Here is a 71,819-nt window from a genome sequence, read left to right as displayed (position 1 = left end):
TGTGCTCACATGACCTTTTCTCAGCACCTCAGCACCGGAGAGAGCGAGCGCGCTGGTATCATAGGGCTGGTCCCACCCCTATGATCTCATTTAACCGTAATTATTTCCATGAAGATTGCATTTGTAAATACAGACATATTGGGGGTTAAAGCTGCAACATAGGAACTGGGGGTTGGGGGGGCACAAACATTCAGGGTACAATAGCAACAAAAAGAAAACGACTGTTACTTTCAACAACATGGCTGAATAATTAAAAAAACACCTTTTTTTTTTTAAGAAGAGACAAAGTGAAACAACGTTGTTAGAATCAGAATAGTGGTTGTCTCTGTGTGGATGGGGAGAGACTGATGGAAAAATGGCATGAGGGATATTTGTAGAGTAATAGAAATGTTTTGGGGGGTTTTTTGCGGGCAGTTTATTCTAGTAAAATCGAAGGTAAAAATTTGCATATTATGTAAATGAGGCTGACGGGAAAATGACAATCTGAGGTTAAAAAGGACAAATTTAAAAGTTTTCTTCTATTTATTTCCTGAAAATTGGACTGCTATTTAGAGAGTAACCTGGATGTTTTAATTCCAGCACTGAATTTTGGCATCAAGTAACCACTGTCACAGTGTAATAGGAGTTGCTTTTATCCGAGGGGTGAATTACAAAGTGGATCTGTATCTCTCTCTCTTCCTCCCAATTTTTTTTGGGAGGCAGCTGATCAATTTTTGGTGGCCTTGTTTCGGCAAGGCTTTCTTGTCTTGTTTAAAAGAAAGAAGTAAAAAAGTTAGTGCTTGTAGGTTTAGAAGCTGACAAGCAAGAGAAAATGGAGACTAACCAAAGATTGCACATGTCTCCGAGCCTGCAGAACCAGGAGCCAAAGTCTAAATGTTTTTTCATCTTGATCAGAGTCATGGTGACAGGTCAATACGTTTGCCAAAATGCAGAGCTGTATCCTCAGAATTAGTATGTTTATTGCCTGTCCATTTTGGCTCCGTAGAGTACATTTTTCTGTATCAGCTCATATGGATTTCCCTTTTGAGCACCTATGCTGTCATCTATCGTATGAATGTATCATAATTTATTAAACTATTTCTCCATTGATAGGCACTTATATTTCTTCCAAGTTTTTGCTATTATAAGCAATGCTTGGAGGATAGATTTCTAGATGGAACTGGTACAGCCTCTTCTGTAAAGATGAAGAATTTGAAGTCCAGAAGGAAGAAGCAACTTCTCCAAAGGCTATTGCCATGATGCAATATGAGTTATGGTGGTAGAATCTGGAACTGCAGAGGCTTGTGTTATTACACAGAAAAATGGAGGGGGGGGGGGGGAGGAGCGGAGGGCAGAGCAGCCCAAAACTGGGTTTCCAACTAGAATAAATGGAATCATTTAGATTAATTCTACTTCCTTCTTTGTCTAATTCCTATTCATCCTGTGAGTAGTTATGCCTTTGGGTAGCCTTAATTTAACATGATGTTAAATAGTACCCTTGGGTTAAATAATAAATCATGATGTGCCAAGCAATGTGCCAGCACCTTACACACATCATCTCATTCAATCCTCACAACTCCATAAGGTACAGCTGTTATTAATTGCACACCCATTTTGTAGATGGGAAAACTGAGACTTAAACCATTTAAGTAACTTGCCCAAAGTTACACAGCTAAAAAGTGTTATAAACAGATGTCAAAGCCAGGCCTTACTCTTAACTGTTATACCACACTTCCTCAAAACAGCAGTACTTTCAGAGGGGTGGTGCTGTGACGCTTACATGAAATGGTGGCAGTGTTGGTGGTTACTGCATCTTTATTTCTGTGTTCCTAACATCTGGCACACAGTGGAGTTCAAAGGGCTTAGCACTGGGCCTGACACATGGTACGCACTCAATGACTGCTAATTATTATCATTATTGGAACTCAATAAGTGTTTGTTGAGTCAGTAAACATGTGCATGAGTGACTAATTATCCAAAGTATTCTTTTAGCAAATAAACAATGAACATGGGGACAACAGGTTGCAGTCCTCCTCTCCTGCCAAGCATCTCATTTGGAGGCAGCTGAACCGTGAAGGAATCGCCAGCCCTCTTCTGTTCACACGTCTGCTCCCCCATGGGACACAGGAACAGGAGAGCATCTGATTCCGTGTTGGAGCTGCAGCCCCAGTTCAGTGCTGGCCCAGGGTGGGGCAGACTCCCAGCCTATCTGTGTGTGAAGGAGAGAATCGGCTGATGTGGTGCCGGTGGTGTGTGGGTGTGTTTGTGCGTGGACTGCCTATTCTGTTGCCTCACCTTCATTAGAGGAAGGCCCCGCAGCATGGAGGTGACAGGTGTAGCTCGGGGATGAGCCTGCTCAGCGCCATGAGCAAGGTGAGTGCTGTTTCTCTTACCCCAGATGGCCTTGGGCACGCTGTCAGCATTCAGGGCCTCTGTCAATTTCTTAGCAGACCCTGACATTCACTCAAGCCTAGCACTGTGCCCTTGCCTGAGCCGGATTCCCTTTTGTTTGCCCGACTCCTGCTTCCCTCTGCCTAGTGCCTTGATTGGCTTCTGTCCTTGGCAAGACCCGCACGCCATTCCCAGTCCCGCTGCCTTGCTCAGGGAACATCCCATCACAGACTGGGGACTTGACTCAGCTCCTTTCTCACACTGGCTGACCTACCCACTTCGTGGTAAGGTAGGGAGCAGAGGGCAGCATGCCCGCCCCCCCCAGTGCCTGGTGACCCTGGGAGCACCTGAAGCACTGGCTAAGATCACATTTTTCTTTGTCCTGTCTCCTGCCTCACCTAGTTACCGCAATCTTCATCTTATGCCTCTAACAGCCCTTATTTTCATTTTGTAGTTGTTTTCAGAGCCTCGCTCACTGAAGGCAGTTGTTTTTTTGTTGTTGTCTTTTGTTGTTGTGTTGTTTTTGTTGTTGTTGTTAATCCTCACCCAAGGATATTTTTTCCATTGATTTTTAGAGAGAGCGGAAGGAGGGGGAGAGACAGAGAGAAAGAAACATCGATGTGAGAGAGACATATCAACTGATTGCCTCCTGCACTCGAGCCTGCAACTGAGGTACATGCCCTTGACCGAAATCGAACCCGAGACCCTTCAGTCTGCGGGCTGATGTTCTATCCATTGAGTAAAACCAGCCAGAGCTCATTGAAGGCAGTTTTGATTTATGTTTTATGGTAATTCTTAAACTCTTAAGCAAAACTTGTTTGAAATGTCTGTCACTCTTTTATTTATTACAGAAATAATATAACAAGGAATACATTTCTATATAGCTTTATGTTGAAAAGACAAATTATTCTCAAATTTAAATATACTATCATGATTTGAAAATATCAAGACAAAGAAATGGAGGTTGGGTGGGGAAGAATGAGCCAATAGATAAGGAACATAGAGGACCAAATCAGGATCCAACCAATAGGAGTTTCTGAAAAAAGAGGACAGAAAAAACAGGGGAGAGGAAATGATCAAAGAAATAACACAGGGAAATTTCTTAGGGGTGGAGGATACAAGACCAGAGAGATGACTGAAATAAGGCCCACACCTGGGAACAAAACTGAAATAATAGGTCACCAAGGATAAGGAGGGCACCCTAAAAGCTTCTACTGAAGGCCAGGGCCTTCATAAAACAATAAGAATGAGAGTGAATCCAGGTTTTCAATAGGAAAGTCGATTTGGAGGACAATTGAGCAGTGCCCTCAAAGTTTTAAAGGAATTTTATTTACAGCATAAGGTTCAATGCCCTAAGATTATCAATCAAGTAGAAAGGCTAAATAAGTTTCCAAACATAAAAGACTGGAAATTTTCACCCACCACACACCTCTGTATAGGATGTTACTTAATGGTATGCTCTGGCAAAATAAGGAAGAAAATCAACAGCAACCCCAAATCTCAGAAACTGTGGGTTGAAGTCAGGAAATCATTAAAAGGAAGTTCCAGGATGATTACCATCCAGATTGAAGCAGGAGTACAGAGCCCTGACCGGTTTGGCTCAGTGGATAGAGCATCAGCCTTCGGACTCAAGGGTCCCAGGTTCGATTCCGGTCAAGGGCATGTACCTTGGTTGCGGGCACATACCCAGTGGGGAGTGTGCAGGAGGCAGCTGATCGATGTTTCTCTTTCATCGATGTTTCTGACTCTCTATCCCTCTCCCTTCCTCTCTGTAAAAAATCAATAAAATATATTTAAAAAAAAAAAAAAAGAAGCAGGAGGACAGAAGGTTCTAGAAGGTAGATCTTGTCCTAGCCGGTTTGGCTCACTGGATAGAACGTCAGCCTGGGGACTGAAGAGTCCCAGGTTCGATTCCGGTCAAGGGCATGTACCTTGGTTGCAGGCACATCTCCAGTAGGGGGTGTGCAGTAGGCAGCTGATCGATGCTTCTCTCTCATTGATGTTTCTAATTCTCTATCCCTCTACCTTCCTCTCTATAAAAAATCAATAAAATATTTTTTTTTAAAAAAAAAGAAGGTAGATCTTGGGGAGGAGACAAGACTCAATAGAACACCTGTTGGGATGGAAAGTTAAGGGAAAATTGAGAATAAGATGAAGTCGAATAGTGCTGAAAAAAAAAAAAAGAAAAGTGGTTTGAAATTCCAGATCAAAGAAAATTATCCCAAAGAAGCAAACATAAGCAGATATGCTTCTGGCTGGAAAAGGAACCATGTGTGTATGGATATGTCTCAGTAATGTAAATATTATTTATTGATTATAATTTTTAAATATATTTTTATTGATTTCAGAGAGAAAGGGAGAGGGAGAGGGGGAAAGAGAGAGAGAGAGAGAGAGAGAGAGAGAAAGAGAGGGAGAGAGAGAGAAACATCAATGATGAGAATCATTGATTGGCTGCCTCCTGCACAACCCCTACTAGGGACTGAGCCTGCAACCTGGGCATGTGCTCTTGACCGGAATGGAACCTGGGACCCTTCAGTCCACAGGCCGATGCTCTATTCACTGAGCCAAACCAGCTAGGGCTGTTTATTGATTTTAGAATTCACCTTCAAGGGAAACATGGAAGACTTCACTACAGTTAGGAAACAGAATGAGGTTGTATCAATGAGACAATGTAAAAGTCAAAGTCGTCTGACAGAAGCTTGGAGGGGGAAGAGAGAGAGAAGACAAGACTGTGGGCACCGGCTACCTCTTCTGAAGCATTGGGAGGGAGCATCAGGAGATAAGCAGAGGGGTGAACAAGAAGAGGGGTATTGCATTCTTTAGTGGCAATCGTAGCCGAAATAAGGACATAATTGTGTTGGGAGAAGGAGATAAAGGAGGTGTGTGAGCTAAGCCCTTTCTAATGTAGCAGGAAGTCAGTGAGTATACAGTGAACAGGTAAAATAAACTGCAGTGTTTACTTAGCGAAATGCAGATAACATTCAGAAGAAACAGCTAAGAAGATGAGAGGTAGGTTGCTCCGGGGATTGGACTGGAAGAACCCGGAATGCCATCATTTTGACTACAAAAAAGTACTTTAAATAAAAGCACAGTTGTATTGCATACGTTCTATTTTTGAAGGTATGTATGTAAGTGCACAATACATAAGTTTGAGGTTTCTCGAGTATAGGTAGCAGTCAAAAGGAGAATATAGGCAGCAGTCAAAAGGAGAAGGAAGCAGGAGGCAGGGCAGTTAGCTGCTCACTGCTGTGGAGCCCTCCGCCCCCTGCAGTGCTCAACAAGAGGGAGGGGGGAGGCAATATGCAGTTGAGAGACCTGGAACTATATTTACTTGGTGGGATCCAGTGGGTTTGGTTCTTCCACATCCACTATCGCATCCTCCCAGCAACCCAGTGAAGTAGGAATAGAGGGCTAGGGAGCAGGACAGACAGCAAGGCTTCTGCAGGAACCAAGCTTACTGCGGCTTCACTCCCCAGTGTCCAACAAAGCGAGTGGGCCTCAAGTTAGACTCAAGTGCAGGCTGTCCCCAAATGACCCCCCACCACACCTACTTTTTAAAATCATATTCTTACTATAAAAACAACATAATCCTGACTTTAAAGAAATGTGTTTCGATCACCCATAATCCTCCCCATGCCTGTGCACAATAATCACACTTCACTGTAATCCTTTCTAGTCTTTGTCCACATTCTGTAATTGTGCATAGCTGATACTCATGTATGTGTAATTTTGTAAATATCCTACCTCTCCTAAGTAGTGTTGTTTGCTTCCACACAGTCTGCATAATTACCCATTTTAATGGCTGCATATTATGCAAGATCATTTTTAATTAACAACAGTACCCTGAGTTAACAGTTCATCATTATGCCAAGTATTTATTTATTTTTTAATCTCCATTTTACTTCTGTATAAGGCTGTCCCACTTACTTTTTTTTTTTTTTAACCAACCTCACAACTTAACAGAGTATCACAGAGGCAGGTGTTACTGTCTCCACTTTACAGATGGGGAAACAGTCCAGAGAGATACGTGCCTTGCCCAAGGTCATACCCATCGTGCGCATGGGGCTGGGAGGGAACCTTCCTCTGGGTCTTTCTCTCCAAGTCTAGCGCTCCTTCCACCGCAGGGCCTCGATGTGGGCACCGCTTGCAACATCCTCTCCCTGAGCCAGAGCTCTTTGCAGGAAGGAACCATTACCACCTCATTTTAGAGGTGAGGCGGCCAGGGACCAGGCAAGGAAGGTAACTGGCCGAAGGTCACATGGCAGAGCCAGGAGTCAAACCCAGGCCGCCTGACTCCAAAGCCAGACCTCTTTCCAATAACCCACAAATTATTCCTACCTTCAGCGACTGTGAATAACGCTGCTATGCGTATTGGTTTACAAAGACCCATTCGCGCCTCTGTTTTCCATTCCTCTGGATATATACTCAGCATTGTGTGAGCTTTTAAAGACAAATCAAAACTCTGCTTATACCCTCTGCTTCCAGCTTTTCAGGGGGCAGGGCCAGGCAGGCAAGCACTGCGTAAGAGTGGGTGGGGAGAGAAAATGTGTGCCAGTCATGTACCCGATCAGGGCTCTGCATCCCCAATCTATAAAGAACTCTCACCACTCAAGAATAAAAGGACAACCCAATTTTTTTAAATGGGCAAAGGATCTGAAGAGACATTTCCCCAAGGAAGGCATGTTTACGAATGACCAATAAGCGCATGCCGACGCCTGACATCATCAGTCGCCGGGGACACGCGGCACAAAACCGCAGCTCCCGCTTCACACCCACGACGACGGCTGGAGTAAAAAGTTTCTAAGCCAACCCCCAGCCTAAACCGTGTGCTCGCCATTCCCGGGTTTTACTCACATTGTTTTTATCACAGGTGTGTCCACATGCACAATACGGTGTTTAGGCTTTTGCCCTTTTTTTTCAATTAAGGATTAACCAATAAACTTTTAAAAAGCAAACATTAAGCTCTACACGCCCCCCCCCCCCAAGAAAAACCCCCACACTGGATGGTTAAACACCTCTCACCTTGCTGGAGAGAAAGCTCCTGCCCGGCACCGAGATGAGGGGGGGGACCCTTGTGGGGCCTGACGCCCCCTCGAAGCCTCGAAGCCACGAGTGCGCCCCGCCTCCGGGGGCTCCCCGCCTCCTCGCCAGGGCCCCGGCCCGCGGCCGCACCTTCAGGCGCCGGGAAGGCCTCCCCCGCAGGCCGAGGCCGGTGTGACCTCCCCCGGCGGGGCGTCGGGAGGCGGCGGACTTCCCGGTCAGCGGCCGCTCGGCCCGCCCGGCCCTGCGATGGCTGCCGTCGCTACTTTCCGGCCTGTCGCAAACGGCGGGTGCCTTTTACGAACTTTCTGCAAACAGAATTACATTGGATGCATTCACCCATCATAATGTGCTTATTTTGTTCAAGAATAGGTTTTCTTAGATATGGGCACGTGGGTGTCTGTTGTACTCATCCCTTCATGTTCAGTGCTGAATAGTATTCCAAAGCATGAATCTATCACAACTTAAAAAAAAAAGTCAAACTATTACAGGTGTTGATGATCCAGAGAAATCAGAACCGCCAGACACTGCTGGTGGGAATGTGAAATGGTTCAGTCAACTTTGGAAAACAGTTGGCATTTCCTCAAAACGATTCAACATAGACTGACCATATGACCCAGCAATTCCTCCATTAGGTTAATCTACCCAATAGAACTGAAAACAGGTGTTTAATCAAAATCCTGTACAGGAATATGTATAGCAGCATTAGTCACAGTAGCCAAAAGGTGGAAACAACCCAAATATCCATCAACTGATGAAAGGATACACAACACATGCCTTGGAATATCACTCAGCCATAAACAGGAATGACATCTCTGCAGCCTGATTCATAAGCTCTGATTCGTAAGCCTTATTCATAAGCTCTTGTCCAGACGTGGAGGCAACCAAGATGTCCTTCAGCAAGTGAGTGGGTAAATAAGCTGTACCTCCAGACAATCAAGTATTATTCAACCATAAAAGGAATAACTCTCAAGTCATGAAAAGACATGCTACTAAGTGAAAGAAGCCAATCTGATAAGGCTACACACTGTATGATTCCACCGACATGACATCCTGGAAAAGGCAGAACCATGGCGACAGTACAAAAATCAGTGATTGCCAGGGACTGGGGGTGGGGGGGGAAAGGAGTAGGTGGAACACAGAGGATTTAGGGAAGTGAAACTATTCAGATGACTCTATAAAGGTGAATGCATATCATTGTACATTGTCAAAATCCACGGAAAGTCAACACCAAGAGTGAACCCTAATATAAACTATGGACTTTGGGTGGTAATGAGGGATCAGTGTAGGTTCATCTATTGTAACAAATGTGCCACTCTGATGCCAGATGTTTATAGTGGGGAAGGCTGTGGGTGCAAGGGGGGTGGGCCAGGAGGTATATGGACACTCTATACTTTCAGCTCATTTTTTTCAGTGAACCTAAAATTGCTCTTTAAAAAATGAAGGAAGTACTGACACATTTCAACATGGTTGAACCTTGAAAACATTATTCTAGTTGAAAAAAGCCTGTTACAAAAGACCACATATTATATGATTATATTTATATAAAATGGCCAGAATAGGCTAATTTATCCAGACAGAAAGTAAATTAGTGGTTATTTTGCACTTTAACTGATAGAAAGTTCTTTCATAGGTCTAGCTAAATCTTCCTCCCTATATGTTCACCCCTTGATCTCATATAGGTACTTTAGAGTTACAAGGGCAGACCTAATTCTTCTGTCATGTTTCTTTTCAATCTTCTCTTCTCCAGGTAAGTATCCTGTCCGTCAATCATGCCTCAAAGAAGTCCTCGCCATCTTGCTTATATTGGCCAACTACGGCCAGAATAATGCTGTAGAACAAACGTCTCCAAAAATTCAAAGGCAACACAAAAAGCTGAATGACATACTGCTTCAGGTTTGGCAAATCTGCTTTTAATCTCTCTCCTCTTCCTTGGACTCCCCAAGACTTGTTTGTTTGTTTTTAATGACAAAATGCAAAAGTGCAAGGGATTATACTCATCTGTGCAAGCATATTTCTTTTTTTCTCCCTTAGGTCCATGGCCTTTGCCACCACTGCTCGACTACCTTTTGATGAGGATCTGCTTTCATGACTTGTTTTGCCTAGATTCTTACTCAGAGGAATTTACACTCTCTGAACACATGCTCACTGTCCAGATAGCTGACCAGATGTGCACCAGGTGTCTTGGGATCAAAAACATGCCACCAATAATCACAGGGGGATAACTGACAAGGGTCAGCCTAGGGCAGTGGTCGGCAAACTTGCAGGTCGGCAAACCGCAGCTCGAGAGCCACATGCGGCTCTTTGGCCCCTTGAGTGTGGCAATATTTTGTGGGAGAACCACACTCAAGGGGCCAAAGAGCCGCATGTGGCTCACGAGCCACGGTTTGCCGACCACGGGCCTAGGGTGGTCCATGATGCACATCGCTGCTTGAGAGACAAAGATGTTTGGTCCAATGGCAGTATTGCTCTACCTGCTAAAAGTGCCCATGCCAGTCTCCTCTTTGAAATCCTTCTCTCTCCTCCCACACAGCCTTTCAATCAGACTTTGCCCTCCATCACCCCCACAAATCGCTGAACCAAGGAGAAGCCTTTGTTTTTTTCTGTCTGTGGCCTTTTGAAAACATCTGCACCTGTCTAATGAAGCCATCTATAGCCTGGAGAAACAAGCACAACATGAGCCAGAAAGCCAAGTTTCTGAGCCCCATCGTTCTGCCCCTTAGCGGCTGGGTGGTACAGGCAGGTGAATTAACTTCCTCTCCGAACCTCAGTTTCCCCACCTGACAAATGGGCATGGCCAAAACTACTTGCTGAGCAGTGATGAGGACTGGTCAAGACAAGATAACATTCAAGTGCTCCCTAGACTGTGAAAGACCATTTAAACGTTAGTGGTATTTAAATCAAGTAGGGCTGTGTTGTGGAACGTAAAAGGTTAAAGATTCAGGAACCAAAAAGTCTTTCTACAACAGAAAAGAAAAATAATGCCCACTCCTGGATGCACTTGAAGGACAGATTGCTTAGGATGGGATTGCAATTGGCTCTCCAAGTGGGAGAAAATGATGGCAATCTTCATCAATATTCCTGCCGGCAAAGTCTACACGCAACTCCATCAGGTAATTGAGGTCCAAATTTAGTTTCTATCCAGTCACCAAGATGAATAGGAATGGCTTCTGGGGATTAACTCTTTGTAGCTTTCTAATGCACAATGAACGCACAGAGGACATGACATTCACGTTTTAGACCAGGACATTTGGAAGGTAAAGGTCTCTTGTCTGGTTTGGCTAGCCCAAATGTTAAAAAGGTCAAGGTCATAGGATTCCTGTAGAGTTGGCAGTTCTGGTTTGACTGGAGGAGTTTCAACTGCCTGAACCCTTACACAGCCAGTTCCAAGAGGTTTTTGTTGGTCAAAAGGACCGCTGGGACCAAGAGCAGTGATGACTGGGGCAATCCACCTTAGATACTATAGAAACAACAACAACAAACCAACAACACAGGCACGCACAACTAAGACACATAACAGTACCACTTTGCTGTTGTTAGGGTTGTGGCATTTGTATCATTAATTCAATATTTACTGAATCCATATCATGTGCCAGTACCATAGTAATAGAAAAAGGGGGAAAACTTACATCTATCTCAACAGATACAGACAAACCATTTGAAAAACTATCCCAACACCCTTTTATGATTAGAACACTCAACAAACTAAGAATAGAAGAAAACCTTCCTGTACCTTTATAAGAGCACCTATGAAAAACTGTCTGCTAACATCATACTTAATGATGAAAGACTAAGTGATTTTCCCCCTAAGACTGGGAAGTAGGCAAGGAAATCCACGCTTGACACTTCTATTCAATATTATACTAGAAGTTCTAATTGGGGTGATTAAGCAAGGGGGTGAGTGGGGAGAAAAGAAATGTAGATTGGAGAAAGAAGTGAGCCTATCTCTGTTTATAGATGACATGGTCGTACATACAGAAAACACTAAACAATTTACACACGCCAAAAAAAAAATGTATTAGAGCTAATAAAAGAGCTGTAGGATAAATATACAAAAAATCAGTTATATTTTTATACATTAGCAATGAACATCCCAAAAAGAAATTAAGAAAACAATTCCAGCCCTGGACGGGTGGCTCAGTTGGAGTGGGTTTGATTCCATCCAGGGCACATACTTAGGTTTTGGGTGTGATTCCTGATCAGAGCACATACAAGAGGCAACTGATGGATGTTTTTCTCTCACATCTATGTTTCTCTCTTTTCCACTCTCTCTAAAATTAATTTTTAAAAGAGCATATCATCTAGTGAGGATTAAAAAAAATCCATTCACAATAGCATCAAAAAGAATAAGATATTGGGAATAAATTTAACCAAGGAAATGCAAGACTTGTACACTGAAAACTGCAAAAATGTTATTGAAAGAAATTAAAGAAAAGTAAATAAGTGGAAAGACATCTTGGGTTCATGGATTGGAAGACTTAATTTAGTTAAGATGGCAATACTCTCCAAATTGATCTACAGTTTCAATGCAAACCATCAAAATTCCCACTGCCTTCTTTGCAGTAATGAACAAACTTATCCTAAAATTCATATGGAACTGCAAGGGACTTTTAATAACCTAAATGGCTTGAAAAGGAACAAAGTTGGAGTTCTCACAGTTCTCAAGTTCAAAATTTACTACAAAGCTACATTAATCCAAATTGTGGTACTGGCATAAGATAAATATATAGGTCAATGAAATCAATTTAGGAATCCAGAAATAAACCCATTTGAATATGATCAATTGATTTTTGACAAGGGTGCCAATATCATTTAATGATAAAAGAAGGAAGGGTCTTTTCAACAAATGTTCCTGGGACAATTGGGTATGCATATGCAAAAGAAGTTGGACCCCTATGTAATACCATAAGGAAAAATTAATTCAAAATGAATTGAAGACCCAAATATAAAAGCTAAACTATCGAACTCTTAGAAGAAAACATAGGTGTAAATATTTGTGACCTTGATTGGGCAATAGCTTCTTAAATGTAACAGCAAAAGCACAAGCAATAAAAGAAAACATAGATAAATTAAACTTCATCAGAATTTTTAAACTTTGTATATCTAAAGACAATATCGAGAAAGTGAAAAGAGCCCTAGCCGGTTTGGCTCAGTGGATAGAGTGTTGGCCTGTGGACCGAAGGGTCCTGGGTTTGATTCCCGCCACAGGCATGTACCTTGGTTGGCCAGCCCAGGCTCTGGTCCGGGCTCATGCAGGAGGCAACCAACCAATGTGTTTCTTTCACATCAATATTTCTCTCTAGCTTTCCCTCTCTCTAAAAAATCAATGGAAAAATATCCTCAGATGAGGATTTAAAAAAAAAAAGAAAGTGAAAAGATAACTACAGAATAGGAGAAAATATTTGTAAATCATATATCTGATAAGAGTCTGGTATCCAGAATATGTACATCACCCTTACAACTCAACAACAAAAAGATAACACAATTGCCGGAACCGGTTTGGCTCAGTGGATGGAGCGTCGGCCTGCGGACTGAGAGGTCCCGGGTTCGATTCCGGTCAAGGGCATGTACCTGGGTTGCGGGCACATCCCCAGTGGGAGATGTGCAGGAGGCAGCTGGTCTATGTTTCTCTCTCATCGATGTTTCTGGCTCTCTATCTCTCTCCCTTCCTCTCTGTGAAAAATCAATAAAATATATTTAAAAAAAAAAAAAAAAGATAACACAATTTAAATATAAACAAGAGACCTGAATATACATTTCTCAAAAAACAAACAAACATACAAATAGCCAAAAAGCACATTAAAACATACTCAACATCATTAGACATTAAGGAAATTAAAATCAAAATCACAATGATTTTATCACTTTACACACACTAGGATGGATATAATAAAAAAGACAAATAATAACAGTGTTGATGAGGATGTGGAGAAATGGAAACTCTCATAATTTGCTAATGGGAATGTAAAATGATTCAGCCACTGTGGAAAATAGTTTGGCAGCTCCTCAAAAAGTTAAACATAGAATTACCATATGTCCCAGCAATTCCACTCCTTGGTCTATACCCAAAAGAATTGAAAACAAATGTTCAAACAAAAATTTCTACACAAATGTTCATAGCAGCACTATTCACAGTAGCCAAAAGGTAGAAACAACCCATATGTCCATCAACTGATGAATGGATAATCAAAATGTAGTACATTCATACAATGGAATATTATTCCACCATAAAAAGCAATGAAGTGTTGATATATACTGCAACGTGGATGAAACTTGAAAATTGCTAAGTGAAAGAAGCCAGACTGAAAAGGATACATGTTGTGTGATTCCATTTATATGACATGTCCACGATGGGTAAATCCATGGAGACAGAAAGTATATTAGTGTTTGCCAGGGATTGGGAAAAGGGAAGTGGGGAGGTGACTGCTTAATGAATATGGCGTTTCTTTGCAGGGTAATGATTATGTTCTAGAATTAGATAGTGGTGATGGCTGCATAACATTTATACTAAAAATCACTGAATTGTACACTTGAGAGTGTTTTTAAATGGTGAATTTTATGTAATGTGAATTTTATCTCAATTTCTTTTTTTAATGTAAGATGAAAAGTTAATGGCAGGTCATGATGTTTGCTGGTGGAATCAGTTTTGCCAACAATAAAAGGAATCAAACTCTTCATTGTACATCACAAGGTCCCTGTTATTAACCCTGTCGTGACTTGATCACACACAGCTCTCTTCAAAAGACTGTAAGCTTTATGAGGGCAGGGACAGTCTGGATCCCAGAAGTCTATTACAATGCCAACAAAACGCTGAAACACTATGGGGCCTCAACACTTAGAGAAGCCACAGAGACAGCCAATCAACAGTTGATGAAGCAGGGGACTCATCCCAAACACACGATTGCACAGAAAAGCAATCGAATTACTTCTTTCTCCTCCCTTCCTCCAAACTAAAGCATCAGGACTGAAAAAAATCTCCTCCCTAGTTGGGTACAATGAATGTCAAGGTTACCGAAGGGAAATCAGGTTGATGATTGAAATGTGAAGAACCATCCACTCCAAGCACTGGGAGCTGGTAAAAGCAGGATCAGCCATTTCCATGGAGGAATCAGGCAGCTTTTCAGAGGTTATGATGTCAGAGCTTGGAATGCTCATTTCAGAGCAAGTTTGAAAAAAATAAAAAGCCAAAACGGTATTTCATCAACTGACATTGTCAACCTTTCCTCCTCCGGGCTTGGCTAAGCTCCCCTCTCAGATTCTCAGACACTTAACTCACCTTTTCCTGCACCACAGTGAAGATACATCCTGGGGTGTGGGCTAGAGTTTCAGCCACATGGAAATCTCTGTTTCACTCAGCCTGGGAGCTTTCAGGTTCTGTACCTGGTTCAGTCGCACAGCCTGTGCAGTTCTCCAACCACACCTGTCCCCGGGGCCTTGGCCGAAGCCGTGCCTTCTTCCAGCATCACCGTTCCAGTGGCTGACCGCGACTCCTCTATGACTCAGTGGGGATTCCTCTCCGGAGGGAAGTCCTGCCGGGTCCCAGGCTGAATGAGACCACCCCTTGTCCATGCTCACAGCCTCCTGTGGTCAATGTCATAACCCACCCACTTCCTGCCTTTTCCCTCACCAGACTATGAGCGCCGTGGAAGGAAAATAGCTCTGAGTTAACTGCCTTAATTGAAATCGATAATGAGTAAACCCTAGAGTATGTTTCCTCCCCTGTAAAATGATGGGGTTGGACCAGATCATTGATGTGGTTTGAATGCAGCCCACAGACCTACTTGGCCCACCCATTATTAATTATATTTAAGCAATAACTTTTAAGTCAGGAACATTTATCTTAAAACCTGGATTTCTGTTCTTCTGAAAACTCAGGCAACTTGGCAGCCTTGGGCCCACAGTTGTGGATGGAGCAATCAGCCCCTCTCTGTAGGTGGGGCACATGCTGGGCCTTCACTCATTTCGGCTTCTGTAGGCAGTGGACTTGAGCCTGATGGTCTAGATGCCTTCTCCAGCTCCAAGATGAGGCTCTGCCGATCCATGATTCAATTTCTTTCCCTCTCCTCCATCCAGTCAACATCATCACCATTGTTGTGTTCATTTTGGTGAGAGCCAGAGAATTGAGACATTCCACTTTCCTTGTTTTGTTTTAGCTTCCCTTGTATTTTTGTTGTTGTTATTAATCCTCACCTGAGGATATTTCTTTATTGATTTTTAGAGAGAGTGGAAGGGAGGGACAGAGAGAGAAACACTGATGTGAGAGAGACACATTGATTGGTTGCCTCCTGCAAGTGCCCTGACAGGGGCCAGGGATCGAGCCTGCAACCGAGGTACATGCCCTTGACCAGAATCAAGCTCACAACCCTTCAGTCCACAGGCCAGTGTTCCATCCACTGAGCCAAACTGGCTAGGGCTCCTTGTATTTCCGCCCTCCGCCCCTCTTTTGTCTTTCCTTGTATTTTAAGGCAGCAACCACAAGCCTACTCGGTTATTTCCGAAACAATTAATCACCAGATACAATTGAACCATCCTTAGAATAATTTATGCTCGCTCTATAAAAAGCCCTGCCACTTTTAGGTTAACAGAACACCCTCCTCTTTCTCATCATGGAACTAAGAACAGCAAACTCTGATTTCAAAAGTGCATTTCTAAGGTAATCCAGCTGAACACAGGCTTCTTAAAAGCACATCAAATGCTTGAGCAAATCCTACCTATATATAACCATTTAAGCAATTTCAAATACACTTCTGTTGCATAATTGCTCGAGGACTTGGGTCATAAAACATGCTGCTGCAAACTTAAGCGAAATCACCGCAGATTATCACTTGTAAGAAACGTCCAGTTGTAAGGTAGACCTGTCATCAGCTTCTCAATGGATTTCCACCTGGTCATTTCCCACCAACCGGTAAAGCACCCAGCCATCTAGCTGGGCGGGAGCAGAGTGGCTCGTAATGCTGGAGAGTTTGAGCTTAGTCAAAGCAGAAGGCATTATGTTTCTGTATATTAGTGAAAAGGGGCTATTGTTTTCCTCTGGCAACTTGCTAATCTACCTGTATTCCCTACTGACAGAGTTTAGAACGGTGGTTCTCATCCCTGGCTGCACATGAGAGATACCCAGAGGTTTTTATTATTTTTTAAAATATTTTATTATTTATTTAAATATTTCTATTGATTTCAGAGAGGAAGGGAAAGGGGGAGAGAGAGAGAGAGAGAGAGAGAGAGAGAGAGAGAAACATCAATAATGAGAATCATTGATTGCTTGCCTTTTGCACTCCCCACACTGAGAATTGAGCCCGCAACCCTAGCATATGCCCTGATTGGGAATTGAACCATGACCTCCTGGTTCATAGGTAGATGCTCAACCACCGAGCCGAGCCGGCCAGGCACACCCAGAAGGTCCCCCACCCACCCAGAAAGTTTTTAAAGAAAATGCCAAAGTCCAGACACCACTGCAGACCAATACAGTTAGACTTCTGGAGAGGAAGAGATTAGCGTTTGAACGGGTAGGCTGAGTAAAGATTGCCCTCACCAAACTCAGGTGGGCATGATCTAACCTACCGATGGCCAGCATCGAACAAAAAGGCTGAGGAGGCGTGAATTTGCTCTCCGTGCTTGAGCTGGGTCACCCATCTTCACCTGCCCGCAGACATCGGCACTCCCAGGTCTCAGGCCTTCGGGCTCAGACTGGGTCTCTAGCTTGCAGAGAGTGGATCCTAGTTCACATGTGACAATTCCTATAAAAAAAGTCCTCTTTTATGTATCAGTCTATGTATATCCTATTGGCTCTGTTTCTCTGGAGAACCCTGACTAATACAGGCCGTTCCTAAGACAGAGCAGGGCCTCTGTGGAGTTTTGTTATCAGATATGGACACAGTGGGGCACCAGGAGCTGCCCAGACCTCAAAGTGTCCTACTTAAACGTTGGCATCTCTCCAAAATACTGCATTCACAGAGAGACACTAAAAGGACGGAGGAAGATGCCATTCGCCCCCATCCCTACATGTAGATGCCACACCCTCCTGCGCTGCTGGGAGTGATCATTGGTATAACCATTTCAGAACACTGTGACAGGATTTTCTAAAACGGAACCCACCTCTGCCCTATCCAAGGGAAGTGAGGGAAAATGGCCACCAAAAAGCGCATACGAGAATGTCTCCGCCTGTTTGGGCTGCTCTAACAGAAAAGCGATAGACTGGGTCGCTTATAAGCAATGGAAATGTATTTCTCACAGTTCTGGAGGCTGGAAAGTCCAAGTTCAAGGTGCCAACGGATTGGGTGTCTGGTGAGAACCTGCTTCCTGCTTCATAGGCAGCTACCTTCTTGCTGTGTCCTGCTATGGTGGAAGGGGTAGAGGCTCTCTCTGGGGTCTGTTTTATTTATTTTTTAATATATTTTTATTGATTTCAGAGAGGAAGGGAGAGGAAGAGAGAGATAGAAACATCGGTGATATGAGAGAATCACTGATTGGCTGCCTCCTGCACACCTCCTACTGGGGATCGAGTCTGAAACCTGGGCATGTGCCCTGACCGGGAATCCAACAGTGACCTCCCAGTTCATAGGTCGACGCTCAACCACTGAGCCATGCTGGCCAGGGTGGGGTCTCTTTTATAAGGGCACTAATTTCATTAATGAGGGCTCCACCCTCATGACCTAATTATTTCCAAAGACCCCACTCCAAATGTCACCACATTGAGGATTAGATTTCCACGTAGAATTTGGGGGTGGGGGCATAAACATTCAGACTATAGTAAACAGTCACACCAGTTTATTCATAATAGCTCCGAACTGAAAATAACCCAGATGCCCGTCAGCAAGAGAATGGGTAAATAAATTGTGCATATTCACATAATGGAATGCCACATAACAATAAAAATAAACCACTGCTACAAGCAACAACATGGATGAATTCAGACATTACATTCAAGGAAAGAAGCCAGACACAAAAGAATATATACACTGTATTTATCCCATTTATATGAAATTCAAGAACAGCAAAGCCAACCAATGGTGATAGAAGTCATGATGGTGGTTACCTCTTGGTGGGTGTTGACGTCCAAAGCATATGAGAGAACCTTCCAGGTGCTGTAGAAATCCAGACCTGGATGGTGGGTACAGAGGGGTATACATATGTAAAAACCATCAAGTTATATACATAGGATAGGGCACTTTAGCTCAATAAAATGAAAAAAATAATTCTATTCCTTTATCAGATTCTACTGTCTGTGTGAGCTATGAATGAATAAATCCAGTAACTGTCTTGGGAAAAGCACACATATTGCATTATATTACTTTTTTGTGCTAATGGCCTTAATTTTAAACATGTACACATTTGAAATGCACCACAGTTGACATTTCTTTATGGTTTAATAAAGCAAAGCTTCAAGAAAGGGCAAAGGTCTGGCCCTCTCCAGACCTCTGGGAGGCCCCGTCATGGACAAAGCCACAGGACGAGTGAAGATGGCAGGAGGGCGCTCAGGACTCCCAGCATTCAGCCTGAAGATGGGCGGGGTTTGGCCAAGGAGGGCAGGAAGGTGGCCTCAGGGTGCCCAGTCCAGGCACTGAACCCTGTCTGCCTCCTGCCTGGAAGGAAGCTGCAGCTGCCCACGGCCTTCTCACGCCCAGGGGCACCGCTTCTTGTCAAGGCTTTCAGGGTGTCCCCAGGCACACTGCCCGGGCCCAGGTGGCTTTGTCATTGTGAGAACAGTCTCAGCAAAGAGGCCCGGGAGCTGGAGAAGGCCAGGAAAATGCCCAAACCGGGTAATCAGCGCTGACTTCCTGGGCACGTGTCCCCCGCAGTCACACGCAGAAGGAAGGGCCCCACAATCAGTTAATACTCCACTGTCATCATTTTGAAATCCTTAATTCTTGAGCAAGGGGCTCACATTTCCATTTTCCTCCATACAGCTGATGGCTGGTCCTGGAAGTTAGCAGAGTCTGGTGTTAACAGCTCAGTGTGCAGAATCCGGGTTCCAGTCCCCGGTCGTCCCCTCGCTGGTTGGGGCCCCTTGGGCAAGCTGTTTTACCTTGGTACCTCCATTCCCTGTCCTTAGGGGGTGGGTGGCAATACCTCCTGAGAAGGTGTTAGGAGAATTAAATCAGTCTTCAGTAGCAGGCCTGGCACAATATAAGTGCTCAGTAAAATTTCGGGATTAGCGTTCAGGTGATTGAAGGATTATGGAGGCAGAAGTCTCGCTCGGCCCTGCCTCCGTAAGGCCTGTTCTAAAGGCAGGAGCTGGAGAAAGAAGCTCTAGGGTTAACTCTCCCGAAACAGCAAATGCTTCCTCTTCGGCATTAGGTCAAATGGCAGCTGCACTATTACACCCCAGGAGAAACGCGTCCTCATCAAGTCACAAAAGCCTGGTTGCAACCACAGAGGGAACAAAAAATAGTCTGCAATCCTGAAAAAGCCCACAGCATCAGGCACACCTCTGATTGGGGCGGGGGGGGGGGGGGTAGGGGTGTCACTGGAGCACGGCCAACAGATGTGGTTATCTTGGATCCTCTATGTGGCTTCCATAAATAGACTTTTGTTTTTTAAAAAAAATTGACTGACGTGGAAAAACGGAAAGAAACTCGAGGAGCGGCAAGAATACTTTTTCTCTGTATTCCTTCCCATGAAATTGACAGGCCTGAGAAATTTAAGGACCCTGCTGTTCACACATTAGTTCACCTGTTGCAGCCTCAGTTTCTGCCTGTGTGTAAGGGAAGTCCACAGCGGAGATCAGGGATGCAGATGCTGGGGTCAGACTCCAGGTGTGTCTCAACACCATCACTTGCCAGTTGTGTGGCCTGGGACCAGTCGCCGGGGCTCTCTGTGCACACTTCCTCATCTACTCGTGGGGAAAATAATGGTCCTTATCTCCCTGGATTCTTGTGAGGATGAAGCGAGATCATACATGCAGGGTATGTAGAATGGTGTCTAGCACACAGTAAGGGCTCAATAAATGTGAGCTGCGAACCAGGAGCCTACAGCACCCAATCCTGCAGAATCATAGGAGTCCTCACAGTAGTAGCTGCTGTTATTGTTGTTCAGGCTGCCCAGGGCCTTTGGTCTTGTGAAGGGTCCCTTCTGAGCCTCCAGAAGGTATACGGCTCATGTAGAACACCAGCGATTGTTCGAGGCCTAGGGATGGCCTCAACCTAACAGATCTTTTCAACCTTCTGAGGGCAGCAACAACAGAGCTCAGAGTCCTGTTCGTGTCAGAGTGTGAAAAGCTGACCTTAGAGGTGAGTCCACATTCCTCGTTAATACATGAGGAACCAAGGCTCGGAGGACGCCAATGACCTGCCCAAGGTCACACAGAAAAATAGGGGCTGAGCTGGGAAGACAGCTCAGGGTTCATGCTTTTCTGCAGTCCTACCCTGCTCCTACGGCTCGTTCTGCCAAACTTCCGGCTCCTCACACAGCCCACCCCACCTCTCCATCTCCCCAGTGAGCTTTCCATCAGGTTACGGGCTCATCTAATTCTTGGCCACATCCTGCTGAAGACCCATTTTTCTTACTGAATCAGGCCGCCAGTAGGTCCTGAAAGCCCCATAAGTCTTCTATGGATGAGCAGATCCCTTAATCTATTATTCTACAGTCCTATTTATATATATTTATCCATATGGCTATATAAATAGGGCTCTGAGACATATACGTGGCAGGTTATTGCTGTAGCATAGTTGTTCTCCCCAAGAGAAAAACAAAAATGATGTATGGCTGAGGCTCTTTTCCATGCAGAAAGCTCCGGTCTGATTTATGAAGAGCGAGGTTGCAGCCACACGCTCTGAAGGTAGAGAATCTGTTGCAAAGTTATCTAAGAACAGGACACTCTCGGCTCCGGGTGCCAATAGGCAATGGAGGGTGTGGCAGGAACTCAGAATCTTAGAGCAGTTGTTTGTAGGCGCTTGCCATATCCCATTCCATTAAGTGGGATTCCTTGGGTTGCAAATTTAAGCAAAAAAAAAGGGGAGTTTGCTAGAAGGATCCTGGGTGTCTCCAGGAACTGCAACAGAGGAATGTGGCTGGACCACCAGCATCTCTCATTCTCTCTCTATCCCCACGACCACCAGCATCTCTCATTCTCTCTCTACCCCCCACATCTCTCTCCCCCCTCCCCTCCCTCCCCACCCCTCACCCCCTATCTCTGTTTCTCTCTGCCTTGGCTGTTCTCTCTCCCTCCAGCATGACACTCTCCATATGGAAGAAAATGTGGCTGCCAACAGCTTCCAATTTTGCCTCTTAGGGCTTCCACTCACAGACTTGGTCCCAAGCACAGAAAACCGTGAAATGGAACCCATGTGCCCTGCTTGGTCCAAGGGTCATGAGCAAGGTCATGAGAGACCAGAGCAGCTGCTGCAGGCATCGTATGGAGGGAGGAACCGGGCGTAGGAACTTGTCCTATGCCTTTGGCCTAGTCACTGTGTGAACTCAGAAAAGGCCCTCCACTCTCAGGGCTCCAGCATCCTTAAGTGTAAAATGGGGCTAATGACTGGCTCCCTAAGGCAGAGACCTGAGATGGTTTTATTCCCTGACGCAGCCCCAGGACCTAGTCAATGCTGTACACATGGTGATGCTCCACGAATAGCTATTGAATACATAAGTGAATATAGAGCTCCCTTGTAAGATCGTTGGGAAGATTAACTGAGATAGTAAGAGCTAACATTTAGAGAGCACTTACGTATGAGGCACTGTGCTATGCATACACGTTAATATACAAAGTGCATTTAGAACCATGCCTGAGGTGTGTGTGCACTCATAGGAGAAAACTGGGGTCCCAGAAGTTAAACACCTCGCCCGAGGCCACACCCCTAGTAAATGGCAAAAGCAGGATGGATGCAAATCCACGGCTCTCTGAAGCCACCATGTTGCCCTCCCCATCACGGACACTCTCTAGTCCACCCGACTCCGTGGGTGGAGAATAGAGACCTATGAACACATCTGGGCTATGGAGCGTGCGTCCATACGTGTAGAAAGCACTGTGAATGCTTCATAAACTGAGCAACCACGCTGATCACCAATGCATGCACGGCCACTGCAAAATGCATTCTGTGCCATGGCACTTAATGAAATACAAATTCATTGTAAATCATCCCTGAACTCACAGTGGCCCAGGATCATGTCGTATTTTCTCAATTATCCAATACTGCAAGAACATCTGTTTTTAGGGGTCGTGAAAATTTAGTTTTGAGAACACTCAGATTAGGAACCTGAGCGAGGCCCACCTCCTCACGTCACAGATGAGATTCAGACTGGGGTTGGGGGGGGTGGGGAGGGGAGCGGGGAGTGACTGGCCTAAGGCCGAATACCACAGAAATGGGGGACACTGCCTCCTTCCATCCTGACCATACCAGGTACTGGTGATGCTGGGGAGCCACACTGCTGCAGAGGGGGTACAATTCTTACAAGAGCAAGTTGGCATTTCTAGTGATGTTGCGGGGGTACACACCAATCACCCAGCAACTGCACTTCTAGGATTATGCCCTAGAGAAGCAACATACATGAATAAGGAGACATATTTGAGATAGTTCACTGGAGCTTTAAAAAAATGGAAATAGCGTAAAGAAATAATTTTTAAAATTTTAAAGAATGGAAATAGCATAAATGACCATCAAGAAGAGAAGAGAGCCTGGCCAGCGTGGCTCATTGATTAAGCGTTAACCTATGAACCAGGAGGTCACGGTTCAATTCCCGGTCGGGGCACATGCCCAAGTTGCAGGCTCGATCCCCAGTGTGGGGTGTGCAGGAGGCAGCCAATCAATGATTCTCTCTCATCATTGATGTTTCTATCTCTGTCTCTCTCTCCCTTCCTCTCCGATATCAATAAAAAATATATTTTTAAAGAGAAGAGACTGAAGCATTCGATGACTTTCGATTAGCAGTTAGAAAGAATAACCCAGTTGCATCCAGCCATAGGAATGAATCTTGTGATGGGAAAAACGAGGTTGTCTTGTGGTGAGACCTTAATCTCATCTCCTCTCTAGGCCTCAGTTTCTTCATCTGTAAAATGGGAACTGTGACTAGACCAGTGGTTTTCAAGTTGTGTGTGGCGAAGCCCCAGCAATGCTTCATGGGTTCTCCAAAAGCATTTGATTCCAGTGTCACCTTTCAAACGTATTTTAAACTCCTTGACAACTGCAGGGCAGCATGCACACTCCAGTGCGCTCTGTGGAAAATGTTAACCCATTGCACCCCGGCATGGCACCAACTGGACCGTCTGCTTCACTCATTTTCTACAAGCCTCAAGCTCTCCTGGTTTAATTGGAGCACATCCTGAGACCACAAGGCGAGCAGCTGGTAAAATCCGTTGCCATTTTCAACTGTTTAGCTGAGAACGTCAAGATTTTTGGTGTTGTTTTTTTCAATATTGGGTAACCCAAGCAAAACAGTGATCATTTGTATGTTCTGGAAGATGTTACTTGTCATCCATAATTACAAAGGCGTGGGTGTATGTTTTTCGGTTTTTCAAATGGCATTGTGTAATGCAGTACAAATTTTTAAATAAACTTTTTCTGCTGATCATTTTGCATTCACAGAAAAGTCATAAAGACGGGCGGGTGTGGCTCAGTGGTTGAGCATTGACCTGTGAACTCGAGGTCAGGGTTGATTCCCAGTCAGAGCACATGCCCGGGTTGCAACCTTGATTCCCCACGGTGGGGTGTGCAGGAGGCAGCCGATGAATGCTTCTCTCTCTTTGAAGTTTCTATCTCTCTCTTCCTCTCTGAAATCAATAAAAATATATTAAACAAACAAACAAAAAAGATAGTCCCAAGATTTCCTGAATACCCTTGGCCCGGCTTCAGTTTCTCCTAAAACCTGCCGCTGTACATCACCATGGCATGTCTATCAAAACGAAGCAACTAAAGGGGTGTGTCACTGTGACATAAGCACCACATTCCACGCAGCTCTCACTGGTCTTTCCACTAATGCCCTTCTCTGTTCCAGGAGCCGGTGCACTGCATTTAGTCAAACTGGTATTTTCATCAGCCTCAGCGTTCTCATTTAACAAGTTACATGTTACAAATGTAAACTGATTGCTCTAGACCAGGGGTTCTCAACCTGTGGGTCGCGACCCCTTTGGCGGTCGAACGACCCTTTCACAGGGGTCGCCTAAGACCATCCTGCATATCAGATATTTACATGACGATTCATAACAGTAGCAACATTACAGTTATGAAGTAGCAACAAAAATAATTTTATGGTTGGGTCACAACATGAGGAACTGTATTTAAAGGGCCAGAAGGTTGAGAACCACTGCGAGTCTAGACTAATAAAATATCTACTTAATCTATTTTGCATAGTGAAATTCCAGGAAGATCTTGGGGGGGGAGGGGGGGGGGATAAAGGAATCCGCTGTGTTTTTTTTTAAAGTTTGCAAACTGGAGGAGCTGTTCTTTCAGGCCCCCACAGCTCAGCCTCGGGGACACACAGGGCTGGTCCTATCAGGACTTGCCAAAGAGCTCAGTGCCCTCAGCTCTCAGTATGGGAGCTTCCCACCCGTTTTAGGTTATTCATCCTGGACAGATTGGGATGCTCTTCTCTAGCACAAGGAGCCAGGTGTTGTTCATTCATTCGTACTTTTGACAACTACTTAAGCACCTACTATGTGCCAGGCACACTAGGAGCTGAGAATACTGATGAACACAGTAGACAAATTACTGCCCTCGGGAGCTTCTATTCTGGGGAGGAGACGATGATAAATAAGAGAGAGGAGTAAGCTACATGGTGCATTAGATGGTGATGCATAGAAAAACACACACAAAGTGTTGGGTGAAATTTTGGATAAGAAAGGAAAAGTCATCTGGGGGAAGAGTATTCCAGGCAGAGGGAACAGCAAGTGCGAAGCCCCTGAGGTGCTCCTGTGGCTTGAGGATCAGCAAAGGGCCAGTGTGGCTCTGGGGGACTGAGGAGCCACAGACTCAAGGAAGGCATGTTGGCCTGCCTCACACGCCCAGGCTGCCTGTGCTGAAGGAGGCGATGGGGTCAGAGCGAGGCAGCACACAGCCAGGGCAGGTCTCCATGCTGCCAGCAGGTGCTGATCCAGGGAGGAATGAACCCTGCAGCCTTGGGACTCCTGAGAAAGGAGGGGAAATCTGGGAGGAGAGAAGAACTTGCATTTCATGGCCTGGGGGGCATGGAGATGTTGTCATTTGAATGTTAAACCCAAATATCCTCGACAGGTGGCTGGGTAAGCAAAGCGAGGTACATCCATTCAATGCAGCTCAGCATACAGAGGAGAGACCACGGATAGTGCAACCACATGGGCGAGTCTCAAAAAAATATGCTGCAAGAAGCCAGGCAGAAAAAGAATACACGCTGTATGGTTCCATCTATAGGATTCCAGAAAACACAAACGATAGGAAGCAGGTTATTGGTTGCCTGGGCCAGGGAGCGAGGCGGGGCTGGGACAGGAGGCAACACAAGGGGATCGACTAAACTTTGGGGGGAGATGGATTCGTTCATTATCCTGACTGTGGTAATGGGGTCACAGGTGTGTACGTAGGTCACAGTGTACCAGTTGTACACCTTAAATATGTGCAACTTTATTGTATGCCAATTATATATCAGTAAGGTTAAACATGTAAACAAACACTCCCCATAAAGGTAAGTTGTCAGGAAGAAAAAATAAAAGATGTGACTTAATTTTGTAGCACAAGATTTTTTTTCCATTCTATTTTGTAGAAAGTCTATAGCTATATATTTAAAACATGATGACACCTCTATTTTATGGATATTATCATTACATACATGGTTATGTACTATAAGTATACTCTATGTATTATACATGTATTACATGTGTTTGATTTTAAATATTTTCTATTTTCTCTTATATGACGTTATACCTTTATAACTATACTTAACACACTGTACATAATTTATGTATATTCGTTATGTATAATTTTGCACTGACACATTTTATATAAAAGCACGCGTGTGTGTTTATGAAGAGAACACCAGATGTTGGCTGGGGTCTCTTGGCTCCCAACTGTGGGGTAACACTGATTCGAGCCCCCATTCCACAAGTCAAAGCTCTGGCCAAGCATCCTCCCAACCCCCAATAATTGGAAGCTCTAGATCCCCAGCCTCCTCCTAATCTGCGCTCAGCCCTGTCTCCTGGCATCAGTTCACAAACCAAACCCACATCTCCCCCCTCCCCATACCCCTAGCAACTTCACAGACAAGGCTGATGCCTAAAAACCACACTATCTTGAACACGGGGGAGTACCAGCAGCACCTCATAGCAGACAGCTTCAAGTGGCACGGTGCTCCTCGGGCCACCCAGCCTCCCGTCCGGCTCCCCCCTACCCAGCCCCTCCTCTCTGTCCCCTCCCTGCTGGACCATCTTCTCTGCCCCCCAATTCTCTTCAGAGGAGGGCATTTCTGCCTGCCCGACACCTCCTCTCAAACTCTCAGACTGCTTTGCGGAACAAAAGGCTGAGAGACAGTGGTGGCCACTGACAGCTTCCTCCTGCCTCTTGCATGTATGTACGGGTTTGCACTCCACGGGCATATGCACACGTACTTACATGGTAAAGAACTAGACTAAAATACTAACCCAAAAAGCAGCGCCTGGCCGGCCCCCCCATCCTCCCTCCCCATGGGCCCTCCAAATTCCTGCCTCTCCCCCTCACTCTCTGAAGTGTCTTTCCTTCCTGTCCTAACTGTTGCTCTGTGTCCCCACTCTCTCCCTCTGGGGGCTGTACTTCCTGAGTAAGTCGCAAGCCAGCCGGTACAAAGGCTGAATAAACAGTCGGTAGAAATTAGCTGGAACGTTCAGAGAGAAGAACAAAGACTTCCGACGGGAGCTGGGGATGGAATCATAATTGCCCGAGAGGAGCCGCCCGGCGCCAGGCTGCAGGAGACACAAGAAGCGGGGATGTTGACAGTGGCGGAGACGGGCAGGTGCGCTGAGGATTTGATAAGTGGAAGGGCGAGAATTCTAATGAATGAAGATGCTGAGGGAGAGGGGAATTGGGACTGAGAGAGGACAGGCGCGTGAGGAGTCCTGAAGGCAGCCAGTTGAGGACATGCCTGGACAGGGGTGTCCCAGCCTCATCCCCAGCCCCCAGCCCAGCTCAGAAGGAAAGGGCCCCTGGAGGCAGGAGCCTGGCCAGCAGGTGTTTGGATGGTAGCCTCACCCTGGGGCCATAATTACATTACAGCCCAGGAGGCATTCCATGGTGGTCCCAGGGGATGAGCAGAGGGGAGACCAGCAGTTGGGTCTTTAATGTGGAAGAAATAAGGGGGCTCCCTGGTCCAAAAGGAGGTAGACCACACCCTAGAAGGACCCCCAAAAGCAGACAAAGATGGCCTTGTTTCAGAGACTTCTACAGAGAAACATCAGCACATCCTCCTGTCCTCACCCCCACCCAAGCAACAGCTGAAGGACATAAACAAAATACTTACCCAGCACATGCTGGGAGCCAGAAACTTCACATGTAATCCCTCCCACAATTTGAGGTGGCACCATTACTACTGGCCCTAGGTTACAAATGCGCAAACTGAGGCCTGGAAAGGTTAAGTAACTTCTCTGAGATCACAGAGCTCTTAGCTAGTATGCCGGCCCGGGGCTTCGTCCCTGTGGACTGCCTTTGCAAGTTGGGAGGGTTCAGCCTTAGGGGCGCACATTTGTGGTCGGATACCCTGGTGTTCAAGGGTCTAAAACCCAGCAGGATATGGCCTTTCCTCCATATGACCTCACACCATGTCCTGCCAGACCCAGCGTGGATCCCCTGGAGTCTAAGGCGGGATGGGCCCCACATGTCCAGACCTCCTCACCATGGTGCATGGGCAGTGAAGTGCTCTGCGCGAGTTTCCTCATTTAACCTCCTCCCCCTCTGCCTGAACGCACCTCCCTCTGGCTTTACGGGGATCTGAGGAAGGCCTTCCTGACAGAGCTGTGAGAGGCTGGAACCCAAAGGACAAGGAAATAGTCATGGAGTGACTTTCTGGGCATTTCATCCCCTGTTCACCGAGTTTTCACTGACCAGATATTTTTGAGGGCCTATGATGTTTCATATGCCAGAGTTTCAGAAACTTAAAAACTTATGTCTTGCTTTCAAGGGATTCAATACCAAGAGGTGATGTCGCAGCAAAAGGATACAAGGTGTGTTCTGGGGACAGGCGGGGGCCGAAGGTGTGGGTTCAGAAATACTTCCTGGAGCAGGGACCTCGCCATGTATTAGGGAAAGAAGGGAGAGCCAGCAGTGGAGAGAGTCCTGGGAGACAGAGGTCAGAGACCTTAACCTTTCTTCTTTTTTAACAAAAAATATATTTTTAGTGATTTCAGAGAGGAAGAGGGAGAGAGAGAAACATCAATGATAAGAGAAAATCATTGATCGGCTGCCTCCTGCACACCCCACACTGGGGATTGAGCCCACAACCTGGGCATATACCCTGACCAGGAATCGAACCTTGACTTCCCTGGTTCATAGGTCGATGCTCAACCACTGAGCCACACAGGTCAAGCGAGACCTTAAACTTTGCACAGTTTGGAAGGACTGGCGTTGAAGGCCGAGGGTGAGGTGAGCCCGGAGGCCCACACGGGGCTCTACAGCCTTTCAGTACGGCATCAGTGGTCTCCTCTGAGGGTGGTGAGGTCGACTGGTGCCCACGTCAAACCTGGAAATGAGAAGAAAGAAACCTCCCAGAGTGGTTTCCCTAAAAGAAATGGAGACGCCCTGCCTCCCCCAGGAACGTGCGCGTTCCTGTTGCTAAGTGGCTCTGTGTTCTGTGTGTCCTCAGGTCCGTGGACATGCCATAAATATTCATGGTGGGAAATCAAGGGGAGGCCCACCTGCTCCTGGAGGAGACTGTCTGAGGCTCCTGACTTCCGTCCTCCTGCCTTTAAATGCTAAGTCAAAGCCCAGGCAGGGCTACTCCTTCTAAAAGCCCCGCTTCCCTAATTTGTTTAACAAAAGACATGTCCATGCTCTGTGGCCTCTTAATTTCTGTAGATGTTAAAGTGCAGAGAATTAAAGAATCAATGGGCAATTAAGGAGGCACTGGCAGGTTCTGGCCAAGAGCATATTATTTATTTATTCAGCCAGCCACGCTCATTTTTAAAGCCTTAACTTTCCATTTTGTTTCTGACATCAAAAATAAATCAAACTAAACTGTACACATCATAGCAGAAAAAAATTATTTGCATGATGCATTGCCCCTATGAAGGCTCAGTAGCCACCTGCAAAAGGAATTTTTGTCTGTCAGGAAAAAAATAAAAAGATGTAAGTTCATTCTGGCACTGGCCTCCCCTCAGGACACAGATCGGATTGGAAAGATAGAAATAAGGTTTTAATTCGAGAGTGATTTTTCCACCTGGTCTCAAGCTTCTTTTTCATTTCTGAGCATCCATTTTCCTGGATTGTCTTGAGAGGGTTGCAAGATTTTAGTCCATTAACACAGCGGTGCTTTGGTGAAATTTCAGAACGGGAAGAAATAAACAGCCATTAGTGGGCACAAAGGCTGCCCCAAAGGCTCCTGGACTGGGGGGCCTTTGCCCTAAAATGGGGGTTCCCCAGTGACACCATTTGACATCCCTTATCTAAAAAGAAAAGTACAAAACCACCACCCAGTCTCTTGCTCCTTAACTGCTCCCTGGTTTGTAGGAGTTCTGTCCATACATGGACAATTTGGAATTGTTCCTTCACTCTTCCCTCCCCCACTGCCCCCCTTGCCCCTCCAGCAAGCCCTCTGTGCCCCGGGTCCTACTCACTTATCCAAGCTACCCCAAGGCCAATTCTAGGACAGCAATTCTCAAACTTCAGTGTGCACCAGAACCACCTGAGTGGGTGTTACAACACCATTTCTGATTCAGGTGATCTGGGGTGTGGCCTGAGAATGTGCATTTCAGGTAAGATCTGAGAATGAGAGAACCTGTTCTAAGGCAACTCCTATAGGAGGGAATATTTCTAGAAACTTGTGCTGTGGCGCCATCTAGTGGTTCGAGACCAGAGAACTTCAGGGTTTGTGTGGAGTGTTTGCTTGTATCTGTTTTTCTTTTAGGCAAGTTTTTTATTGAAATTAAATGATCTCTTTTCATCCTCTGAACAATCACAGGGCAGAACTAAGACTAGAGGACAGATCTTTTGAGGCCATAAACTCTACACAGGGCCCCCCAATTTGAGGAACACTATCTGAAAGGGTGTGACCTCTAAATGGTGTTCCCTTACCCAGCCTTGCCACCCTTTAGAAAAAAACAAGTGTGACTGCATTTCATTTAACCCGCTATAACCACAGTATTCCTCTAACATGTAACCATTCTTCTCGTAAAGTATATATTTTCCCCTGACAACACAGCTCAACTTGGACAAGAAACATTTCAAGAGCTCGACAGCCCCAGCGCCCAGCGCCTGGCTTACTGAACGTGCAGCTCTCCATGTGGCGCGCAGTCCGTCCGAACTCAGCGACGAAGGACGAAGGAAGCGTTCAGTGATCTACATGTCAGCATCATTTGTGAGCTCTTTCCACCAGGGCCCATACTAAGTACTTGACGTGCTTTTGCCAGTTCAGCCTCATGTCAACCCTGCTGTGCTCTCAGGACTGGGGATGCTGTGGATTGACCGCTACCACGTCCACATGTCCACGTGGCCCAGAGGGCACAGAAGGGAGAAATGGGGCAAGAGTCCGAGCTGGGCTGCTGTAAGTAGTGAGGGCTCCGGCAGGGGAGACAGAGGCTGGAAGCTTGCGCCCAATCAACAGAGACGATGGGGATGAGAATTTAACTGCAGCAGATTCGGGGTGAGGGTAGGAGCCAGACTGGAACCACACGTCTGGTTGGACAGGACTCACTGGTGGCAAACAACAGATACAGTTTAGGGATTTACTGGAGGGCAACTGGGGAACCTGGCAGGACTCAGCAGGCCTCGGGAGGGGAGCTAACTGGGCGGCAAGCATTTGGAGCTGTCTCTCTGGACCAGGGTTCTCCTTCCCAGCAGCACATCGGAGTCACCTGGTGAGCCTTTTAACGTCTCAATAGGCAAGTAACTACTGAAGCTGAACATATTCCTACCCCGTGGCCCAGCAGTGCCAGGTGCAGGCCCAAGAGAAATGAAAACAAATCCACCAAAAACACAAGAATGAATCTTAGCAGCTTCATTCATTATGGCCCCAAACGAGGCCTAAATGAACATCAAAGAATGGGTAAATAAGTTGCAGTGTATTCATACAGCGGAATGCACACACCCAGACACCATGGTGAGCGGAAGCAGCAAGCATCCTTAGTGGACGAGTCCATTCATACGACGTTCCACAACAGACAAAACTAATCTCAGAGCGATACAAGAACACTGGTCGCCCTGGCCAGTGTGGCTATTGGTTGGAGAGTCGTCCTGTACACCGAAGGGTTCAATTCTCAGTCAGGGCATATACCTAGGTTGAGGGTTCAGTCCCCAGTTGGGGCGTGTAGGAGAGGCAACCATATCCTCGAGTGAGGATAAAAAATTTTTTTTTAAATAAAAGAATACTGGTCATCCGGGGAGAGGGAATAAACCAGAAAAGGGCATGAGAGAAGTCCTGGGGTCCAGGAAATATTCCTGTATCTTCATCTGCTGATTACCCATTATGTGTAAAAATGCATCCCATTCCACACTCGAGATCTGTGCACTTTATGCACTTCAATGTACATATATTATACTACAAAGCTCATTTAAAAAAATATACCTCACTGCTTCATATACCACGTCACTGGTTGGCTGCATCTCTGTTCTAGTCTTCACGCTGGGACCCAGGTGCATGGTCTAGTCTGCACCTGGAATGTGGTTGACGCTGGGCTAGAGGGAAGGCACGTGAGCCACACGCTGCCTCTTGCAGTGTCTGCCTTGGGACGCACACCACCTCTACCTACCTGTCCTTGACCAAGCCCAAGCTCAACAGCAATAAGACGTACAATCCTCCTATGAGGCAGGAAGTCGGAAGTTCTGGCAAGGAGACAGCCACTCCATCAGGGATGCTCAGCTAACAGCTGCTGCTGTATCAGGGCAGAAAGGAAGGTTCGGATGTGCAAGGATGCATGTGTGTTTTGAGAACAAAAAAATTCAGAAACACTCCAAAGAAATTAGAAGCGAATCATAATTACGAACTCAGGAACAGGTATACAACAAACAGATGAGCAATGAAACTGGTGAAAAAGGAAGTTGGGCCAAAACATTTTTTTGATAACATGACTCAAGTTTAATGTCATCATTAAAAGACCCTTGAGATAGAGGTTTATGTGAGAAGTTTGGAATTCTGAACTTTATTCTATATGTTCCAACAAAACCCAGGAGACAGTGTGTGTGTGTGTGTGTGTGTGTGTAGGAAGGACAGAAATCTGACATTCTGCTGAGTTTCTTAATGTTTAAGGAGGAAGGATGCCCTAAGTATGTGATACTGAGAGAAATATAAATCAGAGTTATCAGAGTTATTAGCACAGAAATAATATGTTAAATGATAAATTTACTAGAGGGGAAATTTTTGATCAAGCAAATAAAGAGAAAAGAAAAAAAATTAAAACAATAGAAAAATGAACTAAATGGCAAATAATACTACAACAGTGATCACAATTAACAAGTTAAACTCACTTATGGACTTCGCAGATTTCACTTAAAAAGTAATCCTAGCCCGAGATGGTCTGGCTCAGTGGATAGAACATCGGCCTGCAGACTGAAGGGTCCTGGGTTCAATTCCAGTCAAGGGCACATACCTTAGTTGCAGGCTCCTCCTGAGCCTGGGCCCTGGTTGGGGCTCGTGCAGGAGGCAATCAATCAATGTGTTTCTCTCACATCGATATTTCTATCTCTCCCTCTCTTCCACTCTCTCTAAAAATCAATGGAAAAAAGCCTTGGGTGAGGGTTAAAAAAATAATAATAATAGTAATAATAATCCTAGCCCTGGCCAGGTAGCTCAGCTGGTTAGAGCATCATCCCAATATACCAACATTGTGGGTGTATCACAATGATTTGGTATATGGAGATGTAACTCAATTGATTTCAGAGAGGAAGGGAGAAGGAGAGAGAGATAGAAACATTAATGATAAGAGAGAATCATCAATTGGATGCCTCCTGAATGATCGAGACCACAACCCGGGCACATGCCCCTGACCAGAATCGAACCAGGACCCTTCAGTCCAAAGACCAATGCTCTATCCATTGAGCCAAACCAGCCAAGGCAATAAAAACACATTTTAAAAATAAAAAGTAATCCTAGCAACATGTTTATAAGCCCCTCACCTAAAGCGACAGAGAAAAAGGGTATAAATTCAAAACAAAGCACCAAACAGGATACCAGAGCTATTTTAATGCTGATGAGGAAATACCTTTCATGAGCTCTTTCAAACTAAGCAACATAACTGAAACTCCAAAAGAAGCTGTAAAGAGAAACTGGAAAACATGACAATAGCAGCATCATTTACTTTTCTTAGAAATGAACAGATAGTATAGCCCCCCACTCCCCCCCCCCCAAAAAAAAAAGAGGGTGGAGGGAAAGGGCAAAAAACAATAAATGTGAATAATTTACAAGCCCAATTTCACAGATTACATAAAACTTTATACCAAACCAAAAACATGCGTTATTTTTCAGAACACTGACCATGATCCTCTTCCCCAAATCATTCTGAAATTCATCTGGGAAAATGTGCAGAAGAACCCAGCACTTCCTCAATGAGGTAAGAACACACAGAAAGAAGGCTGTCAGCATGTGTGCACCTGCGGTCAGAGGTTGTCTCAAGCCACCTGTGGCTATTGAGCACCTGAGCTGTGGTTAGTCTGGATAGACAGCCTGGAAGTGTGACATATATACACCAATTTCAAAGACTGAGTAAAATAACTCATTAATATTTTTAATGTCCATTACATATTGAAATGATAGTGGGTCAAACTATTATTAATTACAGCTGTTTCTTTTTCCTTTGTATTGTGGCTCCCAGAAACATTTAGGTTACACTGGAGGCTCCTGTATTTCCATTGGACAGTGCTGGTCTAGAAACACCCAGATTCTCCATCTTCCTGCCCAAATGTCTCTACATTTCTCAATGGAGACTATGCTTTCCTCTGAGATCAGCATACGTTAGAAGGCTCACCCTGTTGGCCTAGACGCTACAGGGGTTTCCTGATGTGGTTTACATTACTAAAATTTTAATTTTTCATATAAGCAAAATAACTAATCTCTCCTGTTGTAATGTTTTGTTTATTTCATTCTAAGTTTCAAAACTTTCCCATGAGCCGATCATTTACCCACAGTGGCATTTATCTGGGGAGACGGGACAAGGCACCGTCCTCCTCCTATGGCTTCAGAGGAGCCATGGCTGGGAGAACCCGGCAGGGGCAAAGCCTGGCTTTGCGTCTCAGCTCAGTTCCTTCCAAAACCCACTTTCTTCCGTCACTACCTTCCACCTCCAGGGTCAGTCCCTGACTCACTGGGTTGTCCTAAGGACCAAGTCTACCTATAAAACAGCAGTGTCCGGAACAGTGACCCTGCTCCATAACTCTGGCTGCTAAATGTTTTATCCTAAGCCTGTGATGGTTAGAAATACCACCGCGTGGCATAACTGAGGCTGTATGGGACGTACCAGAGCCCAGAACCCAGCCTCCCATATCTAGCAGGGCCCCGAGGACCAGAGGGGAGGTCACTAACACCAGTATCTGAAATGAGAACAAGCTGGGAACTCGAGCCTCCTCCGCCCAGCATCCCACTTCCCTCCAGCACCCCAGGCCACCGACCTCTCTCCTGGGTGGTGCACAGGTAATTAATTCAAAGAACAAGTCTAAAAAGTACATGCCAGGATGGTGGCGCTAGACATCTATAAATCTGTTCCTCCGTAAAAGCGACAAGATTGTCCTAGCTGGTTTGGTTCAGTGGATAGAGTGTCGGCCAGTGGACCAAAGGGTCCTATGTTTGATTCCAGTCAAGGGCAGGTACCTCGGTTGCAGTTCCCAGTCCTGGTCGGGAGCATGCGGGAGGCAACCAATCAATGTGTCTCTCTCACATTGGTGTTTGTGTCTCTCCCTCTCCCTTCTACTCTCCAAAAATCAATGAAAAAAATATCCTCCGGTGAGGATTAAAAAAAAAAAGTGACAAGATTACTGGCAAAATGGTCAAAATCAACTTTTCCAGAACCCTAGAAAGGCTCACAACAATCGGAGAAGTGTTTTTTCAAAGAGGACATGCCTTCAGCAACCTCCAGCGTGTTTAATAAACCAACCCCAAAGGCTCAGTTGAAAGAATCTGAGACACATGGGCAGCCCACCTCCTTTCCCCCACTGCTCTCCCCTCTTTCCACGGGGCCTTTATCCAGGGATGCCGACCCCATTGCTTGTCACCCAGGAGACATCCCAGAGGGAGCCCCTGGCTTTGGTCTCTGATTCATCCACCTCCCCATCTTCCTCCCTGCACCCAAACTGTGTGGTTCCCTCCATTAAAACCCCTCGATGGCTCCCGAATATAAGTCCAAATCTGCATACCAGGCTTTGCAAGCTCTCCCCAAACTAACTTGAGGTCTCCCGTATTCCCTCGCTGCTCCAGTGATGAGGGCTGCACAGAAAAGGCCAAGACCTGCTGTAACACGACTTGGCTGAATCACACCGATCACCGCTGGGACTGGGGCTACCGACAGCCTAGACTGCATGAGAGCTCGTGTGGCCCCTCTGCACAGCAGGTGCAGGTCCATGATTTCACTTCATGGGCACCATTCACCACCTCTTCCTACAGATGAGGGAAACTGAGGCTTTAACCATGCGTTAGCGAAGCTCTGTGGGAGAATTCTTTCAGTGTGAAGGACCCTGGGGCTATCTCAGCTCCCTAGAGACCCCCAGAGGCCTGAGCCTGCCTTTGAGGAGGGACTGGTAAGTCAAGATTTATCATCTGCTCTCGACATGTATGTATATTTTATATCATTCTTAGCACTATGTGGTAATAACTTAATAGACCTTTAAGAATGCATAACCAGCCCTGGCTGGTGTTTCTCAGTGGTTAGAGCATCAGCCTACACATAGGAGGATTGTGAGTATGATTCCCAGTCAAGGTCATACGCCAGGGTTGCGGGTATGGACCCCCCCGCCCCGCCTCCCCCGTCAGGGCACATGCGGGAAGCAGTTGATATGTCTCTCTCACTCTCTCACATCGGATCTCTCTCTCTCTCTCTCCTCCCCCCTTCTGCCCTCCCTTCCAATCTCTTTGAAAAGCAATGAAAAAAGTATCCTCTGGTGTGGTTTAACAAAAGAAGAAAAAAAAAGCTTAACCAAAGAATTCTGGAAACCAGCACTTTAAACTCAAGCTTGGCTGTTTTTGAGATACTCACTGGGGAAGCCAGAGGATGCTTGCTGCCACCTTGTGGGTCACGGAGGGGAAAAGGCCAGGTGGAAATTTCTGGCTAACCTGTCTTCAAAGAGCCATAGCTCTCCAGCCCAACCATGCTACAACCACCCTCGTTACTCCCCAACCCTTTTCACCATGGAACAAATGAACTCAAAGCTCTAGAGTATACAATTCAAGATTTATATAAGCTTAAGTTACTTATTTTAAAATTGCACAACGCGGGAGAACAGTTTAAAAAAGAATCAAACACACCATTGCAAGGTAATTCAATGAGCTGCTTTTTTTTTTTAAACAAATTTGTACAGAAAAAAAAAAATCCCGGATCACAATCTATATCATACAGTCACCCTGTTCAATATGTGGGGCGCCACGGGAGCCCCAGTGGAGGAGCTGATGGGCAGCTGGACTGCGGAAGTGGAAAAACCTTGAGTTCCCTTTGTTCTCCAGTGTATCTTGTATAAAATATTACATTTTTAAACACGTATTTACAGTGTTTGCACAAATAGAAAACGGTTACAAATCACAACCAGGCTTGGCCAGGTAACAAACACTTCCCTTCTCCCACGGACCAAGGCCAGAGAGAGGTCTGATTGCTTTGTATTTACATATGCATTAAAAAGTCTGTCTTCTTAGACACCTAGGTGAAGTTTATAAAAACTGGTTAACATCATAAATTCATTTATGTCAGCTGTACAAATAATCAATACCAATTAGTCAGTTCATGTCCTGCTCCCTGAAGAAAGATTTTGAAGCAAAAGAAACCCTCTCAAACAAGCAACACATCCCTTGGCCTGTCTGCTCCAATCGGTTTGGCTTGGGGGTGAGGGGGAGTGGGAAGGAAGAAGAGAGGAATGGGCGGGAGGGGGAGAATGGGACAACTGGTTGAGACAGTTTTTCTTCCACATTTTTTTTAACAGCTTAGAACCAGGTTAACCTGACTGGCTTGTTAAACACCATCCTATGGCTTTAAAAAGAACCCACAGCTCCTTCCTTGTCTCAGAGACAAGATACCTTTCTCAACATGACTGCAATATTTTAAAAAAACAAACAAACAAACAAAAAAAACAGGACTTTCTGAGGAAGACAACATTTGTTATTCTGATGTAAAGTCTTTGCCTTGAGTGTCAAGCCCAATTTCAACAGTGCAAAAAAGACTCGAGCGGCTGTGGCAGGGGTCAGAGGCTTGTGTAGTAGCTGTCTACCCACTGAGCAAGTCCTCGCTCCACCAGCGACCGGTTTATCAACACCACCTAGAAGAGAAAGTCCTCTTGAAAGCTCTGCCCACGGCACCCAGGGGCCATGCCTCAAGCCAGCGCGATGCTCCCTCTTACAGGTCCAGGCGGCCACCGTAGCAACAGGTGCACTAGTAATGGCGGTGGGGGGGTGACTCATTTTCTGGGCCAACAGGGGCATTTACTTCTATATTCTACTGGCATGAGGACAGGCTTTCCAATGCATTGAGAAATCTAAGCTTTAATACCATGCGATGGAGGAGAGGAAAACGCAATGGACAGAAGGTCCAGCAAGGCCCACCGACATTTTGGGCCAAATAATTCTCTGTTGTGGGAGCTCTCCTGTGCACTGTAAAATGCTTGGCAGCATCCCTGCCCTTTATCCACTCCCAACTGTGTCAACCACAAAGGGCTCCAGACATCGCTAACTGCCCCTGGGAGACCCTGGTCTGTAGTTACATCCTCTGATTAGCTCCACGTCAATCATCACTGCTGGCCAGTAACACAGGGAAATAGGACAGAACTTACTTCATCTCCTACCACGCTCCACAGTTGGATCAAAGGAATGCCAGTTGGACTGTAATTTGTCACCTGAAAACAAACAGAAAAACAAGTCTGTTTAGAAGTGACCTTGTGTGCCTCTCTGTGAAGACGGCTAGCCAGCCCAGGGCAGGAACCACAAGAAGGCAGGCACTGAAAGGTCAGCTCCCAAGAGGCCCAGATGCTGGGTGAGTGAGGCCGGTGGGCCCTGCAGAAGCTGGGAGGTTCCTCAAACAGAGCCTGTGCAACCTGCCCCACTTCCACCCCACCAGCCACACACCTGAGCCAGCAGTGCTGTGTTTCCAGTCATCTCGCTCACAGCTGCATCCGCCTCAGGTGAGAAGTGCTCATCGTCTTTAGGAGAAAAAAAGCAGCATTTAGACTCTCACTGAGGCCAGGTGCTCTTGTCACCTACACACTTCCAGGTGTGTTCTAAGTAAAAGGCCTCAGATACTGCCACGGAGCCTGAGACCTTCACCTGAGAGAGCCACCGGTGTCAAGAATAGAGCCCAGGTCTCTACACACACTCAGGGTTCCTGCTGTGTGCTATCCACCTACAGGGACCAGATGGACAGAAACTCTGCCTTCAATGGAAACATGATCACCACTGCTTATCTGGGGGCTGACCGGGCTAAGCATGTTGGATACGTTCTTCCACTGCATCAGTTAACACCCTACAAGATGGCAGGGGCTACCCTACTTTATAGGTGGGAACATGTAAGACAAAGGCAGGTCAACCAGCTCTGAGAGTGGTGCAGTGGCCACACAGCCCAATACGGGCAGTAACTATAGAACAGCAGGCAGGACACTGAGGCAGCTTTCTTCGTCAGATTATAGAAGTTACATGCAAGAACACACCCAAGGCAAGAGATGGTAAGGAAGTGAGAGGCAGGTTTATGAAAGTCTGAGAATATCTTATGGAGGAGGGAACCTTTCAGCTGAGCCTGGATAAGTCCTGAGACAGATAGAAATGGAGAAGAAGGCTGGGCATGGTCAAAGTAATAAAGAGAAACAAAAATGAAGATCCTGCCCAGCATTGTAGCCAACAAGACTACTACAGTCAGACTATAGTGCTTCTAAAGCATTTCATTGCTTTAGACAAGAACAAGATTAGATGGGGCAAACCTGGGAGGGAAGAGCATGAAATCAAGGGACTAGTAAATATAAAACTCCTGGTCATAAGTAGCTGCTACCTGACCAGTGTCCACATCCCAGCTTCTAGGTTCATGTAATTTCCTTGGCCACTCTGAAAAACAGGTAAAGCCCCATTTTCTAGAGGGGGGAGGTAGGAATCAAGGCTAAGTAATTTGCCAGTCACCTTCCCTCAGGCAATGTGATCAGTCTAAGACACCACAGTGGACAGGTGTGTGTTAGTGTGGTCCCCACAGCGCCCCCAGAAGCTGAGGCCCAGCTGAGGAGTGCCGATGGTCTCAATGCCTGCCCTCAACCTCAGGTGCTAGGACTCTGGGTCTGGACTACATCTGGAAGGCACCTGCAGCAGAAGCCTCTCTAAGTTGGAGGCCCAGGTAAAGTCTAGAGCAGTGGACCTGGAAGGGTGGTCCATGGGCCAGCAGTATTAGCCTCTCCTGAGAACTTAGAAATACAAGTTCTGAGGCCTCGGCCCAAAGCTATCTATCAATCAGAAACTGACAGTGCCAGCAATCCATGTTAGCATAAGCCCTCCAGGTGAAAATGAGGCTCTCAAAGAAAAAGACCTACTCTCAACTGCCCCCCCCCCCGACACCCCCTGCCAGAAGCCCACACCTGTTACCTGACAGGGGCATCACGCTATCCAGAAGGACTTCTGCTCCCTGGAAAGGCAGGGTCACAAAGTCAGACCTAGAGCAACAAGAAAGGAACACATTGAACATGGCCCTGAAGGCCAACTCCACTCCAGGCTGGTAGTTATCTTCTGTTAGTGCCATGAGCCCAGCAGTCCAGGGTGAAGCAGAGCAGATACTCATGATGGGCAGCAGATACCCATGATGGGCTCAGCCCCCATACACCTGAAGGCAGGCTGCCAGTTCTGCCACAAGCCTGACCTCAGAGGGTCTTCTTGCATCAAACTCCTAAAAAAAAAAGCCTGCTTTGCTTTTGCCATATGATACTCAGGGGAATTCTTCTAAGATAGGCCTATCTGGCTTAGTTTGGCTGAGGTGAGCAATGGAGTTTGCTTCTATCAGAATGCTAAAGCAGAGCAGGTAGCAGAAGAATTAACTGCTCTGTGTCCCAGGCTTAGTAGAACTGAGCCAACCAACAGAAACCCATCCCCTCCTAAGCAAGTGTGTGCCTGTGAGGAGCCTGGACTCACCGGATTTGCCGGAGCACGTCTACTTTCACTCTCTTATATCCTCCGTAGTCCACATAGCGAATCTCGACTTCATTTGTCTCCTCATAGGAGGCCACCACTTGGGCTCGCCACCAAGCACCATCCGCACCGGGGGCTGCACAGATGACTGTTACTGCAGGGCAGGAGAGAGCTGTGGGCAAGCCTGGCCCAGGCCAGGGCACCAAGGGCTGCGCAGTCCAGGCTACCCACCTCCCCACAGTCCTTCCCAGAGGCCTGCACTTCCAAGCTGCAGGGAACTGGAACGGCAAGGAGTCCCTGAAGCCTCCCCAGAGCCTAAGACTGGCCAACAGAAGCACCTGGATGTGGGTCATTCAGCCTAGCATGGGTGCCATCCAAACATCATCCAGACCAAAAGCATTCACCTACATCCATGTGCTCTGAAACTTAACTGGAGCCTCAGACGGACACAGATGAACCGGAATAAAAAGTAAAATACAGCCTAGCCGGTGTGGCTCAGTAATTGAGTATCAACCTATGAACCAGGAGGTCACAGTTCGATTCCCGGTCAGGGCATATGCCCCAGTTGTGGGCTCAATCCCCAGTGTGTGAAGTGCAGAAGGCAGCTGATCAATAATTCTCTCTCATCATTGATGTTTCTCTCTCTGTCTCTCTCTCCCTTCCTCTCTGAAATCAATAGAAATATATTTTAAGAAACAAAACAAAAAGCTCCACTCCACACCATGGCTCCGTCAGCCAGTACAAAGAGCAGCTTGTGCTAGCCAGGCAACTCAGCCCAGAGTACTCCATGCCAACGGCAAGAAGTCAGGAATGCTGGTCCATGAAGGATCCCAGGAGCAGAACAGGCCACCCCCAAACCTCTTCCCTGGCCTGGCTCCTGCCGACCTGCGGGGCAGCACTTACTTTCCACCGGGGTGGGCAAGGTGGGGATTCCAGGCTGAGAGTAGCAGAGGTACATTTGCTGGTCCAGGCTGCGCAGTGCATGGAAGGTAGGGTGCGTGTGCTGCTGCACAAACAGGTGCCCCGCGTTGACCTGGTTGACCACGATCACTTCCACAGTGATGCCATCTGGGAGCATGAGCTGTGGAGAGGGGAGGGGTAGCAGGCACTTCAGCAATCCTTCTCTTCTCATGTTTGGGTTAAGCCCTGAGGTCCCAGGACAAGTCTCTGAACTGGCACCTCTTTGAAAAGAGCATGGCAACCCAAAGCACATGGCACCCAGCTGGCAGGGATTCGAGGAAAACTACTTGAGCATGCTAAGTGCTTAGACACCACTGTGGCCCTTGTCCTGCTGTACCGTAAGTAACCACTAGAGGCACCTCACACAGGGCTGGACAGGGAGGCTCCCAGGAGCAGGCTGTGGGGGTCGTGCTGGGCCTTCCACTGACCTGACCAAGGTCCATTGGCCAGAGCTCCCCATCCCCCACCTCCAGCATTCTTGAGTCTATAAGACCCCAGGAAGGCCAAAGGGAATGAAGCAGCCATTGAGAGCAAGGTGCCAAGGTGGACAGGCCCTCAGGCCCCTCAGCTAGCTCCTCTGGGCCTGCAGCTGACCCCAGGAGCTTTTATGGGTTGACAGCATCTTTCTACTCTACCTTTCTGTCAGCAAGGGTCCACCGTCAAAGTCTGCAACAGTCAGAGTCATATTTGCTCTTCTCTGGGCTCCACAGACATCCTCCCAACTCATTCCATGCTGGGATTTGGAATGTAGGGTTGCACCGTGGCCAGGCCCCACCTTAAAGGCCCTGGAAGAGGCCAAGACTAGTCTCTGAAAGAACTGTCCTTACATCCTAGCTTTCCCAATGCCAAGCTACAGAAACCATCCTGGTGCTGTGGACATAGCAGCACATCTCGTGCATCCTCCATCCAGGTGGCACAAGAGGCTTGGCTGAGAGTCCTGGCCTCCACCCCTCTAGGCCCACTGAGCCACACAGAAAACAAGGGAAGGAAGCCACACCAACCACTCAATTATCTAAAAATAAAGAGTGGGTCTGGGGCCAAGCCTCCTGAGGAAAACACTGATTCAGAAGTGAAGGGTGGAGTGAGGTTTAGCCCACTCCCAAATATCCACGGGAAAGGAAAAGGGCAGCATCCCTTCCCGCAAGGCACAAGGGTCTCTGGGGGGGGGGGGGGGGCGTGGCGAGGGGGCAAGATACAGAACTAAAAAGCCCATTGTCCTAAACAAAAGCCAGGCAGGCAATTTTCTTGAGGCAGCATGTTCAGCCCATGTGTGAAATGCAGTCCAGCCGCGCGCATCATAATGACATGCTGGTCAGTGAGAGACTGTATATACAATGCTGGTGTCTCGCACAGCCCAGGTGTAGTAGGCTGTACCATCTAGGTTTGTGTGGTTATAACTCTTGTGTTCACGCCAACAAAATCGTCTAACACACCTTTCTCGGATGAATCCCTGTCACTAGGTGGCACATGACTGTGGCCTCAGTAAGATGAGGCCCAAATAGGGGGGAGGTACACTGTAGGACATGAGTGACAAGCCCCAGAGACTCTGCAATTGCCCAGGACACACGGACCCCTGAGATGTCAGCTCCTTCTCTTGCCCAACTCTCAGGGCAACCTCCGAAGAGCCACATGGCTTCCTGGGCCTGGCGGGGGTTACTACTTCTCCTTTATACTCTAGGTACCTCCTGGGAAGCGGGATGGGGAAGGGAATCCTTCATCAGGGCCACCACTAGATTTGCCTTAACTAAGGGAAAGCCCATTTGAGCCCCCAGCAGGGGCCTCATCCAGACACTGCTCCAGCTTCAAGGAGTTCCACACCAGCCTGGACCCGCCTAATCTCCTGGGTGGACTACAGTCCTTTCTAGGCAAATGCCTTGAACATATAGGGTGCCCAGGTGGCAGAGCCAGGGGAGAGTGGTCCTTCCAATCAGGGACTAAGAGGCACTCCAGCTCCTGAGCCTTCCCCAGAGGACACAGGCTAGAAGCTGAACTGACCAATGAAGGCTAGAAGTGAGAGGGCAGAGGCATCAATGAGCTCTTGACCATGGTCTTGGGAGTTTCTTGTTGGGGGAAAGAGATGCTAGAAGTCCTGGTCCCCCAGGAACATGCTCACCCAGGAAGTCATTGGAAGAGAAGGCAGTGCCAGTGAAGGCAGTGGGGGAGCGTAGATATTGGTGAGGTTCAGTTCCTTGAACTTCTTCCCAATCAAGTTCAGCGCCTTGTCTACATGATGCTGAGAACCTAAGAGAAGGAGGAAGGAGGAGTCACAGCAGGTAAGACAAACAGAACAAAACCACACCCCATTCCACAGGACTTCTAGAGTTCAAGTGCGCCTTTAAGGTGTTAAATTTTGCCTTAGAAAGAAAGGCATCTAAAGGGGCTTGAAAGCCACTGACCTTCTATATGGCAGATCTGGACATTCTGGGTGTAAGGCAGGGCGGAGATGTAGATCTTGGCACCAGATGTTTGCTTCAGAAAACTCACATACCGCCCCTGCTTTCCAATTAGCCGACCAACTAAGTGCTGAGAAAAAGAGTTAGTTAATGGGAAACCAATTCTTCCAAAACCACTCCCAAAGACCTACCTTTGTTTTTCACAAGGTCAAACTCAAACATATTATCATCTGTTAACATGTCAGCACTCCTTTCCTTGGCACTATTCTAAGCACTTGCATTTACTCACAATACCTATGAAATGGATACCTTTTTAATCTCCATTTTACAGATGAGGAAAACAAGCCCAGAGAGGCTAAGTAACTCACCCAACATCACACAGCTACTAAGCAGCTGCACTGCAAGTCTGGCTCCAGGACTCAGCAGTTCCCATTTCATCCCCGACAATGTGGTCTGAATCCAGAAAGCTGCAAAGGCAGCATTTTCTTCTCCCAGATCCAGATTATGAGATGTTTCAACACAAGGGTAGATTTACAACTCTTCTACCTCCTCAAGTCTACTCAGGACCAAAGATAGAGTCTCGATTTGAAAATAAAGGTCTAAGAAAGAACCTTTGGGCTGCTGCTGCCAATTAACAGCAGGCTGGTGCCTTCAGAGCCCGTAGCTCACAGAATGCCCAGCACACCAGACTTCAAGGCAGAAAGCAGCAGCCAAACTTAGCCATGACATAAGAAGCTCTGAATCACTCCCAAACGACCCCACCCCCATGGAGCTCCTAGGGGCCTGGTCCCTCAGCGCCCAGAGCTGCTCGGGTATGCCCTTTGCAGCCAATAAAGGAGAAGAGGGCATGTTGGTTATCAGGATCACTGGGGGAGCAAACAACTGAGAGAGCCAGTACCATGAGCCCGAGCTGCCTGCCTGACCCTGAGTTCAAAGCCAGCGAAGTCTTCACACGGCAGGAAGCTAAATGCCCCCGGAGAATGAAGTGGGCCAATTATTTCTGAGCCCCAGAGATAAACATCAAGACCAAGCTAATAAGTTATAAGTCAGAATAGCAAGAAGCTAGAAACTACTTAAGCACCCCGGAATTGGGGAGTAGTGAAGTAAATTGACATTCACACAATGAATAATGCAGTTAAAATTACATTTTCAAAGAGAAGCACAGGAAAATTAAATTGTTAAATATTTAAAAGCATTAATTAAAGCAACATAATCTCAGTTGTGTTTAAAAACCACAGGGTACATACAAGACGAGAAAGAAATAAGCCTTCCCAGTCACTCTCGGGGGTAGGATTAGAGCTGATTTTTATTTTCTTTATACATTTCTATACTTCTCAAGTTTTCTAAAATATGGATTTATGCTGTGCTCAATTATAAAATACTTTGCATTGGAGAGCTTGGGCAGAGCACAGTGAGGGACTCCTTGCTGGCCCATGTCCTCTATCTGGTTTTGCTAGCATCTTCAAGCAGATCGGAGGCCCGGGACACACACAAAAAAACAGAGGCCTGGAGTTAGAAGAGGACAAGAATAGGACACTCCCAAGGCAGCTGGAGAAATTCCATTTTGCAGGAAGTTCTTTGAACCTTGGCAAAGTAGAGCATTCCCTTTCCCCTCAGCCTTGGGCTCACGAGGTAGCAGCCACTCCAGGTTGACTGTCCCTCCCCTAAACCCCACCCCCAAGCCCAATGAACCTGGGCCCAGGGGAACTTTTACCTTGCAGCCCTTACCTTTGGCACCTCAATCTCCCAGATGATGAGGTCGACCTTCTTAGGATTGGAACCTCCCTGGGCATTCTGGAAACCGTCAGTTTTCCTGAGCCCACAGCAGCCGTCCACTGAATCCATGCTGTTCCCGTCCGAGCCTGCAGGGGAGGAAGCAGCATGCACAGACACCCAGACACCAGCTCAGAGCAATTAATAATGCACAACTCCCAAACTCACATTCCTGGGAGACCCGAGTTCCCCACCCCCCGCCCCCTCCTCAAGCTTGGCAGGTGACTGTCAACTGGAAGTCTAGAAGGCTCAGAACAACCCCAATGAAAGGAGGGCTGGGGGTGTAGATACACCTAATTTTAGCTTGTCATTTACAGTCCAACTTGCTTAATTGGCAGCCACACCCAGCCACAGCTGCTGGAGCAGACAAGTGGTGAACTGGGAAGAAAGAACTGGCCCAGGAAAGGGGAGTCCTGAGTGTGGGGGAGGGGAGGGGCCAACAGGTTCACATGCTCCCAGGAGCCAGATATTAGATCCAGGTCTCCCCTGAGACCAACTGGTCACAGCCAGTCCACACCCTCTGACAATGCCAGCCCCTCAGACCAAGAGTCCCTAGGTCCCAAGGCCCCTGGCCTAGGCTCACAGTCAGTGGCCTTCAGCCAAGTAGAACTAGAAAAAGTCCCCTGTCGCTGGTACGTTCGAGGACCCCATTCTTATTCCCGATCAGAGCCCCGCCAAAAGTGAACACAGGAATGAGGCCCTCCTTTTCCCCTGCTTAGGCCCGACTTGTGCAACTCTGAATGCTCTTCTGAGCTCATGGGGGGTGGGTCTCTGATGCCCTGGTCCAAAGACTGAGCTAAAGCTCACTCCCAAGAGGACAGGGTGGGCAGCAGGAGCCTAGCATTGACTTGGGCTGCTCCATTCTTGACCAAGAGTGTACCAAGGGGACCATCAAAGAAAAACAGAGGGCCAAACCCACTTAAGTGGCTCTCATTTAAATATGGACAACTCGATTGCCAGAAATAGAGGACTCCTGAGATTCTACTAATTAGGTTATCTTGCACTGGTTTCTCCAGACCCTGGGCATAATCCCATGTACTATCTGGATGCAAAGGCGTAAAGCTTAGGAGATTCACTCCCAGCTAAATCACCATCAAAGTGACTTCATCCCTTAACATCACCTGTTGCGGGAGGTGATGGGCCAACAGGTCCACATGGTCCCTGGAGCCAGATATTAGATGCAGGCATCCCCCAAGAACAACTGGTCACAGTCAGTCCATACCCTTCTAATAATGCCAGCCCCAGCCTCTATCCGACAGAGCAGGACTGGATGGTACCTTCCACCCCGATGACACTCAGAGGTGGCTCGGACCACGCCAGGACTCTAGCAGGCTTCACTCAAAGGCCATCTTCCAGCTTTCTCACGCACAAGGCAGAGCTACCATGAGAATGGAGGTGGGTCGGTAAGACACAGCCTGGTACTTGGCACAACTGAGTGCTCAGTGATTGGCACTACCAGGCTTCTATCTACCGTCCCCAACGTCCCCGCACATCACCATGCTCAGTCACAGCCTCCTCCTCCGCGAGGCCTAAACTTGGAAGCCTTCTGCATAGCTACTATCAATCTAGAATTGGCAATGACAAGGCCAGAGGGCTTGTTAATTAACCTGAGGGGCAAGAGGCAAAGGGAAACCCCTTTATTCTTAAGATTTTTCACCCATTTAAAATGCCTTAAAAAAAAAACTTTTAACATCCTTAAAGTTAGAGTGCATCTTACAGTCTCTGGCCTACTATATTCATGATAGGCAGCATTTTTTTTTCTTCCCAAGGTACACAAAAAACAGTAGTGTCATAATCAATAGCACCTTAGAGGTGGTAAAATGTAATGTGTGGTACACACCAGCAGCTGCTCAAAGTACCGAATTCCCAAGAAAGAGTCCCAACCTGCCTCAAGGTGAAATGATAGGAAAAGATTCCGGGGCAAGCCAGTCAGAGACCCGGAGGGGAATGCCTCTTCCCAAGAGATCAATGAAAATGCCCCAGGGTAGCTGCAAAAACAGGGTCAGGAGCTGCTGACCTGGAAGTTAGCGGTCTGAACTGTCTACGCTGGGGTCAGCACTTGAAAAACCCAGTGGGCACTTCGTTACCCAAGTGCCCTTCTTTCCCGGGGGTGGACCTGCAGCTGCACAGAAAGAAAATGGCTGAGGCGCTCTGCAAAGGGGACAGCAACACGCAGCAGAGCGCGAGCCTCCCACAAGTACGCAAAGCTGGGGCCAGTCTCTGGGCACTTACCAGGAAAGAGCTTCAGGAGAAGGAAAGCAGGTGAAGACATGGGAACAAGCACATGGTTAAAAGGAAATAAACCATTAAAAAAAACCTCACACCTACTCTCGGTACTCAAGAGAATTAAAGCTAAGAAGGCCTCTCTCCATTAAAAAAAAAAAAAATTAACAGGTTAGGGTTTAAAAGAGAAAAAGAGGCACAATTAGGTTAATCGGTGAACCCAACCCAACTTTGATCTGATTTTGTCAGATGGGCTAGGGAGGGTCACTGGCTGCCAAAACAAGTTACAACTCCCATGGCTTTGGGTTTAAGGCAGCCTAAATTTTCAGTTACCCACCAGCTCTCCGCTGTGCCCTGACTTTCTGCACGCCGATTGGGACACAGAAGTAGCAGAGAGAGAGAGGCAGCCTTTCCTACTACATAAAGGGAGACCCGCGTCCTCTGAGTGAGGAACACCAAGACCCTCCTACCTCCCGAATGATCTGCTTCCGCATCCATGGTCCATCCATCCTCAGTCCCCAAGTCTGACAACTCCTCCTTCAGCACCCCATTGCTGAAGGGCACAGTACTTTGTGGCAGTGGTGAGGTGGTAGCATTGTCCCTAGGGCTTGAGTTGGTCTCTGTACAAGAGTCTTCGAGCCCTGAAGTGCTGACGGAATCTGAGCACTGCCCGGAGGAGGATTCTGAAGGGACACCCTGGCTATTGTCAGACATGCAGGTGACACAGCCAGCATCTTCCACCAGGACGCTTGTGTTGTCCAGCGACTCTCCGAGGGGGGCGGCTGGTGGTGGGCAGGGGGCCAGGGCGATGTGGTGCACAGAGTTCTTTGGCTTCATGTCCTTGGTGGGGCTGGACAGAGGGCTGGTCAGGCAGCTCACATAGGTCTTTGGTGGTGGTAGCAGGTCCTCTGCTGGCAGGCCTGGCAAGGGGAGGGCAGCATCCGACGGGCCCAAGGCTGACTTCGACGGGTCCAAAGCTGACTCCAATGGGTCCAAGACTGCCTTCGCTGTGGCCGCCTCCACTGTGGCCTGAGTGGGCTCCAAGGCATCTTGCCTGAGGGCAGTTTTCTGGCAGATTGGGGCACATCTCTCCTCCTTCTGCCCTTGGAGCTGACCGGCTGAGGCCTGATACATGCAACCTGCCATCTTGCCCACAGTGGTGGCCAGCACTTCTTCAGTTGCATCCAATATCACTTTGGAGATGATCTGGTAGGCAGCCTGCTCAATCTCCTCATTTTTATCCAAGGACTCCTCTTTGCTCAATTTTCCATCCCAGGCTCGGCCTCCTTGGACACAGGGTGCCACTGTTTCATCATCCTTGGCCTGCTCCACATGAGCCAATTCTTTAAAGCTAGTCATCAACTTCCCTGCTGTGCCCCCCTCCACCTGAGGTGGGCTGCTCTTCCTTTCCTCTCCCCCTCCTCCCAAGGGAGTCATGCTGGGCGCCTTGATGCTCTGTAATGCAGAGCCATGCTCCAGGGACAACACACCTTCTTCTAGCCCACTTTCTCCCAACACTGCGTCGCCAGTGCCTTCAGCCCCCATCTCTCTCGCCTTCTCCCCAGGGCCATGCTTCTCTGTGGGAGCTGCAGACTGGCCTTGCTGGCCCCACCCTGCCTCGTGCCTGCACACCTCAGTGGCTTCGTGGGGGAACCGAATAGCCTTTGGGGATGGAAGGGCACACTCTAGTGGAACAGGCTTGGCTTCATCACCCATCTGGGCTGGTTCCACCCTTGCACTATCATCTCTGCATGTTCCTGGTCGAACTCTCATGTCTGTGGTGTTAGACAGGCTGCCTGAGGACTCTGATCTACGACAGGCTGGATGTGACCGCAGCAAGGCCGGGGGTTCTGTAGGGGGTTTGTACACAATGGCCAGCTCCTCTTCTGCTGGTTGTGTGACACTGGGGGGTGTGGACACTACTGCACGACAGGCATTTTCCACAGGGGCCAGTTCCTCGATGGCAGGGCCGGCCCTCAGCTCCACAGCACTAGCCTCCACCTGTTTGTCATGGCTGCTGACGTGCTCTTTTTTACGAGAGAAAAACCACCACCAGCCAAGGAGTGCTAGCATTCCAGGCAATGCCAAAGGGAAAAGCGAACGGAATTGAATGGCCATCCTGGAGGCTTGTAGTAGTTACACCTGGGAACAGAACGAGAAAGAGATGCCGTGAGAGCCTGGTAAGAGGTTCCTGATGTGACTGCACAGGAAAGACAACAGACAGGGGACAGCAGAGCTGTTGGCTCTCCCTTTCCCTGCCCCTGAAGGGATCACCATCCTTTCACACCATGACTCTGGGTGAGCCATTGGAGGTGGGTGAGCAAGAAGAGACACCCCCTTCTGCTCCCTCATCCACACACACTCCCTTGAAACAAGCTAAGCCTTCTCCTGAATAAGTCCCTTCCTTCATCACTTCTAAATGCCAAATTCTCCCTATGTTTCCCCAAGGAGCTAGTTATGTTTAGTGTTTTAGTTCACTAAACTCCCAGATATCTTATCTATTTAGATGGCATAGGAGCATTTCTCAACAGCCATGGAATCCACATGTATATATCTCCCTCACATAACCATGAGTCAATGAAACATTAGTTATATAGCAGAGACAGCCAGAACAAAGGATGAATAAGAGCTCAAAAAGGATAAGGAGATGCTCCAGGGAAAGGGACCAGCAAATACACACAGTGGCATAGAGACACAGGTCGTGCTTGGAGAATCAAGTCCTGGGACTTTACTGCAGGGTCTTGACTTTATCCTGTAGAACCAGCATAGGTGTAAAAGGCAGACATAACAAACTGTGTTTGCAGGTGATTAGGGAGCGGGAGAAACAGTATATGGAACAAAAGGAACATGGAGACCTAGGTCAGTTAGAGCCAGGAAAGGAGAAATGATCATGGCCTAGAAGAAGGCAGCAGAAGATGACAGGTATGAGGATTAGTTTAGAGGTATAGTAAGTGCTTTGCAGAGCAGGGTGAGCTCTCATTAGAGGTATGTAACAGACTTATTGAGAACGCTTGTATTCAGTGCCTACCATGCCAACAAATTTTATTCTGTATGGAAAAATTGTAAGTCTTCTTAAAACCTCCAATCCTTCAATGATATGGTGAATTGCACCTTAATTTGGATTTGTGCTTAATTGTAAATGCTTTACCAACTCTTAGTGGTTGTATCTACTTATCTAAATGTTTTCTGGCAAAAGCAGAGCATACAGCTCCCCGAGCGAGCCTGAGGATCAGCAGAGGTGGGAAACACTGCTCCAGGACTTTGCATCTCAGAGCACAGTCTGTGGACCAGAAGCATCAAGCATAACCAGGGAACCTGCTTATAGTATCTCAGTCCCTCTCCAGACCTGCTGTACTGCAAGCTGCACAACAAGCCTCCAAGAAGATTTACAAGCACGTTTGTGAAGGTGCTAGGAAAAGTGCTTCTCTAAATGACAAGGGTGGGCAGGTCACCTCCAGAAAGTCCCTCATCTTTAACGATAAACCTTCCTGCTAATATCTGAAGATGAAGCAATGAGACTGGAAAATACAAAGCAAACCTAAGCAGCAGCCCGGGCTCAGAAGGCTCTGTATTATACCCTCCAGGTGGAAAGCTTCAATAATGCTGTCTAACAGCTTAACACTTGGAGTGGGGGAAACGAGTTAAGTCGGCTCGCGTGAATTGCGCGTACTCCGCGGGAGCCGTCTTAACTCGGTTCATATAGATTTGCGGTGGAGTGCGGGAAACGTGTAAACTCGGGCCGATTGTAACTGCGTATTACCAAATATTTGTTTGTTTGCCGTTCACAAAGATACCTACCTGCGTATGCGAACCGTTTCATACCCATTGGGGTAATAGGTATCATAAAAATCCCTGATTTTGCGCGGGAAACCTAAATAATTGCCCGCGCCATCTTATATTTTGGCGGGAAATTCACCCCACACCGGAGTGTTAAGATTCAAATGAGAAACCTCACTAGATACTTCTCTTGCATCACCTAATCTTCAACCACCTGGTTTGGAATATATTACCATCTTAAAGATTTAAAGAGCTCAAGGTTATACAGTTAAGGGAATGGAACTCAGGTTCTACTCCACATTAAATCCAGGATCCACTAATTAATGGATCTGTGGGGATAAGACATTTTATGGGCCAAGAAAAGGGGAAGCTTGTACTGCTCTTAAAATTTTATGACCATACTCTATGACCCCCAAATTCCCACACCTGGAATCTTTTCTTAAAAAAAAAAAAATTAAAAATAACTCTGCATAGGCAGAAGTCTATATATAAGAATATTCACCGGAGTATCATTTGAAACAAAACTCACAGAAAAAACTGCTACATATATTGTAGAATCTAGGGACAAATCATTGTTAGAGAAGGAAACTGACTTTATGTACTGACTTGGAAAAACTGCTGTGATGCCAAAAATAAAAGCTGTAGACCACCATGTGCACATGAGGTCTGTGTCCATATAATCATCCCATGAAAAAAACTGGGATCCTATTGAAAATGGATAGTCTTCCTTCTTTTTGGGAAGAGAGTTTTTTTTATAATTTCTTTCTCAGTGGTTCTCCAATTTGGCTGCCCATTAGCACCACTAGGGATGCTTTTAAAATCCAAAGATGGCACCCAAATCAATTAAATCAGAATCTCTGAGGGAAAGATGCAGGCACCAACTTTGTTAACTGAGGTGACTCCAATGTGCAGTCAAGTTGGAAAATCACTGTTTTGTAACAACTTGCACACACCCAAAAAAGTGTTAGGTTATGGGATATTTGCTTTGTGTCCAACATCGTTCATATAAAAATAAATAACATTTGAGAAGGAAAAGAGGCTATGGGGGAAGGGTGCTCTCAGGAAAAAGTAGTATACAGGAGACATAGCCTATTGTCAGGAGATTAAGTCCCACCCAACAGGTCACATGCAACAGGAAGTGGGGCTGGGGTCTGAACTCAGATGTTCTTCTTGTCAGTAAATTTAAATATCTGATTCCTTTTTAACTAGACAATCCTATTTCAGCAGGGTGTATAGTTATGAGTCCCATAGTATTCTAGCAATTCTCTGATCTCAAGAAAAAGATTAAATGGAAAGGGGTAGACAAGACATAGGATTCTTTTTCTTCCTAACAACCCATAGGTGGCAGTCTTCCATTTTACACAGGAAGGGCCCAAGGCCATAAACTCAAATTGGGGGGTGTGTGTGTAAGGGGGGTAGTTGTTATCCAAGACATAAACTGCCTCTCAAAACACTGGGATACCCCCCCACACACACACATTGGAACTAAAAGTTGAACCAAGGGGTCCAGCAGTTGATCCCACTCCACCGCTGGAGACTGAAGAAACTGGCTGTAAGGCATACATACATTACAGCCTGGCTTTGGTCCTGAATCCCAGGAGATCCATACCGCATCCCAGACCCTGGCCTGCCATGTCACTGACCTCCCCCAACTTCACATGTTCTGCTCCCAGTCCTAGTTCACATTCAACACAGAACCAGCGGCCTGGGGCCACTATACATACTTCCTGCCTGCTGCTCTGTGGCTCACAGAGGCACCACTACCACTCACCCACCTAATCCTCCCTGCCCAGCTTGTTCTCAGAGACTGAGGCTCTAAGCCCCCAGACTTACCATCTACAGCCCCCCTGCAAACAGGCAGCTGTAGCTACTCTGCTAATTACAGCTTAGGAAACTTCCTATACCAATGATGGCGAACCTATGACACGCGTGTCAGAGGTGACACGCGAACTCATTTTTTTGGTTGATTTTTCTTTGTTAAATGGCATTTAAATATATAAAATAAATATCAAAAATATAAGTCTTTGTTTTACTATGGTTGCAAATATCAAAAAATTTCTATATGTGACACGGCACCAGAGTTAAGTTAGGGTTTTTCAAAATGCTGACATGCCGAGCTCAAAAGGTTCGCCATCACTGTTCTATACCATTTCCAAGCCAGACACCCCTGTTGTTGTGCCAGGAGGGCCTCCTAGAAAGCATTTAATACCGCTACCCTAGTGCCATGTTGCCCAACCCACAGATTCCTGACGAGGTCCTACCTGGGTCCCCAGTGCCCACCATTCACATGCTGGACTAGAGCTGAGAGACCTTCCCTCTGCTGAGGAACCAGAAGCCAGTGGCCACTATTCTTCCAGGCAAAGCCCTCCTCTCCACGACTGCCTCTAGGGACAGAAACTGCCCTGGAGTGGAACTGAAGTGCTCCGGGCACTTGAGATAAGAGGTAAGAGATCCAAGAAGGGGTAAAATGGTTTATTTTTCCCTTGCCACCAGGGGATGGTGGTTAGATATGAGCTTCTCCATCAAACACAGAGCCAAGAGCCCCTGGAATAAGCAGCCCATACCACCCAAAGGTGATGTGAGAGCCTAGCTGGGTTTTGCTGAAGGCACCTCACAGGGAGCTCCTGGTGACTGAAGCCCCACTTCCTGCCCATCAAATGAAGTCCCTCACTTCCTTAGCCCTCAGTTCCTAGAGTCCTACACTAGCCAATCTCACCTCACTCAGACTGACTTCTGTGAATTGGTAAGGTGCCATTTTCCCTGATTTATGTGAACACAGAGCCCTGGACTTGTGGCACAGGATGTACCAACCTTTCCTGAATTCTCAGACAGAGCTGCCCCATGTGCACGCACACGTTTCAGCCTAACAAGGCTCTCTGGTACCTTCCTCCCCAAACAGACTCTTGAGTTGCTCTCTCTGCCCTCTCTCTTTTTTAAACGTGTACCTCTCAAAAATGTAAGTGGCATTTAATAGTGAGGATCTAAAAGCCTTCACACTCGCAAGTAAACTGAATGAAGGTGGCTGCTTCCCTCCCCCACTCCAGAGGCCCAGGCCTCTCAGGCAGGATTGCCCCTGCCACCTCCCCCTACCCCCATCAGGGAAAAGGATGCAGAGCCTGGGCTTAGGGTTGGTGGGGAGGAGACTTGGCTAGTTTGAATCTGTTGGAATGAAATAGCTGCCTGCTTATTTTTAGCAGGTCTATTTACCCGTAAATAGATGCACGCTGGCTAGCTGCCCAGTGGTCACACAGAGCTGAGGACAGGCACGTGTGTCACAGCCCCATAAGACCTTCGTGCCCACCTACTCACTCCAGGTTCTGAAAGGATTCCTTCTTTCTCCCAGAGAAACCTGCAGCTTCTCAGAACAGCTTACCTCTGGAGAAGTAATTGCTTCACTCCCAACCCCGAAGACCAGCTGGGGCATTGCAATCTAGGGCCTTCTGCTAAACAAGAAAACAAATCTCTGGGAATGGTACAAAGAGTGTTGGTCCCAGTGAGTCAGCCTATTTGTCTGTAGTTATTGTGGAAAAAGAGCTGCATGTAATTAATCAACGGGAAAGTCCATCATAAAAATAAGAACCTAGGTGCCAAGAGTCTCCTAAGTCCAGTCTGGGCTTGGACCTGGTCAGTGAAGTTACATCCACTCTGTGTTCTGAATGGACTTTTACACAGGGGTGGGCAAAGGCAGGCTTACATGGAAAATAATACAATAATAAACAAGTAATAATACAAGAATAAGCTCTGTGTTTTGCATACTCACAAGTGTAAACCTACTTTTGTCAACCCTGTCTGGTTGAAATTTGAACATTTCTTCCATTATTCCAGGGTTATGTGTTCACCAACAGAAGGAAGCTCAAGACACTCCATCTCCTAAGAACTTCTTGCCAAGGGGGGTAGGCGCTTTTCCCCTGGAAGGGGGTCTTCTAAGGACAGGGAATGATCCAGAACCTAAAGCCTAGCACTTGCTGCCACTGCACTGGGAGAATAACACCAGGCTGTGGACCAGGCCAAGGCTCCTCCATCCCTCCCCTAACCCTAATACCATGCCCCTCACTTGCAACCCTCGAGTTTGCTGGAGAAAGACAAGAGTGCCTTTTGGGTTGCATTAACCCAATTTCTCATCAGGTTGAGGATATGCACATACATTCAAATGTGTTTAAGTTTTAGCAAGAAAAAGCTTCTGTCCACCAGAAGCTCACAATCCAGATGGAAGAGCCAGTGTCTCGCTCACACATACACACATATCAGCACCACGCTGAGCCCGGTTTCAGAAACAGGCAAAGAGGACCCAAGGAAGGTTGTCTCAAAGGCCAGAATTCCCTTAGGTTGCAATGGTAGGTTAATGACATCAATTAAGGTTCTAAACCCAATGTATCTTTGGGAGTGAGAGCAGAACAAGTCCTGGGAGGAGAGGCTGAAAAGCTGGCCAGGGGCCAGACAAAGGGAGTCTGACCTTTACTGTCAACGCAATGGGCAGTTGCGACATGGCCAAAGCAGAGCAGGTCACAAGAGGCAAAGGCCTGGCTAGTCCCCAAGTGGCAACTAAAGTCCAATATTGGCAGCCATTTAGTCACAGGGAGCTACTGAGCACTTGAAATGTGACCAGTGTGACTGAGGAACTGAATTTTAAATTATATTTAGTGTCAATCTACTTTAAATAGCTATATACGACTGGTGCTACCTAGTGGACAGCACAGTGCTAGAGGATGTTCCCAGAAGACCTGAAGGAAACACAAGAGCTGCATAAATGCTGAGAAAGCTAGTGCCTACCTTGCTGGGCAATGTTTGGTCCTGCCGCTGAGGGTGGGGAACGATGGCAAGCTGGTTCACTCACCCTCAGCAGCATGGCTGGGGGCCCAGGAATCAGAGTGCTGGAGCCATGCCTCACTTGTGTTGGTCTCAGCCCAGTCTCGGTGTTCACAGGGTTGTTACCTTCATCCTTAGGGTGCGTGAGTGAGCTGTGATTCATGTTGGCCCTAAAGATTCCAAATTAGCTCACAGTGGGGCTGTGAGGTCCTCCTGCCCAGGGCTGTTCCCCACACCCTTCATTGTGATGGCTCCACAGAGCAGCCCGGTCAGCCACCCTCCTGGTTCTGGATCACAAAACACTCCACAGCCTGTTCTCCAAGAGACTGGAGGCTCCACACAACAATGCCTGGATGGGCAGGCCTACTCAATAAAGCCTTTTCCAACCAAAATGGGAACCAGAGCCTGGTACCAAGAATTCCAAGTAAGTAGAGTCAAAAGTGAAAAAACCCATCTCTGAACATAGTCTCCAATTAAGAGCTCTTCCTCCTCCAGTTCAATTAAAAATTAAACTCCCAGTTTGGAAAAGGTGGTTAAAGAGGAAACCACACAAGTGTGAACTACCCAGCCTCCCTCCTTCTCTTCTGACCACTCACAGCAGGTCCAGTCTCATTAGGCTTCAAATGATAAAGGGGAAAAAATCGGCACCTCCTACAAAGGTCTTTACATTTCTTCATTTGGGGGCTAGGGAAATGGTTTAAGATTTTTTTACTATAATGATAAAGCAGGTGCCACCAGTGTTCCTGGGTACACAGAGTTCCTGCCCATGACCACAGAGCACTACACAAGACTACCCAAAAGGTATGACATTCTGATCAGACAATAAGCTTATCTAAAAGCTAATAAAGATGACATGTGACTTCAAAAGGAATCAGAAAAGATGGTGTGAGGCAAAAACCTTTCATAGCACCATCTCAGGGGACAAAGCAAAGAGGTAGACACTGCTTTTACAAATGGCAAACAGTGCCCTATAACCAACTCAGAGATCACATAAAGGCATAAGGAATTTCTATTCACCAAATATGTATTGGTACCTACAGGGTACAAAGCACAGTGGGACACAGAAATGAGTCAAACAAACACACTACTTTCGAGGCACTTACAAGACCTTTTGGGGCAGAAAATACCAAAGACTTCTCCTCTGGTAGGCCTATTACTGCCACTGACCAACTGACAAGTTTGGTCCAAGAGTCAGGCAAGTGTCCTGGCCAGGGTGGGGAACAAACATGAACCAGGCTGCCAGTTTCTCCAGATTAGGATGTTCTAATAATGCCCTGGGGTGGGAGATGGGAGGGTAGCAGCTCAAATGGAAGGCAAGGGAGATTTGGTTGGCCCATTCAATATGCAGACTTTCATTCAATACCCATTTTCACCACTACCTGCTGCCCAAATCCACATCCCTTCTCATTTAAACTACTCCATAAAATAAAGCCAGATCTACTGGCATGCCAGAAGGGTTATGAGGGCCTAGTTGTCCTTGCCAACTTTCTAGCAACCCTCCTGTCTCTGGCCACACCTCAACCCAAGCCTACAAAGGGGCTTGTCCTTGTGTATGAACCAGCACACTTTCTCAGCAAGCTACTAGAAGACAGGCTCCACAAAAACAAGGGAGTAAATCAAGAAAAGCTAATAAAGATGACACGTAACTTCAAAAGGAATCAGAAAAGGGAGGGGTAGGCACAGATCCAGGAAGCAACACAAGAGAAAGGGAGAAGGAATTTCCAGGATGAAGGGGAAGCAGAGCCAGGGACGGGTACATTCCAGGAGCAATATGGAACGCTAGTACCTGGTATGTTTAAGCAAATGAGAGGAGCTTGACAGCAATGGCTAAGGCTCAGGGAAGAGTCAGAGAACTAAGGCGAGAGACACAGAAAACAAAGCTAAACAAAGTAAGTTAGGAGAGGAGAGGGAAGAGGATGGCAAGAAAGGAAATATGGAAAACTAAGAACTTTTCAGCTACTGTATAAGCAGTATTTATATCATAACAATGCATACTACCTCTATAATGAGGATGAGGGAAGAAAAAATGTAGGAATGAGCCAAATCCTTATCTTTCAGAGTAGAAAAGCAAATCAGATAAATAAAAAGGAAGAAAAGATGGAAAGGAAGGGAGAAGTATACTATTTAGAAATACAGAGATAGGGAAGACAACTAGATGAAAGCAGCTGCCTCTAGAAGAGAACAGGACAGGAGGGAGAGCACTCAGGGCAAATGGCTGTTCTTTCAAACCTGTGGATAGTCAAAAGTCAAAACTTCCTACAAGCAATATTTTCATAGAAAATTAATATATTCTTAAGTATTAAGTAGCAATGGATGTTCTATTACCATACAGCTTTTGTTTCTTTAACCATCATAATAAATATGTATGTCATCTCATCTATGTATAAATTTATAATGCTTTATTTCCCATAATAACTGATGCTAATTTTGCTTCAGAGACACCCTCCCCCCACAACTGCCTTGCTGACAACAGTAATAATCACAAAGAGAATATGCTTATTAATAGACCCTTCGGAGCGAGGCATCTGGTTCCCACACCATTGAGGCCTAGCCAGCATCAGGTAACAGGACCCCTTGGGCCTAGTCATTTCATAAAGATCTGTATACCCAATGTGAGCCAGGTTCTGCTGAAGATGCTAGAGCCCTCAGGAAGCAAAGGTGGAGGGAGGAGTAGGTAGGGAGTCACATTTCAGATGGCAAGATACTACAAAGATGCAGCAAGCAAATGTAATAAACCTGCAGCCTCTCAACCGGTTCTGAGAACTGAGCCCTAGGCATCCCTTGTACATGATGAATTGACTATACCCCTGGGCATCTAGTACTGTACTAGTTGGGAGAGTTGAGAAACAGTCACTCGGCCATCTTCCGTGTTCTGCGGTTTAGACGAGGAACCAAGGTGGAGAAAAGCTGGATAAACTGCATGTGGGAGAGGGGAAGCTTTAGACAGAACAGTCAGGGAATGCCCCTCCAAAGAGGTGGCAACAGAGCTGGAACAGTAAGCGGCAGCCATGCCAAGGTCTGGGAGGACAGGGAAAGGAGAGGGGAAGAAAGTTCCAGGCAGGGAGAACACGTGCCAAAGTCCTAAAGCAGGAACAAGCTTGGCTGACTCAAGAGGCAGCAAGAAAGGGAGGTGAAGATGAGGTTGGAGGGCTGCTGCCAGAGAAACTGCTCCCCAGCCTCACTGGGCAGGCGCAGTGCTGAAGGTCAAGAACCCAGAGGAACAGGTTCACCAAACTTCCTCCAGAGAGGGAAACCAACTTGCCCCAACAGCCAAGGGGCTATAGTTTCTAGACTAATAATCAGAGGCTGATTCCAAATCTATGCCAGAAACAGGGTGCCTCTGTGGCTGGTAGCACAGCCGGTGCACACTGTGTGAGTAAACAGGCCCACTTTTTACAGCAAATACATTTGTATGAAGCCCTGGGGTCACACCACTTATTAGCCTGGTGGATGGGAACAGGGACACACACACACACCCTCAGCCCCACATAAGTCCTCGCCACTTCTTTGAAATACACTTCGCAAAAACAACCTCGCTCTCCAGCCAACATAAACCATAGGCAACAGAAGGGGCCTTATATGGCTTGAAGCTTTCTTAATCAGAAACAGATAGATGGGCTGGAGTTGGCAGCTCCATGTTAGAGAAAAGGAGGAGCCAAAAAAACAGGGCGGGGAAAGAAAGGACGGCAGTGTGGAGCAGAACTCATTTGTCAAACTCCTTTTTCATATCTCATCAGCCTCCTTCTAACTGGCTCCCTGTAAGAATTCCTCCTGAGGGACGTTTGCCTCCTCTCATGCTCTTATTTTGGTTACACCAGTACTCAAGCTGCCAGCACATCCACAGTTTTACAGAATTTTTTAGTGTCTGTTTGGTGGCCTGCCCTTAAGTTGGGTGACTTCCCATGAAAATAGGTTGATTTCCTTAGAAATTGGCTGCTGGGCAACAAGTGGTGTCATTCCCCTGGACAGCAGTCCTGAGTTCCCCCGCTCACTGGGCTGCCTTGGTCACATGCCTGCCTGGCCCAGGAGGCAGGGTTGGGCCCCAGCCACAGATCCAAAATAGAAAAGGCAGCCCCAGGGACCTCTTAAGCCTACCTCTCCCCCACCACCACCAGCACCAACACCCCATGATAGTTTCTAGGGTAGCTTTATTCTCCTTCCTCCCGATTAGAAAGCAGCAGCACTCAGGACCTGCTCTGTACACTGAAGCCACATGCACTTGGCCCTCCTAAAGGATACCAGCTGCCCAAAATAGCACGACAGCACAGGCTTGGCCAGGTGGGCCTCAGCAAAGTCAGAGGACAAAGCAAGGAGGTTTTTCTCAGCACAGCCTTTTCTCACCAGAGACAGAACTCAAGGCACATCAGACTGCAGGCCTCCTTCCAAGGCAGCTCAGGGCAAGTCCCTCCTGCTCCTTTCTCCTTGGAGGGCAGGAAGAAGGGGCAAGAAGATTTACAGAAGTCTGGACTGGCCTTCAGATCTGCTGTCCGGGGCCAAGGTTGGAGGAGAGGGGGGTGGGAGTGGCAATGGAGAATGGGGCTGAGGGCTGGGCTTGAACAAATCCTGCTGAGGGCTGGGCTTGAACAAATCCTGCTGAGGGCTGGGCTTGAACAAATCCAGGACCAAACTACTGCCAACAGCCTGTTGAGGGCCAGGGGATGGTCTCCTGACCTCCATGTGAGGTCTGAGAGGCCACATTATTATTAGCCAGAGAATGATGAGTGACTTCAAGATTGTCTTCTCAACCAGAGAACGGAGCTAAACCAAAGTCTTCAGAGCGTTTTCCAGGCCTTCAGGCATAGCTACTGTCTACAAGGCTTTCTTAGTCACAGTCATCATTTGTGCAGCTCAAAGGCACCGGATGGTTGCATAATTTTGATAAAACATGGCTTTGGAAAGGAAAAGCATTAAAGAGTAGGATCCTGAACATCGGTTTCCTGACAAATGAAAATGTCCTATAAAATGGGATACAAATATCTCCATCATGGGGCTGAAATGACTCAAAACACCTAACAGTCTGACTCAGCCTGTGGAACAAATAATTGTAATCTTTTAAAAATCCAGTTGTTTTCTGGATGAGGCTGGAGGGTTAATGCGGCAGTAAATAAAAAACAGCCTCTAAGCATGGAGCTAGAGATACAGAACCCTGATCCAGGTCCAAAGCCAGCCCAGCCCTGCATCCTGGGATCAGAATACCTTCCTCATATACAAAGTAGAAATACGTAACCTCACAGGGTTGAGAAACAATAAGAAGGGAACAGTTCAGAAAAAAAACCTCCTATGATGCCAGGTATACAGTAAGTGCTCAATAAGTGTCTGTAATGCATCTTATGCTGTCTGGCTCCAAGAAAAGAGTCTCTCGCATTATATACTAAAGGTCAGTCTATCAGGGTTCAAACTAAGTATGCCCAGGATGAGAGAAGGGGGCATCTGGAAATAAAGCCCACTCCCCAGAACTGGCCCCACACCAACACTTTAGGATCCCTACTCTACCGCAGCTCTCCCCACACCTTTTGTAAAAACAGGACTCCTAACACTGACATGGACTGGAGAGATGGAATGAAAATAACATTAGTTTGTAAGGTATCTGCAAATTATTTAGCAAAGGACCCACACTGGGATCCTGCAGGAAGTATTCAGGTGGGTAAAGGACAAATAGATCAGCTGACATCTGAAGACAGGCCTTAGAGACCCAGCAAAGACCGTTATGATAATAAGCAGGCTCTCAAACCAAAATGGCTTTCCAACGGCTTAGCATTTGGCTCTTTGCTTCATACATTCCCAGATCCCTCACTACGCTCCTCAAACTGTTTCATAACTGATCACTGCCCTCCAAACTGGCAGATCACAACTTCTCAATGTGCCATGGAGAGAGCTAATAAATAATTTGTCACTAAAGCTGCTTGTTTTGTGGATTATGAAAGATGAAGCCCAAGTATATAATGCTTTAGCTTTTAGAGTTGGACAAAGAACTAAAACCAGTGCTGTCCAATAGAAAGTTCTGGGATGATGAAAATGTTCTAGACCTACATTGTCCAATACTGCAGCCCCTGGCCACATGAGGCTACTGAACACTTGAAATCTGACTAATATCACCAAGAAACTAATTGTTAAATTTTATTTTATGCTTAAATTTAACTAGTTACACATGACTAGTTAATACCCTAAAGACAAGGCAGCTCTAGACCCTCTCCTCTAAGGATCAATTTAGATGAGACTAGAAAGGGTGTAAAATATAAATATAAAAATATTTAGCACAGTTAAGAGAACTTAAAATGCACCTAAAACTGGATTGGATTGGGGTTTTTTTAAGTCTTTGACTTGTACTATCCACTAAAGCAGGGGTGGGCAAACTTTTTGACTCCAGGGCCACAATGGTTTCTTAAACTGGACCAGAGGGCCGGAACAAAAGCATGGATGGAGTGTTTGTGTGAACTAATATAAATTCAAAGTAAACATCATTACATAAAAGGGTACGGTCTTTTTTTTTTTTTTTTTTTTTTTAGTTTTATTCATTTCAAACGGGCGGATCCAGCCTCGGGCCATAGTTTGCCCACGGCTGCACTAAAGCAAGCATCCTAGGCCAAAACCGCTCCTCCCCATAAACAACCCTGCAGGCCACTCTATTCTTCTAGGAGTCCCCAGGCACTTCAGTCTAACAAGGTCCCAAGGAACATAATCTGAATGCCTTCGATGTTGACCAATCCTGCCTAGAACCAGGTTTCACCCCTCAAATCCAGGGCTCTTGCCAGCTAAGCCTAGTGGTGAAACAAGCCTTATCAGCCTGCAGCACTGTATACCTTTACTTCCAGAACTCACCTGGGGCCCCCACTTTGTTCCTAAGTGCATGGGCCTCAGTGGCACCTGGTTAAGTGAAGTCAGCCAACCAGTATTACCAGATGGGGATAGAATGTTTACTATCGACTGTTGCAAACTATCAAACCGAATTGTAGAAATATCCAAATGGCGGGGACCTGGACAGAACAAAGACCATATAGTAGGAAGAAAGGAAAGTTAAGGAATAGGTCATCTTGAAGATTGCTTATTGCTAAAAGCCAGTCCTCAGAAGGCCGAATGATAGACACACTCCTTCACTCTAATAATCTGCTTAGAAAGCAACAGAAAGATTAGGAGTAACGCCCATGGATTTGACTATGCCTTGGTTCTTCTCACAAAGCCCTCTAAGGGCCTAGCTTAAGTCCAAACCCACACTATCAGTTTCTCTACACCTCAATTTGTATTTCAATTGACCACTGAAACAATACCTCCAGCTTCACCCACCTCACTTGTATTCAGAGGTATGAGGATGAAAGGAATAGGGAGGTGTTTGCTCACAACTCGCCCAGAACAGTAGCTATCAAGGAAAAGGCATCCTCTAAATTTTAGTTCCCACATCCCCACCAATTACTTCTCCAGCCAGACTCTGTCCAACTCAAAACACTGTCATTGACCATGTTTTCCACTGTCTAGGTTTAAAATTAGGTACCAAGGCCAGCAGGTTTGCTCAATGGAATGTCACATATGATGGATACGTACTGTTAAATCATCATAAAAGTGAAACCTGAGTGAGGTATGAACAGAAAGGGATGTGGAAGAAGCAGAACTTGCCCTAGGAAGCAAAGATCAGGGTTAAAATGTATCCCATATAGACAAGCAACTCAGACAGTATGACTTGATTTAAATGTGAAGCAGCCTGAACTTCAAGTAGGGGAAAGACAGGTAGTTTAATCTAATTGCTGTGCCCATGCACTCTACCCCACTTGAGAAGCCTCCACTCACACCTTAAATGGGACAAGAGGCGATAGGATTCAGCACCTCCTAGAGCAGAGGAATACTCCTCAGAATGGCAAGCTGAAGTATTAACTTGTACGCAAAACTGTTGACTTCCCCACAGTAGCACAACAGACCAAGCTGCAGAGAAACCATACCATTCTAGACTCACAGGGAAGATTAGGAAGGAGTTGCCTGGGGAGAGTGGGCTGGAAGGCACCAGCTCACCAGGCACAAGGGGTGCCCACTCCTCAAAGCCCTGAAATGAGCACTCAATCAAGTCATATTTGTTGCAGGCTAGAGCCAGGAGGCTGGCTGGCAATGTGGGGAAACCAATTTGTTTTCCTTTTCCTTCCAACCAAGTTTCCAGGCCAGAAGCCGGGGGAGGGTACTTTTAATAAAATTCAAATCACTCAAGTGATTCAAGAGAAAATGTCAGTCTCAGAGATTCTTTAAGAGGGAATAAAAACAAGGCTTGAGAACCCATCATGCACAGTGCAGGGTTTCACAAATATTTCAACTTGTCTTTAGGGTGAGGAGAGGGAACACTGTAAAGGCCAAAACTAGCCTTCACCCAAAAAACGATGGGTAGGACACAGGTCCAAAGCCCACCAATAATTTGGGTTACCAGGTAGAACAAAACAAATTGCTTTAAAATATTGATGCTCAGCAACCTTACACTGGGGACACATCCACTTGGCACCTGAGCAGGCCACTTACAACAGACACTCTCACTGGCACCCTGCAGTGTCCACGTGTCAATGTATTTCCTAGATACAGCTGGGAGGAGGAACTGATAGTCACAAGACTCCAGCAAGACACAAATCCATTAGACCTGCCTCACTCACATGCTTGAATGGGATCAGTTACCTGAAAATTCTAGGCCATCATCTAACAATACTCATGACAATAGAGCCCATTTAATTCAGGTTGGCACTGACGCTTCAGTGATTTGCATACCTGTAGGATCCAGAGGCCCTCAAAGGGCCAAGTGACAACTTCATCTGCGAATACACACAGGAATCACTACCCAGAACCCACAAAACTAGTTAAGAGGTGAAAGAGGAAAGATTCAACACAAGTCAGAAAGTTCCCAAAGCATAACCTCACGTGCTTCCAGTGCTCAGAAAGTCTTAAATAAGCAGGTAACCCACTTGAAAGCCAAGAACAGAGGAATCTGATATATGGCCATACATGCATGCTGCCCTTCTCTTCGATTCAAAGATGCTCTGTACCTTTAAGAGCAAAGAAGATGGGGTGGTGCTTATTAAAGGCCAAGTTTTGCTTTCTAAATACTTTTTTAATTTGGGAAGGATTTAGTTACCAGAGCACGCTAAGGTTACTGTTTGCCAGAATTAATGGCTTATTGTGAACAGAGTTACTTCATCAGTAATTGCGACAAAGATTGGGGGGAGGGGAGAACAGCAAACCAATGAACAGATAGGACTGCACCGTATCCAGCAGCCCAGATTTCCCTGCAGTAGATAAATTTAAACACCAAGCAGCCTGAACTTCGAGTAGAGGAAAGACAGTTAGTGTCATCCAATTGCTTTGCCCATGCACTCTACCCGGCTCGAGAGGCCACCACTCACACCTGGAATGAAGTGCACCGGGTTTGTGTTAGCGGCGGCCAACCTGGGCATCACCGCTGGACAGGAAAATCGCCAAATGCCCAGGGCTTACTCGCAGTCCGGGGTCGGGGGGGTCGGTGCCGCACCGCCCACCACCACCAGCTCCCTTCATCCCCGTGCCTCCCCTGGCGGGCGGGGGGCGGCGGGGGGGGAATGGAAGGAAGTGTACCCTAGAGCACAAAAGAGTTGAACCGGAGAAAGGTCGCACCGAGGGGTTTAAGACAGGGGCCTCTCCAAGCATATTGAGACCGGGATCCGCGAAACTCGCTCGGTCCCTCCAGACCGCGGGCGGGAAGGTTGCGGGGTGCCAGCGGAGCGCGACACGTGACCTATGCGCCGCGGGGCAAGAAGTCGGCGGGCACACCAGGCAGGACCCGTCGGCCTCCGGCCCTCCGGACACCCTTTAAGGTGTTGCAAATGCTAATCCTCTGGAGGGACACCAAGCTTTAGACTTCAGGACCCTAACTCTGTTCTAACGGTCCCTCCGCCCAAAACAGGGATCCAATCACCACCGGTCGCCCCTAGCCCATCATCCTCCCGGTTCAGCAAACAGAACCCCTTTCCCGGGCTCCCCACCCTCAGCTCCCAGGGGCTGGAGTACCTGCTCAGGTTGGCCAACGCCGGGCCTGGGAGGAGAGCAACCCAGAACCAAGCAAAAGGGCCCAGAAGTTGGATGAGGTTCCTGAAGTGACCAATGCAACTCTAACCCCTCAGGAGGGAGAACGGGGTGCCCGCGGGCCATGGGGCACCTCTTCGCCCTTGCGAGCACCTGGCCCTGCCCACAGCCCGCTCTGCCACCGCCTCTCCCGGCGGAGACTGGGTACACACGACCTTTGAAAAGTAAACGCGTGTGAGTTAGGCGACCTTGGGTGGGACGCGCTCGGTCTCCCAGGAAGGTGTGCGCGTTCGGGGAAAGTTAAGCCGCAGAGCGGTGGCCCGGGCATCGCGTCCTCACCCCCGCCCCCGAGGATGGGGACGCGCGTGGGGGACACCGCGCGGCTACAGAGCGCCGCCCCAACCACGCACACGCGATCTGTCAGCAGGAGCCGACGGGCAGACAACCCAGACCGGGGAGATGAGGGGGCGCGCAGGCGACAGGAGGGAAAGAAGGGCCTGCTTGACAGCAGGCTGCGGGCCGGAGCCTCTCCGTCCGCACTCAGGGTCCGGGGCCTCCGGCAAGCAGGGCACCTGGACGCGCATCGCACTCCGCACCTGCACCCCAGGGTCCCCATCACCCCGACGGCGTCGTCCTCCCGCCCCGGTGGGTGGTCCCCGGAACAGCCGCCCTCATGGGCTCCAACTTACCAGCTCCTCGGCCACCGTCGGGATACAGAGTCCTCGCCCGCCGCCGCCCCCCGACCCCCGCCTCAGCCCTGAGGCCCGGCCCCACAGAGCTGCGCTCTGGCCGCTCCCCCACGTGCTCGCCCAGGCCGTTGGAACACAGAGACATTAAATACTGAGGACGCGCAGCGACGTGCCCGCGGCGCAACGCAAGGCCCCGCCCCCCGCCCTCAAGCTCCAGCTCTGGCCCGCCTCACCTGCGCGTGCGCGCCGCGGGCCACTCCGGCCTGCGCTTCTCCCAGCTGCGCCAGAGGGGGCGCGGTCTGGAATGCTCCGCCAACATCCCGCGGCCGCCACCCGCAGCCGGGACTTGCTCGAGCTCTCGCGAGATTATCTGTAATCGCGGCTGGGCTCGGGAAGCGGGCCCGGCTGTAACCTTAGGAACCCCGAGAGCCTTCGAAGCTCTGCTTCGCAATCCTAGCGCGGATTCTCCTGAAAGGAACACTCAATGGCCTCTGAGCAGTCTGAAGGGGTCAGTTAGACCATCTACTTGCCTGCCTCGGCACCGAGAGCCCCCCTGGAAACCGTGAGGGGCTGAGCTCCCCGTGCTTCCCCGTAGCCATCATTACCTTGTAATACATCATCAGGTGACCATTAATAATTGCTCAATTGCGTAAAGGTAGTACCTGGTACCACTCTAATGCAACTTTCTTGCCCATTTTCAAAACTTGATAACGTCGAGGTGAAGCAAACACTTTCCTCTCAATGGGTTTGGGTTTTGGAATACTTTCTGCCAAGAAATAGTCACCGGGAGTCACCGACTCCTCCAGGAAACTTGAAGAAATAAATTGCCCCTGACAAATCCACAGGGTGGGGTTCTGCTGGCCAGGCCTGCTCTTAGTCCTAAGAATAGGGACTTTAAGTGAACATTTATTGAATAACATAAAAAATAAGAGATCATGCTAAAAAACGAACCACTACTTGGGAGAAATGCTTAATCTTCACTAGTGATTAAATGCAAATTTAAATGACAATGAGATATCATTTATTGCGTTTTAAGTATAAATTCATATATATGTGTGTGTGTGTGTGTGTGTGTGTGTGTATACACACATATATCCCAATTGCAGGGTGTAAGTAGTGCCCTGAAGGAAACAAATAGGAAACTGAAATAGAAAAATAGCAAGACGAGACCTATTTTAGGTCCTGTGGTTTGAAATGGCCTTTGGTGAAATCTAAACCTACTGGATGAGAAGAAGCTGGCCTTGCAAATTGTACATGGGAATAAAGGGTTGGGAGTGTGTTTCAGCAGAGGCAACAACACAGGCAAAAGCAGGAAACAACTTCTGGTAAACTGACATCAGTGTGAATGGCATATAGCCAGGTGGGAAGAGTGCCGGGAAAGGGGGTTGGAGAGATAGAGGGAGGAGGGTTTTGGGGGGATGGCAAGGGAACTGGGCCATCTTATAAACCATTTATTCCAAAACCCATCTTAGTAAAGCTTGGATTTTATCCTATTCTGCTCAGTCAGTCCCAAAGCCAAGCATACTTCTACCACAGGGCCTTTGCATTTGCTATTCCCTCCAATGAGAATATTCTGCAGAGCTCACTCCCTCACCTCTTTCAAGTCCTTTGCTCAAAGACCACCTACACAGTCTCAGTGAAACCTTCTTCCCTCAATTCCCTATTTAAAATTGGAAACACACACACAAGTTCCTGTCCTTCACACCTTCTTTATTTTTTCTTTATAGCTCTTAGCTCTATCTACATACTATATACTTCATTTATTTCATGACAGTAGGCATTATTGAGGGCATGGCACACATGGGGCACTCAGTAAAAAATATGTTTAGTGAATAAATGGGAAGACATTCAAGAAGGCTTAGTAAAGACTGGCACAATATTATTTCTGTTTTTATTTTTTTTTTTTTTATTTTTTTTTTAAAATATATTTTATTGATTTTTCACAGAGAGGAAGGGAAAGAGATAGAAAGCCAGAAACATCGATGAGAGAGAAACATCGATCAGCCGCCCCCTGCACATCTCCCACTGGGGATGCGCCCGCAACCCAGGCACATGCCCTTGACCGGAATCGAACCCGGGACCCCTCAGTCCACAGGCCGACGCTCCATCCACTGAGCCAAACCGGCTTCAGCTATTTCTGTTTTTAAAAGGGATCTGTCGCCACTGTGGAAAGAAGCAACTAGAGGAAGACCAGCGTACAAGCAGGGAGAACAGTTGGGAGGCTGCTGCAGTGGTCCAGGTAAGAAATGATGCTGACCTGAGCTAAGAGTCATGGCAGTGGGCATGAAGAGACTGCTTTGGATTCAAAATATAGTTTGGAAATAGTAGCAGCAAGACTCGCTCATGTTGTTGGAGGTAAGGAAAAGGGAACAATGCTTCCTCTGGCTTGAGTTACTGTGTGAAATGGGAAGCAGTTTATTGAGATGGGCGAGACTGTGGCAGGGAATTATTAGTTTCATTTTGGGCCCATTAAAATTGGTACTATTTTGTGACATCCAAGTGCAAGTAGTAATTAAGTTGGATGTGCAAGACGAGCTCAGAGAAGTGGTCTGGGTGGGAAGTATAAATATGTATTGAAAACCATGTAAAAAGTGGATATTTTTTTAAAAGACAATGTCCTGATGGTGGTGGAGGTAAGAAATGTCTAAAGAAGAAACTGAGGAGAAGATGTATATTTGTGAGGGGGCAGGGGGAGAGACAGGTAAAGTCCTAGAAGCCTTGGTAGGAAAAAATGGGGAGAGAGAGGTAGAAGAAAGAGGGAGATGAGGCAAGAATATGGTTATGAGAAGGAGGGGCAGAAAACAGGGGACAAATGTGATCAATATGTCAGTCATATCTTATGTGCGAGGACATGGGCAAAGCCTGCCAGGATAAATGGAATGAGGGGACAGCGGAGATGTGGAATACTAGCTAAAGTACAAGCTACAAATCAGCCCAGCCGGTATGGCTCAGTGGTTGAACATCCACCCATGAACCAGGAAGTCACAGTTCAATTCCCGGTCAGGGCACCTGCCCAGGTTGTGGGCTCTATCCCCAGTAGGGGCGTGCAGGAGGCAGCCAATTGATGATTCTGTCTCATCATTGATGTTTCTATCTTTTCCTCTCCCTTCCTCGCTCTGAAATCAATAACAACATATTTTTTTTAAGTTTAAAACAACTGATCCTTTAAAAACAAGACACAACTCAAAGGGGGAAAGGTGAGAACATAGAGTTAACTGTATTCACAATTATTCAAAGGTCTAGCTGAGGAGGTGGTCACAAAGTCAGGGCAGTTCAGAGGTCACAGGGTGACCTTAGTATAAGATTAGAAGGTGGAAGAATGAGAAGGAAGGTGAGAATGGAGGGTAAGCCTAAGAACTTGGCCTTGACGAAAGTAAAATTACATTATTAGACTTAAACTGTAACATCAGCTAAAAGTGGGTAAAGGTCTACTTAAGGCAGGGATTTTAACCTAGGATGCATAAAACAGCAATGCCCATCTAAGGGAGAAGGTACCAAATTCTATCTAATCAAGTAAGTGCCCTCTCTGATGAGTGGAAATGGTCAGATCAGAACCGGACACCATTATTCCTCTAAATCCTATAACTCACAGCGTCATTCTGACTCTTTACCCGCCAAGCAACTTTCTGATAATTCTCTCCAAAAAGAGAGGCTGTGATTGACCTATGGAAGGCACTGGTCCCCCTGACAGGTTGATGTTTATGTAACTGGCCTTTCTGTTTTCTACATCTTGAACATCTTGTGAATGTTTTTCATTTGAGTGGACTTTCAGTTCTATGACTCAAACATGAGGAAACCTCTGAACCTGTCAGGAAGCTGAGGGAGGGCTTGATATAGGATCCTGGAGGAATTTCATGGAAACATCATCTTGGGAGGCTCTTTAAAAAAGTTGTCTTCTCTTGGCAGCCCCTTCAACTTCAGGGGGTACATACTTGAGAAATGTCCTATCTTTCCTACCAGAAGCATCTATAGAAAGAACTTTTCTTTAGTGCTAACAAACATGAACTGCCTTTACTCCTTCTGCTTAACTGAATAAACAAATGAAACTAAACCCTTCTCTCTCTACCCCACTCTCTGTTCCCTAAACGGAAGAGGCATTTGGTTCTGGCCCAGGAACATGGGTGTCTGCAGGGAAGAATAAATTATCTACTCATAGAAAAGTCAATGGAAAGAGTTGGGGAATAACAACACTAATGGCTAATACTTCATAAGCAGTTAATGCCCAGTACTGTGCAAAGTATTTCATCCTAATCCTTCACCAACCTCAAAAACTAGATGCCCTTGTTATACTGTATTCCTATTTTATAGTGCTTAGTTACAAAGCAGTAGAGGCAAGAGTTTAACCCAAGAAATCATGGATTAACCAACTTACCACTCTGCTGCTGGAGGCAGACTTAGAGATCCAGGAAGGAGTGTTATA

General features: G+C 47.0%; 1 protein-coding gene across 2 annotated transcripts; it reads right to left on the bottom strand.

Moving 5' to 3' along the window:
- Positions 1-36,935: 36,935 nt before the first annotated feature.
- On the bottom strand, positions 36,936-67,461 carry AKAP1 (A-kinase anchoring protein 1). Of its 2 annotated transcripts, XM_070393217.1 has the most exons (11): positions 67,400-67,461; positions 48,581-50,252; positions 45,843-45,976; positions 44,118-44,244; positions 43,835-43,962; positions 41,665-41,842; positions 40,765-40,915; positions 40,225-40,292; positions 38,734-38,807; positions 38,442-38,504; positions 36,936-37,931 (listed from the first exon to the last, which is right to left on the bottom strand). In XM_070393217.1, exons 2-11 carry the CDS (start codon positions 50,226-50,228, stop codon positions 37,857-37,859), a joined length of 2,646 nt encoding a protein of 881 aa, XP_070249318.1. In that variant the 5' UTR covers positions 50,229-50,252; positions 67,400-67,461; the 3' UTR covers positions 36,936-37,856. The 2 variants fall into 2 exon arrangements, with proteins under 2 accessions (XP_070249318.1, XP_070249319.1); XM_070393218.1 differs by lacking the exons at positions 36,936-37,931; positions 38,442-38,504 and having other exon boundaries at positions 38,736-38,807; positions 40,218-40,292.
- Between the last annotated feature and the right edge of the window lie 4,358 nt (positions 67,462-71,819).

The sequence above is a fragment of the Myotis yumanensis genome, unplaced genomic scaffold, assembly GCF_028538775.1.
Source record: "Myotis yumanensis isolate MYYU_CA2020_CCGP unplaced genomic scaffold, mMyoYum1.0.hap1 SCAF_16, whole genome shotgun sequence".
Taxonomy (NCBI): Eukaryota; Metazoa; Chordata; class Mammalia; order Chiroptera; family Vespertilionidae; genus Myotis; species Myotis yumanensis.
This window is presented reverse-complemented; position numbering and strand designations above follow the sequence as displayed.

Bases quoted from the DNA above. Each gene is read 5' to 3' on its own strand.
- AKAP1 (XM_070393217.1), bottom strand. From the start codon at position 50,228: ATGGCCATTCAATTCCGTTCGCTTTTCCCTTTGGCATTGCCTGGAATG. The intron at 41,843-43,834 runs GTGAGCATGTTC...CCCTCTCCACAG, and splicing joins CTCTTCCAATGACTTCCTGG to CTCATGCTCCCAGATGGCAT. The intron at 40,916-41,664 runs GTAAGTGCTGCC...CCTGCCCTGCAG, and splicing joins CTTGCCCACCCCGGTGGAAA to TAACAGTCATCTGTGCAGCC.